This window comes from Vicia villosa, unplaced genomic scaffold (assembly GCF_029867415.1).
Source record: "Vicia villosa cultivar HV-30 ecotype Madison, WI unplaced genomic scaffold, Vvil1.0 ctg.003604F_1_1, whole genome shotgun sequence".
Lineage (NCBI taxonomy): Eukaryota > Viridiplantae > Streptophyta > Magnoliopsida > Fabales > Fabaceae > Vicia > Vicia villosa.
Window position 1 is genome coordinate 66,032 of NW_026706252.1, and position 72,089 is coordinate 138,120.

Sequence of the window (72,089 nt, forward strand, 5' to 3'; positions counted from 1 at the left end):
TTGAGTTGTCTGTAATCCACACACAACCTCATTGAACCTTCTTTCTTCTTTACTAGTAACACCGGTGCACCCCACGGTGAGACACTAGGACGAATAAATTTCTTCTCAAGTAAATCTTCCAATTGACTCTTCAACTCATTCAATTCCGATGCCGACATACGATAAGGTGCCATCGACACAGGATTAGTTCCAGGAATTAGTTCAATAGCAAATTCTACTTCCCTCTCTGGCGGCAATTCTCCTACATCTTCTGGAAAGACTTCTGGAAATTCACGTACTACCGGTAAGTCACTACTCACCGCTTTCTTTTCCACTTCCATGGATGCAATCAACATAAACACGGCAGCTCCGTCCTTCATTGCTTCATCCACTTGTCTAGCCGTCATCTTTAAGTCCTCAACAATGACGTCTTCAGGGAAAATAACCGTTTTCGTGAAACAGTTGATATGAACCCGATTAAATTGCAACCAATTCATACCCAATATAACATCAAGTTGTTCCAACGGAAGGCACACTAAGTCCATTCCGAATTCTCTACCAAAAATATCAATTGGACAGTTCAAACAAGCGAACGAAGTAGTCACTGAACCCGACGCAGGAGTGTCAATGACCATACTTCCATTAATCTCAGATATTTCCAAATTCAGTCGTTTAGCACAATCCAATGAAATAAACGAGTGAGTTGCCCCAGTATCTATTATTGCAATTAAAGGAGTGTCATGGATAAAACACGTACCTTTAATCAACCGATCATCTGGAGTAGTCTCTGAACCAGATAAGGCGAACACCTTACCACCAGCTTGATTCTTCCTCGGCTTAGGACACTTAGGACTAATATGACCTTCTTCCCCGCAGTTGAAACAAGTTACAGTGTTCCCTTTGCACTCAATAGCAATGTGTCCTTCCTTCCCACATCTATAGCACTTCTTTTCCTCACTCTTGCATTCGTGAATGCGATGTCCAGGTTCTCCACACTTGAAGCACTTAATAGGGGCACTAGAGTCTCCCCCACTAGGCTTCTTCCAACCTCCAGCCTTCTGGTTACCCTTACCATACGGCTTACCACGATCCATATGCTTTTTCCCTTTCCTGTCGACTAACTCGCGAGAGTGCGACGACTTCAGCTTAATATTGTCCTCTTCAAAGATTCGGCTGCAGTCAACCAAATCGACAAACCTGCGAATCCTCTGGTATCTGATACCCTGTTTAATCTCATCGCGGAGACCATTCTCAAACTTAACACACTTCGAGAATTCACTAGCCTCATCATTATTGTAGTGGACATAATACTTTGCTAGCTCAACAAACTTGGACGCATACTCCGGCACAGTCATGTTACCTTGTGTCAGCTCCAAAAATTCAATCTCTTTCCTGCCTCTAACATCCTCAGGAAAGTACCTCCGCAAGAATTCTCTCTTGAACACAGCCCAAGTGATTGCAACACCTGCAGCTTGCAGTTCGTCCCTACTAGCCATCCACCAATCATCAGCTTCTTCAGACAGCATGTGAGTCCCATATCTCACCTTCAGATTTTCGTCACAATCAATCACCCGGAAGATCCTTTCAATCTCTTTCAGCCACTTCTGGGCGCCTTCGGGATCGTGAGTGCCTTTGAACAACGGAGGGTTGTTCCTCTGAAAACTATTCAGCTGCCTGTCAGCACCAATTCCAGCTCCATTGGCATTCCCTCCCAGCACACCAGCAATCATGCCCAGAGCCTCAGCGATAGCGTCATCGTTTCTTCCTCCTCTTCCGGCCATTGTTCTGCTAAATATCAAACAATATCTATTAGAACAAGAAGTATCGACAGTGTCAACCTTACACTAATCGTATACGAGGGATTAACCGACACTAAGACTCTGACTCAAACGACCGACAATGCTCTGATACCACTATTGTAACACCCTTCTAATACCCCGCATAAATAATAAATAATAATCAGAGTAAACATGAAAAAGGGCATTACAACTTCCAAATAATTAAACAATAATACTCATGTCATGCCATAACAGAGAACGTCAATCAAATTTATTCAGATCATCATGTTTAACACAGCGGAATTACTTTAACATCTGAATAACAAACAGCCAAGTCACAGACTTAAGGCGTTAACATAAAATCCATCCAAAAACAAAAGTTTAACAAGTAACTCTAAACGACGCCCCCAGTGTTACAAGACCAGAGCATGACACGGACCCAACTGACTCTAACGAACTACTTGACGAGCTAATCCTCACCAAGTACGAGAGCTACTCCTTAATCTGAAAAATAACAACAGTAAGGGTGAGTCTCATTCACATTTAACTAATGTTATAAGATATAGATAATAAAATATCATTTCACATGCAATTCACCCAATTACAGTTATGATCAGATTCAAACATACAATCAGTAAGCAAACAACCAAATTAACACATATTATAACATTGGACAATCTTCCATTCATGTTATAACATCAAAACAGTCTAATGCAATGCAACTACATGCATGTGGTACCAAAATCTGGGATAACCCAACTCACCGACCCACCATCGTCAAGGATACGGCAACACCCACTCACTAATTCCACACAATGGGAATTAGCTACTACTGATCCACCATCGTCACGGACCAGCCACAAATGATTATGAATGCATGCATCAACCATAACATGCTCCTCACCCACATACATCGATCAATGTCATAATCATCAATAAAACACATATTTCATACCAACAATACATGTATAATAAACATCAGTTATAACCACAACATCATACAGGTAAAACATTCGTTAGTGTACCTATAAGCATATCCCACCACAACAAATAAGATCGATTGTTTTTAAAATAATTCAAACCACAGCTCAAAACACCATTTGATTGTATAAATTATTTGATTAGCTTCACTGTGCTCGAAACGGCACCAAGATCCGGCTTACGGTTTAAAAGTTACACATTTTTAAACATTTCCAAAATGACCTGTCGCAACAACTAACAGCACGCGGCGCCACACACGTTCGCGGCGCGGAACGAATCGAAACTACGCCTTCGCGGCGCAAACAAGGTTTCGCGGCGCGGAACGAGAAGAAACTACGCCTTCGCGGCGCGACCATACTCTCGCGGCGCGTACTGAGCATAACCAAACTTCCTGGCCTTCTGCCACGCAGTTCGCGGCGCCAACTCCTGGACGCGGCGCGAACTGGCGATTTCCTGCGCTCCGAATAGCAGAAATCAGCCTGCGATTTCGTCCCTCTTTCACCGAATCACTACCAAACAAATCTCATTCCAACCAGGTTTCGCATACAGTGAAATAGCACATATTATAACTCATTTATAATACATTCAAACGTCCAATTATCACCAATACATGATCAATATAATCATTATGCATCAATCCTCCCAAAACCTAACCATTCTACAACCTAAGCATAACCCAATTGATCCGAATAACATGATCAAATCCTATCCTACCACCTATAATCCCATAATAGAAGATAAACGGAAGAGTCCCCCCTTACCTGAAGGTTGATTCTTCGTTCTTCCTCGCGTCGCCTTCTTCACTCCTCTTCTCTTTTCACGTTCAGACTCTTTTCCCCAAAATGCTGTAACCCTCTCTATTCCACAACTCCTCCTATTTTATTAAAATTGAAATAAACTTATTTTAATTAGTAATAGGGCCTACCAATGCACCCCCTCTTTACTAACTACAACACAAGCCCAATTGCTTAATTCCTCATAGTCTTCCATGATTCCAAATAATTCCCCATAATTTATTTAAATTAATTAAATTAAATTATGAAAATAGATAGAGTGTTACAGTCTCCCTAGGTAGAGTCAGCCACAATTCTAGGCTTTATACAGAACACTAAAATAAACCCATCAATCAAACAAAATAAACACTCTCCAACTAGAGTCAGCCTCAATTCTGGGCTTCATACAGAACACAAATTTCCTCACTCAATTCCCAGTGGAGTCCTCTCCCAGAGTCAATAAAAACCTTTTAAGCCTCAAGCTTGGACCTCATACAAGACAGTCAAATTCAAATCTTTTATACAGTAGATAGACATGATTTATCTCTATAGAGAGATATTTCTCCTATTTCACCACATTCAAACAAACATTTCAATTTAAATTTCAAACATTCTCCCATATAGGACTCTGAAAGGCATGCTCTGGCACATCCCCAGACTTGTACAACTTTCCCTAATTTGGTTGAGAATCTTTCTTTCATTCAAGAGACACGTGACTGGCATACTTGTACACAACCAAGTAAGGCCCGTCTCTTTTGAAACAAACTCAGCTTTTCTGTCACTTAAAATGTTTATGGTGGAATAGTTGAAATACCTCTCTCTAAAGATGACTTCATGTCTCTTTACTGTAAACAAAGATTTAATTTCAAAGCTTCAACCTTGAGCTTCAAGCAAGGAACCAAAAAATCAATTCATTTCCCTAATTAGTTCCCCGAACTAAAAAAAGCTCTGACTTCCATTAGGGATATGTAGGCATGAGATTCACAAAGAATCTCAGCGAGCTAATCAAAAACCAAAAACAGTCAGTTCATCTGTCTTTCAATTCAATTCCTTTTCCTAACACAAAGGAGAAACTTTTCCAATCAAGCAGCAACACAAACACATAGACACAGAGAAGGTTCCCGTAGAGTACTACGGATATGTAGGGTGCTTAAAACCTTCCCTATGTATAACCGACCTCCCGGACTCCAGAATTTCTAGTCTAGGTGAATCCCCAAACTTAGCAAACTCTTAGGGTTTATTTAAGATCTTTTTTCCCCTTCCTCCTCGTAGGATAATTAAAAATTTCGTGTGCTATCGTAGGAAGAAATGAAATAAAATTCATCCCACAAGGGCTCTCCTCTCCTTCCAAATTTCACGTGAAGGGTTTAGCGTGCCGTCCTCCTAAGTGAAACGAGGAGGTAAAAAAACGACACCACAACCATGGTAAAAAATTATGAGCTTTGGAGAGGAAGGTGTTGCACCCCAATTTTTTACCACTGAGATTCCACCATAGCATAAGTATTAGGATCATCATTGTCATCATAATCATCATGCATTTATCATTTGCTAACCAAAAATAAAAACAAACTGTTGTTTGTTGCTTGTGTCCTAAGATAGGAGACTGATCAAGGAGAAGTTGAGCAAATTAGGGTTTTAAGGCCCACAAAGAAATTCAGCATTCCTCTATGATTCAAAGGGTTCTCCAATCAATATCAAGGCCCAAAGATGGTTCAATGCAAGATCAATCACCTCCAAGTTCATCAGAAGCTCCAATTAGGGTTTTTGACCTAATTTCACTAGAGGGTTGACTTTTAATCAGGAGATGGTTCCAAGACTCAAAATATGATTCAAGGGCATCCAAATCAACATTATAATCAATCCAAATCATTCATTTGAAGAGGAGAGCTTGATTCATTTGGAAATCACAAGACAGTCACTCATTTGGAAAAAGTCAACCGTGCAAGTCAACCTTTGACTTTTGAGGAAAATAGTCAACTATGGAATTTTAAGGATCTAAATAATCATCATATGGATATTGAAGACATTTGATCAAAGAAAATTCAAAGAATTCATCAAGAATCAAAAAGTCAACAAAAAGTTAAACTAGGGTTTTTAAGTGCATTTTAACCTAGTTCATGGATCTCAAAATTTCACCTACACAACTCAAAAAAACTTCCAACATGAAAGTTGTAGATCTCCTCAAATAAAAATCATTTTGTCAGCATCACCTTTTGGCAAAAAGTGATTATTTATAAGTGATTTTGAGCAAACAAGGTTTATGTTCAAAAAACTTAGAAAATTTTCTAAGTGTTTTACCTAGTTTTTCCTCCACTTTTATGGCCATTTTTCTCAATGATCCAAGAAGAGTTTGAGGAAACTTTCAACTACTCATTTGAAGTATGTAGCAAGGGCTTTCCAAAGAGCTAAGTAGCATGAAAATCCATGGCTCCATTCATGAGATATGATTTTGTCAATATGGCACCATGAACACTTGAAATGAAGAAGTTTTATGAAGAAAGTGAAGAACAAAGACCAAAACCCTTGCAAATCTTAAAGAATATCTCAAGTATAACCATTTTAACTTGTTCAAATGGCCAAACTAAGATGATTTCACTTGCTTTTGAGCTATGGACCAAGTGTTCTAAGCATTGTCCAAGTTTCATGCCATTTTTGGAACTAAAGTTCACACTTTCATTCTTGTAAAGAGGCTTTATGCACAAAGTCCACTCTCCTTGAGCCTCTCCCATGTCTCCTCTGCAGAAAAAGAAATACAAATCCAACAAGCAAGCCTCTAAGATCATATCAAGCATGCTTAAAGTATTGTGCTCACCATGGGAACCATAACTTTCTCATTTCTTCACAAAGAAGTAACATGGTACAAGATCACATGTGAGCTTCAAACTTATGAGTTTTTCCTTCCCACAAACCCTAAATATTGCCTATAAATAGAGGACCTTACCTCTTGGATCACTTAAACCAGAATTCTCCAAGTCCATAGTCACTTGAAATTCTCCATTTTCTCTTCTTTTCACTTTTATAGTGAATTCTTATTCTAAAAGTAATGGGTGTCAAACAAGAGTTTGAAGAACTTCTAAACATCAATTATAAGTTGTCCATACCTCTCTTAGCCTTTCAAACACTTCCAAACCAAAAATCACTTTTCAACCTCCATTAAAGACCTTTTTAAGCTCATAACTAACCTTTTTTCAAACCAAACACTTTCAAACCAAAACAACCATTCAAATAGCTTCTATTAATAATTTAGAAGCTATCCATAACTTCCAAACGCTTGCCAAATACCTACAACCAGAAATCACTCTTCAAAATTCCATTAAAGTGAACCTTTGAACCAAACTTGCCAAAACAAAATCTACTCGTGCATTTTCAGGCCTTTTATGTTTATTAGCTTCTAAACATCATATAGAAGCTAACCAAATATCTGTTTTGCATCTGGAACACCATTTTCATAGCACACTAACCATAACTTTTTCTCCTTCAAGTGGAAATCGAATTCTATTTTGCAGGTACAATCAAAGAGTTCTAGGCTTTGCAATAGCTTCCCTGTGGTTCATAGAAGCTGTTTGAGTCCTCGGGGCATTCCCAGGTCCACCACATTGCTCTCCAGACCCCCATTTTCAGAGGTATGTGACTTGATTTCGAGCTCCCTCAAAAGGAGCTCAATTTATGTGTTCTTGATACCAAAATGTTTGTTATAACATGCTGAATAATAGCCCTAAGGTTTTGAGAATTGATTGTTCAGAATAAGCATTTAATTTTAATTTGAAATTTCTAGGGTTCATACGAATTTCCATAAATTCTTGAGTTTTAATGTGTTTTAATTATTACTAAGCCCGCTGATAGAATCATGAGTCAATTATGATCATGTTAGGGTTTTGATTTGACAAAATTGGTTGAGTATTGATAAAGTTTGAATTTGTGCCATGGTTGTTCATACACAAGCTCAATGAGGAAGATGAAGTTGCTGGGAATTTTTGAATTCCATTTAGTGCGCTCTTTTAAAATATATTGTGTCGAAGTTGTTTGCTAAACGACTACATCCTTTCAGCACAACTGGTTACACACTCTCCCCTTAAGACTCTCATGCCTCAGGTCTGGGGTTCGAATCCCCCTCGCCCCAGACCTTTTTATTTCTTTTATTTTTCAAGGTTTTTTGGCTTGTTTTGATATTTTGACAATTGAATGGGCCTTATGATCACCAATTGGCGCTTGGCCCAGTGGTCTTGTTTTGGGCTGGTAAAGTGAAGGTCCTGAGTTCAATTCCTCCAAGGGCCAAACCTACTTTTTTATCACTTGTTTTATTCCTTTTTTTTATATAACTTCAAAAAATCATTAAAAATAGTAGATTAATTATTTTTAATCCCTTCTTTTTTTTTGTGTTATTTATTTATTGTATTTTAACACCATGTTAAAAAATCACAAAAATATATATTTTATCATCATTTAAAAATTAATCAAAAAACAAGTATTTTAATATTGAAAAATCAACAAAAATATGTTTCTTTTTGAATATTTCTCTAAAGTGACTTAGTATATTTTTGTCAATACTTGTTTAGGGTTAGGTTAGAATGTCATTGACTTTCTTATGTACCCTTAGACCATTTCTCTTAAAGAAATTGGTATTTAACAATTAAAATTAATTAGGTTTAGGTATGTGTTTAAAACCCTAGTTTAAAACCCTAATTTGAATCCCTTAGGTTTAAAACCCTAACCAAAAAATTTGCAACATGTTGATCTTTGTCTATCCATGTTTATATTTGTACATACTTGTTGATTTTAATCCATGTCTTGTGCTTAATTGTTAATCCTTATCTTTTGTACATACTTGTTGATTTTATATCCATGTGATTTGTACTTGTTATTATTGTTGTTTATCTAACCCAATGTTTAATTATCACATTAACCATTCATCATTCATATATGATTTGAATCCAAGGGTTTAGATACATCCATATCTTGTTTGTTAACACTTGTTTGTTCTTGTACATACATGAGGTATTTATTGTTAATTGTTTAAAGCTTGATGTTTTATCCAAAGGATGAGAATGACATTGACTAAATTGTCAAGGTACTTAAATTCTTTTCCAATATCTTTTATGTTTGTGCAAAGTACTTTAAAGCTTTTCACTTGTTTATGGTTTAGTATTGTTAAAGCTTAGCCAAAAAACCTTTTGTTTTGAAACCTTGGTATTAAGAATAGAATTATTCCTGGTGAAAATATTCTTAATCCATTGATCTTGTTTTTAAATCTTCGTGTTAAGACATGAATTATTCCCGGTGAAACTTCTCTTAACCCATTGACCTTGTATTTTAAAGCTTAGTCCTTCTTTGATTTGTTTTAAACTTGCTAAGTATTTTAAAGCTTAACCTTTTAACCTTATTAGGTATTTTAAAGCCTAATCCCCTTTCAAACTTGTTAAGTATTTTAAAGCTTAACCTTTTAACCTTATTAGGTATTTTAAAGCCTAATCCCCTTTTAAACTTGTTAAGTTTTTTAAAGCTTAACCTTTTAACCTTGTTAGGTATTTTAAAGCCTAATCTTCTTTTAAATTTGTTAAGTATTTTAAAGCTTAACCCTCTTCTTAATTTTTTTTTTTTGAGTATTTTAAAGCTCACACCCAAAAAGATTTTGGCCACTTTGGCCCCTTTTTCCTTTTTTAAAAAAAAAGAGGAACTACAGAAGCTCTGACTTCCCTATTGAACCTAAGGGGTATGTAGGCCTAAGATGCGATATCTTATCGAGCTCACTTTCAAAACATTCTCTTCCCATCCCCACCCTCTATTTTAATAAAGTTTTTTTTCACATAGGATTTTCACAAAAAAAGGTTATTTATAAACAAAAGAAAATAACACAAAAACAAAGAGGTTCCCATGGAGTACCATGGATATGAGGGGTGCTTAAAACCTTCCCCTTGTATAACAAACCCTCCATAGCCAGATCTCTGATAAGTTTATTAGTTTTGATTTTAAAAACTTCTGTGGGTTTTATTCGCTCTTTCACCCATTCCTTTTTGGAAACAATAAAGCGCGGTGGCGACTCTGATTAAAATGAGCTAAGTCTTCCCATGACTCTAGTCTCACCAAATTCACCGCTATAGAAGGAAGCCAAATGTTAAACTCTTTCACGTGTTTGACACTATTTTCTATATTCGTGCAGATAAAGAACAAAGATAGGAAATTGATCCTAAAAGAGACAAAGGCACCTTTTTGGATATTTCATTACTAGCAGGGCATATTGTATGTTTACAAACGTAGAAGATCTATGATGAGTCCATAAATATCATTGTTATTGATGTCCAAACCTAAGTGACCTCTCACGAAGATGAAGATTTTTCTCCTTTATGTTAATCCATTTTGAAACATAATCCATAACTACTAGTATGTATTCATTTCCCATACACGAGGGAAAGGGTTCCGTAAAATCAATCCTCCAGACATCCAACATCTCGACCTCTAAGATATTATTCAGAGGCATTTCATTCCTCTTTAAAATGTTCCTAGTGCGTTGGCACTGGTCACATTTCTTTATAAAGGCATGAACATCTTTGAATAGTCCGGGCCAATAAATCGGCCTGTAGAATTTTTGACATAATTTTGTTGGTACTATCATATCCACCATAGGCAGAAGCATGAAAATGAGTTATAACACTCTTAATTTCCTCTTCTAGGATACGCCTTCAGAAAATTTCTTCAGTGCCTCTTTTAAAGAGTAGATGATCGTCCCAATAATAATGCCTAAGGTCAGAGAAAAATTACTTTTTGCGTTGGTAGTCCATATTCGGAGGAAAGACTCCGGGGGCAAGGTAGTTTTCAAAGTCAGCTTACCAAGGTGTTTGTTTTTAAACTAAAGCAAACAACTTGTCATTTGGGAAATAGTCATCAAGCGGTAACTCTTTTTTTCCCCAGCTAACCTGGACAAATAGTTAGCGACCATATTTTCTGTCTTTTTTATCTCTTATTTTGATATCGAATTCTTGCAATAATAAAATCCATTTGATTAGCCTAGGCTTAACATCATTTTTACTTAGGAGATATCTGATGGTTGCATGGTCCATATAAACAATTATTTTATAGTCCACTATGTAGGGGCGGAGTTTGTCTATAGCGAAGATCACAACTAACAATTCTTTCTTTATGGTCACATAATTAATTTGCGCCACATCCAGAGTCCTACTTGAGATAGCCTATGTCCCATTAGTGAAATTATAATTAAAACCTATAAACCATTATTAAAATACTAAAAATTTTGAATTTTTTTTAAATAATAGTACTAGACTAATAATTACATACTGCTTTCCCACACACACACACATACATAGTCAAGGATGTCTACCCCATTTACCAAGATCCGATATCACAAGATCACATGCCACCAACGTGTGGTGTCGTTTTTTACCTCCCCGTTTCACTTGGGAGGACGGCACACTAGACCCTTCACGCGAAATTTGGAAGGAGGGAAGCGCCCGTTGTGGGATGAACTTTGTTTCAGTTCTTCCTACGATAACACACAAACTTTTTAATTATCCTACGAAGAGGAAGGGGAAAAGGATCTCAAATAAACCCTAGGAGTTTTCTAAGTGTGGGGATTCACCTAGACTAGAAATTCTGGAGTCCGGGAGATCGGTTATACATAGGGAAGGTTTTAAGCACCCTACATATCCGTAGTACTCTACGGGAACCTTCTATGTGTCTATGTGTTTGTGTTTGTTGCTAATTGATTGGGAAAGTTTCTCCTTTGTATTAGGAGGGAAAATTGAATTAAAGAAAAAGACTGACTGACTGACTATTTTTTGTTTTTGATTAGCTCGTTGAGATTCCTTGTGAACCTCATGCCTACATATCCCTAATGGAAGTCAGAGCTTTTTGTAGTTCGGGGAACTAATTAGGGAAATTAATTATTTTTGGTGCCTTCCTTGAAGCTCAAGGTTGAATCTTGAATTAAATCTCTATTTACAGTAAAGAGACATGAAATCATCTTTACAGAGAGGTATTTCTACTATTCCACCACAAACATTTAAAGTGACAGAAAAGCTGAATTCATTTCATTAAGAGAGGGACCTTACTTGTGTATGTGCAAATATACCAGTCAAATGTCTCTTGAATGAAAGAAGGATTCTCAACCAAATTAGGGAAAGTTACACGTACCTGGGTTAACTTGCCAGAGCATGTATTTAAAAATCCTAAATGGGAGAATGATTAAAATTGAAATATTTGTTTGTTTGAATATTGTGAGATAGGAGAAATATCTCTCTATAGAGATGAGCTATGTCTATCTACTATATGAAAGAGTTGATTTTAACTGGCTTGTATGAGGCCCAAGCTTGAGGCTTTTTGATTGATTTTATTGACTCTGGGAGATGACTCCACTGGAAATTAACTTAAACTAAGAAATTTTGTGTTCTGTTCAAAGCCCAGAATTGAGGCTGACTCTAGCTGGAGAGTGTTTATTTTGTTTTATGATTGAAAGGTTTATTTAGTGTTTTGTACAAAGCCCTGAATTGTGGCTGACTCTACCTAGGGAGACTCTATTTTGTGCCTTGTATAAAGCCCAAGGTTGTGGCTGACTCTTAGCTAGGGAAGTTATTATTTTATGCCTTGTATTAAGCCCAAGGTTGTGGCTGACTGTTGAGGAAACTGAGTATGGATGACTCTTTGAGAAAAAGATCCTGAAGGTTAGGAATCTTTTGACACAGGAAATGTGGTTTATCTGCCTTGTACAAAGCCCAAGGTTGTGGCTACTTGATGGTGAAGGACTCACTGGGGAGACTCTATTATCTGCCTGTAAAAAACCCAAGGTTGTGGCTAACTCTCTAGGGGAATACCTATGAGGAGGGTTTTGATTCTAAAGGGAGTATGTGCCTTGTACAAAGCCCAAGGTTGAGGCTGACTCTTAAATGGGGAAAGATCTACCAGTGTGGGATCTTTTGACTCAGAGGGGATTTTTGACTCTATTGAGGATTACTCTATTGTTTAGAGACTAAAGCCTAACCCTTCTGGGGATTGTGCTTTTGTTAAGCAGGAATTGATGAATTAAAGACCCAAGTTTGAAGATTGACTCTACTAGGGAATTTGTTTGAGTGATTGACCTAGACTCTATTGATGAGTTTTGAAGGTTTGAAAGATGACTTGGAAGCTAACCCTTTCTAGGGAATTTGGATTTGAAGGATTGATTTTGGAGGCTGACCCTTTCCAAGGGTTTACTCTGCTGGAGAGTTTTATATTTTGAAAGTTGAATTTTTGGAAGCTAACCCTTTCTAGGGAATCTATGACTTTAAAGGACTGATTTTGGAGGCTAACCCTTTCCAGGGGTTTTTATTAAAATGGAGGAGTTAATGGAGGCTGACCCTTTCCAGGGAATTTAGATTTAAAGGAGGAGTGATTAACTATTTGAGACTTCTTGTTTAAAGCTCAAGATTAAGACTGACTCTGACTGAGGATAGACAGATGTGGAACCTAGACTCTGCTAAGGAGGAAAATTATTGGAGATTAAAGATAAAGGTGACAGAGACTGTCCATGTCTCTCATTCCAAAAGGTGTACTCAATACTGAGATTGAGACATTCTTAGCTTGATTAAAGTCTGGTTTTAAGAATAGAAGAAACTCATCAAGGTAGGCTAAAAGGTGACTAAAGACCTGTTCCTATGTTTATAAGAAACCTGATGGGTCCTTCTATACAAGCTCAAGAGGAAGCTGGGAATATGCTTTTAAGAAGCCTGTGGGTCCTTGTACAAAGCCCAAGAGGAGGCTAATCAAGGGTCATCGAGGGTCCCTGTTATATCACAAGAGAAAGCTATGTGGTTTTTGAACTTAGTTTGGCTCTAAGCAAATGGGTAAGAGGTTTCACCGGGAATAATTCCTCTTGGATGGATGTATCCTATTTTGGTTCTAAGGCTTTTTTTAACATGTTTCGCTGGGAATAATTCATCTTGAGGCTTGAACTAAAGATCTCTAATTAGGAAAGAGCCTTCACCGGGAAGACATTCTCAATCCTAGGCCATAGTCCTATAATATATATATATATATATATATATATATATATATATATATATATATATATATATATATATATATATATATATATATATATATATATATATATATATATATATATATATATAGTTTACTTGTCCTAAGGTTTTTCTCAGACGTAGTTCTAAACAATATATATATATATATATATATATATATACAGTTTATATTTGACAGTAATTTAAATGAAAGCTTGTAAATTGAAAGCTATAAAGCCTAACCTGGATGGAGTGGAGGCCTTTTAAGATGTATGTACAAAGCCTTACCAGTAGTTTGGTTGTTTATTGGTAACAGTTGAATGTTGAATTGTAAACAGTTGAATATTTTATTTAAAACAGAAGAAGTGAAGATGGACACTAGGTCACATAGGTATCTGAAGAGTTTCACCAGGAATAATGCCCTTCAAATACCAGAGGAATGTTTTGAAAACAGAGAGAAGATTTTGTAAATACAGTTTTTTGAAGATTGACAAAAGTCAACTTAATTAGAGTAAAGACAAAGACTATACCTAATTAAGACCTAAATGATTAGGGTTTTATCACAAAATATTTACAAAGTAATTAAGTTTTGAAATTCAAATGAAAACTATATTTAAAGTGTTTTTAAAATACTTAAGAAATATGTCATTTTAAACCTAATAAAAATATATCAAATAAATAATATTTTTGTGATTTTTTTTATTATTCATAAAATAGACATGTTTAATGACAAGTGTGTGAAAAATCAAGTGAAAATGATTTAATTTGATAGGTTAATTAATTATATGAAGTTGTAAATAAAAATGAAAGGAAAAAGTGGTAAAAATATGGTTTTGTCTCCACCATGGTTTGAACCCACGCCCTTGCAATTACCAGCTCAAAATAACACCATTGGGCCAACGCGCGCTTGGTGTCATAGAGGTAAACCCAATGCCATATGTGTGTTGTCAAGTGTATAAGGCAAAAAAAAGAAAATAAAATCAAAAGGTCTGGGGCGAGGGGGATTCGAACCCCAGACCTTGGGCACACGCTTCACACAAACTCTCTTTACCACTGGGCTATAACGATGTATTCGTTATGTATACGCCTTGTAATAAAAATATATTAAACTTGTCCCTGAATATTTGAAAATGGCACCACCACCATCTTCGTCTTCAACCTCAAGCTCTTCAATTTTTGAATTTCAGAAGTTGCTCATCTCTCAACCAAATTGGATGATGTAAACATGAAATCCGTTCTAAATTTCCTCACGAATCCAGATATGTAACTAATATTGATTTATATTAACTAAAACTATCTAATTCTTCAGAAAACACGAAGAACACATAAACCCTAATTTTAAAATTAAATGATGATGAAGATGAATAAATGAATGATGATAGAGGGTTTTTAATCCTCTGATGATGCTGAACAAACTGGTATCAAGATATATTAAAAAGAGTACTTAAATAAGAGAGTTAGAGTTTGAAAAAATACCTTTGAAAGTGGAGGTCGATGGCTATGGTGGAGGGCTTCTGGCTATGGACAAATGATCACAAAAGCTTCCTAGGGACTCAATGATGCTAACTGAATACTTATTGCAACTTGAATGCTTCAGAATTGCTCTACCTGACCCCTCCTATTTGAGCTTCAAGTAAAAATGGAAGATTGTGATTCTGCACTTACAGGTAGGCTGCGACCATCTGGATAGCTTCACTACACCCTAAGGAACGTGTTTGAATGCTTGGACTTGTTTGACACCCTCTAAATTGTTCTACAGACCTCCAACTGCTTAAGCTCCAAAATGAAAGTGGCTATGGAGTTTCTCCACTTACAAAAGTGATCCAGGTGCTTGGATCACTTCTAATGAACCTCCTTGAGATGTTAGAAGGCTCACTTTCAAAAGAAGAGCTCTGGTTTGAAGAATTCGATTCTTCTTGCCAAAGAACTTTTGAAAACCATAAGCATGAGGGAGAGAAGGAGAAAGCAAGAATTGGAGTTGCTTTGGTGTGTCTAATACTGAGGTATGCACTTGTATTTATAGGCAAAGAGTTCAGTGTAATTGCAGAGGAGTGAGCTTGCTTAGTGAAGTCATTTTGGTTTCTTGGCCATGAAGAAATTCAAGGAATCTTGCAAATATAATCATTTCATTTTCGAGCTAGCTCCCCATCCATTGATCTCTTCTGATCTTAGGGGACAATTCTGATGCAGAGGAGAGCTTCAAATTGTTGGGAGAATATTCCTTTGGTGATTCATCCATTTGCCATAAATTCTCAAATGTAATCATTACATAATCACATGCCTTTGTTTTTGGGAATATTCTTCAATCCTTATGCAATAATGAAAATGAATGCATGGCATCTTTACTTATGAGTTATGGATCGTGTAGCATCAATTGGTAGAGGTATTTGCACGAATTTGCAAAGTTCCAAATTGTACATGACTTATAATTTCTCTTCATGAGGCCAACTTTGATCAAGCATAACTCCTAGCTCAAAATGAATTTGGAGAAGGTTGAGCACAATTTGGAAATACCTTAACATGTACTTCAACTCATTAGTTTGGAGTTTCTTCAAAATCACTTGGGAAGATTGTGTAAAATGGGTCTAAAGTTGGAAGAAAACTAGGTTAAAAACACTTAGAATTTTTTCTAAGTTTTTATGACCTATAACTTCCAAAGCTCATATATTTTAAATGATTGATCTCTTGAAAAAAGTTCCAATGTGAGAAGTTGTTTTATTTTGAAAGATCTACAACTTTCATGTTGGAAGTTTTTTTGAGTTGTGTAGGTGAAATTTTGAGATCCATGAACTAGGTCAAAATGGACTAGTTTGACTTTTTGTTGACTTTTTGATTCTTGATGAATTTTCTTGATTTTCTTTGGTAAAATGAATTCAATAATCATATGTTGATGATATTGATCCTTAAAAGTCATGGTTTGACCTAAAATCCTAAAAGTCAAAGGTGATCTTGTACAATTGACTTTTTCCAAATGAAGTGAAATCTTGGACTTCTGTGATGAATCAAGCTCTCCTCCTCAAATGAATGGTATGAATGGATTATATTGAGGTAATAGAAGTTCTTGAGCCATGTTTTGAGTTGTGGACCCATGCCCTGATTAAAAGTCAACTGTCCAAGTGAATTAGGTCTGAAACCCTAATTGTAGATCAGATGAAATTGATGACTGTGGGTCTTGAATTGAAGTACAATGCCCAATGGATATTGTCATATGGTTCATTTGAAGTTGCTTGAAACCTTTGAGTGATGCCCTTGAGCTTTGTAGGGTTTCCCAAATGTGGTCCCTGATTTTAGTCCTTGATGGGCTCAAAACCCTAGTTGAGCAAACCTGAGTCTATGTGACTGGTGTCTAATCAATAACAGGTGAATGAATGAATCATTTGAGTCTTGCAATTGTATTAGAGGTTAATCTCATATTGATTGGTCCTTTGCTTGAACTATCTTGTCCTTGAGCACCCTCGATTGAGTACCGGATGAATAAGTGACTGTTCTGAGTACCTGTCTTAAAATGTCTGGAGATGTGACATCTCAGGGGGGTCAAAATTAGGGTATGACACAATGTACTCCCAATCACCAAGAGTTACGCCACCTGACTTCATGTGAAGTCCAAGTATTTTAAGTCGATCGCCCCTAAGAAAATCGGCGAAAGATCTTATCATCTTGCCAAGCACGTAGTAATAATCCTCGTCAGGATTTAGGCAGGTGATCAACCTCGTGTGCCCATACACGCGACAATGGACTTACACATTCCTCAATGCAAACTATATGCACTCTCAATCTGATTATGGCAACTCTAACCCCAAGTAATAATTTAATCTTCAAGAATCCATCATTTCAAATCTTACATATGTTAAGCACTTAGGTTGAGTGCCAATTACCATTAGAAACCTCAAAATGTCACTATTATTAATTCATCTCACAATCTTACATCTACCTATTAAGTTCAGCTCTTACAATGAATAGTATATGGTTGAATTCCTAAGAAAGAGAGGCAAACTTTAAAGGATATAGTCGACCAAGTCTTTCCCTAGCCAGAATTCAACCAAATACAACTACTCAATGTATCCAACTTCTCTTCTGTTATTGCGAATCTAACACATAATATCTAACAAGGTTGTGTTTCTCTCCTTCAAGGAGTAATAAATCATTTTCTTAGTCTAACAATCATAATCATTCAAGTATAAATGTATAAATATTTAGACAATTAATCAAATAACGCAAGTACAATACAACCGCAAATTGTCGTAGATTATTCCTATGATAAATAATTAAGGCCGGCGTAACCTTGTTTAATGATTCGTGAAAATTATTATCTGAGAATAGACTCTCCTTACTTATTTATCTCTAGTATGGCTTGGGACACCACTACACATATACATTAAACTATTTTAAGCTAACCGTTCCAACGTGTACGAAATCTTTCCCCACCTTTTGTTATTGAAGGCGTTACAAAAATTTCCTCAGGCATCACTTTTAAATCATAAAAAGAGCCTAATTTCCTCTGAGCGTTGGGTTGTTAAGAAATAACAATATATAATTAACTAATTATCACTTATAAAATCTTATTTTAAAACCTTAAATATTTATTCAATTTAAATGTTAATTAGACTATACCCTTGTTTATATTTGATAGGTTTTAAAATTTGTCGAGAGTATGACCTTAATAATATTTTTAATAAATAAAAATATTTCATCATTATAACGATAATAAAATAGTAGTTAAAATAAATTAATACTAAAATTTACGCGATGTAACGGCTTACCGGTAATGAAGAAAAATTCTACCGAAATCTCACTAACTTTAGAATTTTACCAAAGAGAGTTTAAACCACACAAAACTAATATGTTTTAATAGATGAACTAGACGTCTACCCGTGCGATGCACGGGGAAGTTATATTTAATTAGTAATAAATGTAAAATCTGGGTAAAAGTAATTTATAAATTAAATAGATATATTATCTAAAATTTAATAATAATAATAAAAGAGAGCAAAACAAATATAAAAATAGAATAAAAATAATAATTGACAGATGTTTGAGTTTAGGGTAAATGATATTATAAATTTAATATTAATAGTGAAAGTTTGATGAAATAGATCAGTAACAATTATTTTAAATTTTGAAATACTTCTTTGTAAACGACATTTAATGTGTTGTTTGTATCTTGACCCTCATCCGTAGCTATCAATAATTTCAAACCGATCCTTGAAGTAACTCTTGAAATGGCAACATATAATTGTCCATGTGAGAAAACAGACTGTGGAAGATAAACTCCAACATGCTTCAAAGATTGTCCTTGACTTTTATTAATAGTCATTGCAAATGAAATGACCAAAGGGAATTGTCTCCGTTGAAATTTAAAAGGAATTCTTGGATCAGAAGGTATCAATGAGAACCTAGGTATATACACTTTATTACCAATATTTCTTCCCGATAGAATCCTTCTTTCAAGCACATATTTTCCCATTTTTTTGATGATTAGTCGAGTTCCATTGCATAATCCAGAAGATTGATTTATATTTCTCAATAACATTACAGGTACTCCAACCTTGAGTTTCAACTCGTGATTTGAAAGGCCAAATGCACTAATATTGTTTAACAATTCAGGTGTGTGTACATCATTAGGCACATCTATATTTGGAGTCGCCGGGTATGGAGTGTCAAAACTTAGATATGTTTGTAATTCAGTGGGAATCAATGATAACATGTAGTCATTAATGTTATCAACAATATCATTTTTTGGGGAAAGTATAGCTTTGTCTTGAAAAAAAGTTGGATCATTCATGTTATCCAAAAATGACGGATAAATGCTCTGAACAATAGATTAAATAGAATCAGTTGAACTTTTAATGAGTAAATCATCTGGAATTTCAAGTGTGATATAGTCATCACCTTGTTCTCAAATTGTTCCATCACCAATCCCTAACACCCAATCTGAAAACAATTTCCTTTGTCTAACATCAACATCAGGGCTCCCAATACGTAGCCTCATATTTGTATGCAATGTCAGGACTTCACAATAATTCCAAAGATATGAGGAGTTAATGATAGCATGAACCATATCTTGTCTTGTTGCTTTAGGAATAACTGGTAGAATTTTTCTGAAGTCTCCTCCAAAAACAACAACCTTTCCCCCAAAAGGTATATTTAAATTTCCATTATTACAAAATCGAAGAACAACTCTGAATGTTCTATCAACAACTTCAAAACAATATTTATGGAGCACTGGTGCTTCATCCCATATAATGAGTTTTGTTTTTGCTATCAATTACGGTAAAGGGGTATTTTGATCAATACAACAAGTGGAATACTCATCAATGTCTAGCGGTATAGAGAATCTTGAATGGGTTGTTCTTCCTCCAGGAATAAGCAAAGCAACAATTCCACTCGATGCCACTGTTAACACAATATCTCCTTTAGATCTTAATGCTGCTGACATAGCCCTCCAAATGTAAGTTTTACCAGTACACCATACCCATATAGGAAAAAAATTCCTGGTTTATTTTCTTCAAGTTGTGCCATAATTTTGTCATATACTGTTCTCTGTTCAACAGTCATAGTTGACATCAATTAAGTATGTTCTATAGCCAAAAGTTGTGTATCATAATTCAACTCATCATAAATGAGTCTATTTTGGCTTTCAGATGTAAGAGATGCATCTATTTGAGGCATTGTGGGAAAATCACTTAAACTCCTATTATTGCTCTGTAAAAAAGATTCGAGATCTTGTAATACTAAACTTTTTATGTCATCATCTGATAATTCCAAATCTACCATAATAATTAAATAAGTTTAGCAACATAGAAAATATATAAATTTAGCTGATTAGATAAAAAAGTGTATATAAACCAATTTAGTCTTACATGTAAAAAATTAGAGTATATATTCTATTTAGTCTTACATGTAAAAAATTAGAGTATATATTCTATATACAATTACCTGGAAATTGAAGAATGAGTCTTTGCCTATGCAAGATGTCATCACCTAAATACTGCCATGTTTTGTGCCAAACATCTTCTGGTCTGGATAGTTGTTTTGAAATTAAAAGGGTTACAAATAATTTTCGCAAAAAAGTACCTGTACCCCAATTACTGGACTCTATAATGGCATCTATGTATTCTTTATCATCATGTAGTAAACCCATAGCAAAACATGTGTCTTTAAATGTATCATATAACACGTTGTTTACTCTCTTGATTTCCTGGTAACTTCAAGGACCTTTGACATAATTAAGCAAAGTTCTCAAATAATATCTCTCACCCGATCCAGGTGGTGAAAAATGAACTCTACCAATTGTGAAACCTTTTTTACGGGGAGACCATTGTTTTTCAGAATCTCTCCAAACAAATTTCAAAGGAAATTGATTGTATGTAAGATTTCATCCTTCCTCGTATTTTTTATTTGCTTCCATCTATGCCAAAAAATTTGTATTTTCTATATTTGGCTTATTGATAACCTGGTTAATTGGAGCAACATCGTCGTAAACAATATATTGTTGATTTTCTAAATGAAAAGGTAGTCTCTGAACAGAAGGTTCTCTATAGTTAATATCAAAACTAAATATTCTCCAAGCTGCTTCACACGATGACAAATATCTACAGTCATAATACATTTTAATTTCATCAGAAATTTTTGAATCGTTGGTTCCATTGGCACTATTATAGAAGCTAGCGGTAACACGATCATGCCCTTTGTTGACATACCTAAAAAGATACTTAATACATTGATACTGATTGCACCATTCAACATTTATATGAGCATTGTATTTTAGTAGTAGATGTCTATTATATGGTACGACAAACCTGTTATCTGCAAAAGAGTCACCCTTTTTAATGAAATTACTATTATCTCTCCTTTTATATATCAGATATCCACTTGCATCAATAGTGGTGTTATCGAGAAACCTCTTTGGAAAATACTTTGTGCACTTTCCATTTTGCATGCAAGGAAATTTTTTATTTTGAGCACCGCATGGACCATGAATCATAAGTGAAGAGACTATTTTAAATAGTCCTATATCAGCTTCTTTATCAGGATTCTCAGCTGATAATATTTTATCGATATCATTGGGATTTACTCATTGAAATTCATGATGTAGAAATACCAAAATATGAGCATGTGGTAATCCACGTTTTTTAAGTTCAATTGTATATAGTACTGGACATGAAGATAAAATAAAATAGATAATTAATAAATTTAACAATTAATTGCATATAATTCAACGTTAAAATATAATTAGATAAATACATGCTTTGACTTTTCCGAATAATTGTCCTTTCTTTATATCCTTTGTCAAATGATCAAGTTTAATCTTGAATATTCTGCAAACTAAATCAGGTCTGTCTTTTGATTTTAGATTGTATTTAGACAAAAATGTAACTAATTCTGGCCATTTTTGATTGCATGTAAAAGTAATAAATAAATCAGGATATCCAGTCCATGCACAAATAGCCATAGCATCTTGGTAGTTTTGAAGCATGTACCGAGTGCCTCCCACAAAACTTGACGATAACACAATTCATCTTCCTGTGGTTGAAGGATGAGTCTCTCTTCTAAGAATTTCCTCTGCGAGACCTTTATACATGTCGGCCCTCAATTCTTTTTGATGGTTTTGAACCCATTTTAATCTGAAAGACTCTATCATGTTATAACCATCAACCAAAAACTGTTGAAATTAACGTTTAGCAAACAATAACGGTGCCATGGCATGATTAATAAAATCATCATCTAAATTAGTCGATGAACCTCCATAACATTAGTAATTATTATATTATTTTAAAAATCAAACCATGAACAACAATAACTAATAGGACATTAAATATTTAATTAAATTACCTATTTGATTGAGTTTGAAATGACTTTGTTGAGAGGCGCTAATTGTCTGTGGCATTATAGACTGATCATTAAGTTGATCTCACTACTAGAAATACAGGGATTACCTGCGGAAATTATTCCGCAGGTATACCTGCGGATTCTCCTGCCACTTTGTTAAATAAAATAAATTCTGCTGCGAATAAGAATTTTGCAGAAAATTCCGCAGGAATACCTGCGGATTTTGCTGCGAAATATATATTTCGAGTAAAAACTCAAACTACTTTACCAAATCCGCAGGTAATTCCGCAGGAAACATTTCTGCGGATTTTGCTGCGGAAATTGCTTTTACAAAAAACCAAACTACATTATATAGTCTGCAGGAAATTCCGCAGGAAACATTTCTGCGGATTTTGCTGCAGATTTTATTTTGTATTATGTTATATTTTTTTTTTGTATGAATAAAATAATGTAAAATATTTTTCTCTTAATATAAATTGCTTTTTGGCCAAAAAAATTTAATAAATTTAAATATTTTCTAAAAATAATAATAATGTTCTAAATTTAATAAAATGTAGTTTTTAAATTTGTATTTTAATAAATGATATGAAAATTTTGAAAAATAAATTAAAGAAGGTTTAGAAAAACTGAAGACAAAAATTTGATAAAATTTCTAATAGGAATCGAACATACTATCTACCTTATATTGGATCAAATAATCTACCACTATGACAATACCTTAAATTGTGATAAGTTTGTAATAAGAAATTATCATATATTTTAACGAGTGTCCGTTAGATTTTTCTATAAATTTTTCAGTGAATTTTCCATCAATTATTTAAACTTTTAAATATTTTTGTAGAACTGCTTGCTGACAGGTTAATTATGTTTTTCATCAATAGAATTTTGCTTAAAAAGCTTCTCATTTGAAAATTCATTTGCAATTTTTTTAAATAAATTAAAATATTTTCAATATACAAAGCTTCTCATTTGAAAATTCATCTACAATTTTTTTAAATAAATTTAAAATTATTTCTAAAATTTAAATTTAATCTCATTTATCAAGTATACATTTTGTGTTATAGAAAATTTTGAAACATAAAATTAAAAATAACTATAAAAAATAGAAAAATAAAATCTGTTGATAATTAAACAAATTTGAAAAATAATAATAAAAAAGCTATAAATAAATTGAAAAATTAAATATGTTAAAAATGAAATAGTGGAATCAAACCCATAATCTACCTGTATTGAACCAAAGATTCTACCACTAAGACAATATTTTTAAAATGTAGTCTCTTAATTTAAATTAAAATTAAAACAAAAAATAAAATAAAATTAAGGAAAGGAAGGAAAGTCAGCGACAGTGGAAGAGAAACAAACAAAAGCGCTTTTTCCAAAAGCTCCAACGGAGCGCTTATTTTCTAAAAGCTATTTTTTTTCCTCTCATCTTCCTCACACGTGATAACAACAATACGCTCAAAGTCTTCATCTATCTTTTCAGATAAAGAGCTTCACAGTTATGTTTGGTGTTCGCGAAGTTTTTCTGTTCAGAATCGGAGTTGCTACTCAATTCTGTTTTGGTTCGAGTTTGGAGGTTTCAACGCAGTGCAGAGTTTGGAGGTTTCGACGCAGTGCAGAGTTTGGCTTCGAGCAGAGCTTTCGCTACAGGTTTGTTTCGATTTCAAATCGAGTTTTGTTTCAGTTTAGAATTTGATTTACGTATTATGTTCAAAATTGGTTGCGTTTTGAAATTTTTGCATTTTTACTGTTTCGACTCAATTAAGGGTTCTGCTACAGTTTGAGTTTGATTCACAAGATGTTCGATGAAATGTCTCAACCAGATTCTCTCTTCTTTTTGCTTCAGTTTTGATTTTCTTATGTTATGATGTTGTGTTGTTGATGATTTATGTTCAAATTGTAGCTTGTGAATTGGTTATGATGTTGTCGTTATTGCCGTCTTGCAACTTGCATTTTCAAATAATCGCACTTATTTATAGTTCTCATTTTTTGATGTATTGAATTGAATACATTTATTCACTTGATTCAGTTATTTCTACATTTCAGCATGATACCAAATACTACTACAGAATTGGAAGTGAGGATTCTTCTCGAGAATTTTGGTACGTTGTCTGTCTTCCCACCAATATTTTAATATGATAGTAATACTAATAATATATTTACTTGCTTGTTTATGAACCAGGGCAATGAAACAATCAGCTTCAGCTTTATGGATTGTACAAAGTTGCCACCGAAGGAGTGTGTTATGGACTTACCAAATTCCTGAGAGAAAGTTTCTTATTATTTCCCAAATCCACATTCACAAAGCCTGCAAATGACGACTTGTACAATTCTCGGTTCAACGAGGAACTGTATAGAAGTATTCACTAGTTCTTGAAATCTGTTACTCTCAGCATAATCGTCAAATGCAGATGGAGCAATAGATTAAGTAGAATTATGCAGGTTAGAACTATACCTTTCAATCCGTGTTAATTGTAGTTTGTTTTAATTCTGCTACGCAACCGTGCTATGGAACTGCTATAGTTGCAATTTCATAATATTTTGTTCAAAATAGTGTATAGCAGAAACAATGGCATTTTGTTTAAATTCTGCTAAGCAATAACTCCGTAGCACCGCAATTTAACAATATTGCATAGTCATTAAGTGAAAACTGCAGACGGAACAATTGATTAGGTGGAATTCTGCGGGTGAGAACTGAACTCTTCAATAGTACCTATATTGGTTAGATTTAATTCAATGGTTAATAATTTCTCTCTTCGGCACGATCCTTTTATCAGGCACTTTCAGCTACCATAAATTGATGCAAATATTAACCCTGACTTTCATATGTGATGGGTTATTCTATTACTTTCAAGTGTAATCACTCCCGTTTCTGAGAATGTAGTTTTGGACCAAGATAATTTCTGGCCAACATTTATGATCCATTCCTCTGTTATCTTTTAGCTACTGCCAGGAAAAACCTTTCATCAAAAAATTATTTGCTTTCGCTTTCGCTTTCAATTATATCATTCACTTAATGACTAAAATCCTTGCTTAATACTTGGTTCTGTTTTTCTTTTGTTTTGAATTCACTGCCTGGTTGGCAGAAGTAAAGCTGATAATTGTTTTGATATTGTAGACATGGAAATAGTTGTAGGTTCTATCATAATGGACAAGCTGTTTCTGAGCTGTACGGAAACAGCATTGCTGCTAACAATGACAGACAAGTGATTTCGCTTGGATCACTGGCGAAACTAGAGTCGGAAATCGTTGAACTTTTGAAACAAAGAGGAGGTGTTATTTAAATTGCTTCACTTCCAATGGCATACTATGATAAGTACAAAAAGGCCTTACAGGAAGAAGGTTACCTAGCTGAGAGCCAGCGACATGGTAAGTCAGGCTGCAATTTGACGAGGCTGCTGATTCTGTTGAGAAACAGCATTCGGCTAATTGACCGGTATAGAATTTGAAATAGAATTTTCAATGGTGTGTTCTTTAAGTAATAAATTGGTTGAGTTTTTCTTACTTTATAGGCCTCGTGGGCAGCATGCGGTGGTTTTGGCCGAAGATGCGGCAAAATTCATGGGAAAGGCGGACTGTCAAAATATTAGTGCATCACAGCAAATTTACTTGACATTTCCAGCTGATAGCACTTTCTCTGAAGATAATGTATCAAACTACTTTAGGTACATTGTTATATAACTCTTATCGTGTCTATTATCGATTTTGTGTTAGAAAATTCTATCTATTTTAACGTTTTTGTTTAACTATGTATATAACTACTTTAGGTACGTTTTTGTTCAAGAATCCGAAAAAAGGAAGACGGCAATTCTGAAAAGCGAAGCAAACCGAAAGCTCGTTCCGCCGCTACGCAACCGACGCGGACAACAACAACCACATCGTTGTCAACGCCCACCACCGACCGAGAGCCACCACTCAACCGCAACAGCACCGGCCAGCCTCACAACGCTATTACCAATCCAAGCTACCGTGACGCAGTTGCCGATGCCCCCACTTCCGTTCGGTATGCATCCTTTTTCTAATGGTTGTTTGATATTAAAAAGTATGAATCTTGTTTATAAGGCTGTAGTTTCAATGAAAATCAATAAAAAGTATGGTGAGTTTCTTTTTCTTAGTTTAGATCTTTTGTTTTAATTCATCTCTGTTGGATAAGTAGATGTAGATTCCCTTAAGCCTGTTTGGATAAACATCTCAATTAAACGCTTAGAATAATCCTTTATCATATACTGGTAAATGTTTGTGCATAAGCTAGTTTTATAATAGAATATAAAATAAAGCCAAATTGTTTTCATTTAAGTTGTAAGCTGTTTTTCGGAAGTTATCCTTAATAGTTTTTGAAAGTAAGCTAAAAACAGTTTATGCACATATGCATAAGCTGTCCCGATAAACCTTAAAACTGTCTTTAATCAACTTAAGTTTGAGATGCATTTTATGTGTAATAGTGAGACTACTGAATTTGTATGTTTTATTTCTTTGGAAGTTTAGTCCAATTGGATATTTAAAACTGTTACTTCCAGGCTGAAATACAAACAGAGAGACAGAGAATACTTCTGTTAGATACGTCGAAAGCGCCAGTTGAGACTATACGCTTATCTGTTACTATTAGTTTATGAAATTTATAGAAAATGTTATTCACCGGTTGGACACCTAATCTGTGACTACTCCTGCCTCAGACGATTCCACCTATTTTTATTTTCTTTGTGAACATTCAAAATTCATATTTTTCTAGAGTTATCTTATTTTCTTCTGGCTGCAGGTTCCAAATTCATTAATTTCCCTTGTGACAGTGATATTGAGAAAAGGTAAGGATGATATAACTCAGTTGTATGCATTGAGAACAGTTGAGAATATTTGCAGCCAAGGAGGGGTCTGGGTGGGACGTTTCACCAGTCAAGATGTTATTAATAATCTCTGCTATATCTATAGAGCGGCAGGGAAACAAGAAAGCATGAGGCTTACTGCAGGATCATGTTTAGTACGCTTAGTTCGCTTTAATCTTTCCAGCATTCAATCTGTTATAGAGAAACTCTCATTCAAGGATCTAGCTTCTGCTCTTGTCAAAGGCAGTCCACGAGAGCAGCAAATTAGCTTAAATCTTCTTAACTTAGCAATGCTTGGAAGTCATATGCTCACAAATGTTGGAAGATACCTTATACAACTTTCAGAGGATAAGAATCTGATCCCAAGTCTTCTGTCCCTTGTTGAGCAGGGTAGTGTAGTGCTATGTTTAAAATTAAGGAATGCGAAGCAGAATCAAAGGATTCTGATTTTTAGATAAAATTAGAATAAGAAATTTTGATAGATGATTCCTAACTTCTGCTAGTTAGTCAAGCGATCAGTTAGTTACATTTACTAACACCCTGTAGGCAAAGACAAATTTGTTGATTATAGGGTGAGGTAATTGGATCTGTGACAAATATTGAGCGGAAAAGGATGATAAGGATTTAGTGAATGCCAACGGGAATCGTAGGATGATTCATAACTTCTGCTAGTTAGTAAAGCGGTTAGTTAGTTACATTTACTAACACCCTGTTACAACATTGCTATGTGTAGTTAAGTTTGTATCCATGTTCCTTTGCTGCCTTTTATATAGGATATAAAATAGACTTTTGTAAAAGAAATCATTCTGCTAATTAGTTCTTTTACAAATCTCAATATGAAAACCAGGAGCCAAGTTTGTGTCAATGTATTTGTGCTCATAGGTTTAAATGGAAACCAGGAGCAACTCATCTGAATATATTGGTAATAGGTTATGAACCACTGCTTTTTTGGTTAGATATTCTGGAATGGGAGAAACTGATGCAATTGAAAAGGGGGAAAAGAAAAGAACGTGAATTGCTTAATTTCTTAAGGAGTGGCAATAACCTTGCATGATTAAATAATTTTGGTGACTCTTGATAATGGAAATTACACAATCTTCTTATTCCAGCACTTCAATGAAACTAAATTGTGTTTATTGGAATACAGGGACACCTTTTCTTCCCCTCCATGTACTTTAGTGCAACCATCAATGCAAGTTGTTTCCGGAGATGCTTTTGATGTGCCAGAATTTGGTATTAAGTTATTAACGCACTTAAGCAACTATTATGTATTTTTTACCAGATGTATTATTTGTTAATTATTTTTTTCTATCCTTTCTTTTGACAGCTAAAAGCTTTTGCCCTCCGATATATCCTCTTGGAGAACAACAATGATAATTGACCGGAGGTAGCCCTCTAATATGCTTCCACGCTCTCCAGATCATACCTTTCCCACTTCCACCATCCTTTGCTTCTCAAACTGTTATTCACTGTCAGCCACTTATGGTATGTGCAGGTTTTTACAATAAATGATCTGTTACGGACTTACAGTGCACCATTTTTATATATTTTTGACAGTAATATTATTTGAAGTTTTTTCTTCTTCTTCCAGATTCATCTCCAAGAAGAATCATGCCTGAGGATATCCTCTTTTCTAGCTGGTGGTATTGTTGTCAGTTCTGGTGACATTTTACCAGACTTCTCAGTGAAATCTTTTATTTTTACTCTCAAAGGACTGGATCTTACAGTTCCTTTTGACAAGACCAAATTGGATATTTCTCGAACTGACATGGACGATACAGTCCATAACTCCTTTACAGGAGCAAGGCATCATATTGAAAGCCTTGTATTTTTAGATTCAGCTTCATTGAAACTAAGAATGCTGAACCTTGAGAAGGATCCTGCTTGCTTCTGTCTTTGGGAAGGTCAACCAATTGATGCTACCCAGAAGAAGTGGACTGTCTCAGCATCCCAGCTTACTTTGTCTCTAGAAGCATGCATAGGTACAACTGGACATCAGACCTCAGGATTATGGAGATGTGTTGATCTGACAGAAGCTTGCATTGAGGTAGCCATGGCAACAGTTGATGGAAGCCCGTTGTCTCTAATAGAAGTTTGTCTTTGCCTACATGTTAATTTCTGGCACATGATTTGTCTTTTGGAGAAAACCACTATTGCATAACTTTGGTGATTATACATATTGTTTAGTATTTAGTAGAAGCAATACATATCTAGAGACTGTATAAATTATTTTTTTTTTAATTTTTTAAATAATTTACCTGCGGATTTACCTGTGGAAACTTCCTGCGGATTTACCTGCAGAAATTTCCTGCGGATTTACCTGCGGAATTAACTGCGGAACTTCCTGCGGAACTTCCTGCGAAAATATTACCCACGAAGGTTTTAGCTGGGGACAAAAACCGCAGGAAAATCCGCAGGTAAAGTGTTTCCTGCGGAATTATAGCTAAAATCCGCAGGAAATTCTAGTATTTCTAGTAGTGTCTGCATACAAAAATTATTTAGGTCCCATATAATAATTTAGTTATTAAAAAAATTATTTATCAATTAAATTACAGGCAATTAATTAATTAAGTGCATTAATTGTAACATTTACCTTGTATCGATACAATGGGTGAATCATGTAAAAAAATACTATGGTGATTAACATATGCTTTTGAGAGTTTATTTTTCCTTATGATATATTTCCTGGCACCTAATTTTGATGTAGCTGCTCTTGAGTTATTGGTGGAAGCGGACATTTGAATGTAAATTATGTTACCTACAAAAGGTTTAAATTAGTTAAAATAAAAATATAACAATAATTAAATCATAAAGAATATAAAATGAATAAATTACCTGGTTTTCTGTTTAAACAGCAAGTTGAATTCGTAAGATGTGTATGTAGCCGATATGGAAATGATACTTTGAAAGTATTTTCCGTGTCTATATATAATAGTGAGTTTTTAAAGTTTTTTTTTAAGCAAGAATTTCATTAATTAAAAAGAGAACTAAGGGTTCTCCAACCTTGATACACAAGCAACGGTCCTTGACCGACAACACGATATTACAATCCAAGTATGTCTACGTCATAAAAGACAACGAGTCTTTTGAAAAAACATAAAAACTAACATTTGGAAGAGCAATATTGCCAAAAAAGCTCCATCTCCACACCAAAATCTTAATGTTCCAAACTATGTTATTTATATTCCACACCTCATTTCTAAAACAAAATCCATTTCTAGTCAACCAAATAATCCAAGAGGTTGCCAACCATAACACCCCCAATTTGCCTTTTTTAATCCTTTTAACAAGGCTCCAAGTGTACCATTCCATAAAAGACGGAATACACCCATCCACGTTTCCTCCCGGACAAACCGGAAAATCCACCCACAAAGCAATTTCTTTCCAAACAATCTTAATCACATTACACCCAACAAACAAGTGATCTCTCTCCTCCTTATGCAAATCGCAAATAACACAATTAGAATTAGGAGAAGAAGAAGATAAAATAATACCTCTACATAATAATTGATCTTTAGTAGGTAACCTATTAACAAAAAGTCTCCACCCGAAGACTTTGATCTTAAACGGAATCGACATTTTTCAAATCCATTCCAACACTTCGTCAAACTTATTCGGAGGACCATACGGTAAACGCAATAAGGTATACGACCCATAGCACGAAGAAACCGAAAAACCTTTTTCCACATCAATATCCCATTCCACGGTATCTTTTACACTATTGAAGCCGTTAAAAGTCTCCAAAAGGGACTTTAAAACCGTAAGGGAAGGTAACAAACCCTCCGGCACCGAAACCACCTCCGGAATGCCTAAATCTCCCCACCGCCAAACCCCGTCATAAACACCTCCCATGGCCGCTACCGATACTTTTTTCAACAAAGAAACGGCATAAAGATCCGGAAAATAATCCTTCAAAATATAACTATCTAACCATCTACCATCCCAAAAAGGAGTATTATAACCGTTTCCTACCACAAATTTACAATTAGAAACCAACGGGTCTTTAAAAGAAAAGGTAGAAGAACTAACCTTTACAATATCGCTCCACCAAAAAGAGAAAGAATTCTTTTTAGTTGTATCACCTCCACATGTAACCAACAAACAAAGGTCGCCGTAACGGGCTTTTAGAACTTCCAACCATAAAGCGGCATCCCCTTGAAGAATTCTCCATCTCCATTTGTTTAAAAGAGCAAGATTGAAATTGGAAATGTTTTTGATCGCTAACCCCCCTTTCAAGTACGGTAAAGTCACTACTTTCCAACCAACCCAATCAATGCATCTCTTATCCTCCGTACCTCCCCATAAGAAATTACTTTGAATCTTGTTAACTTCTTTCACAACTTTCGACGGCATCTTGTAAAAAGACATAGTAAAAATTGTAAGAGAACGCAAAATAGATTTCAAGAGAGTGATTCTACCTCCTAGATTGAGATACCGATTCTTCCACCCCGCCAACCGCTTTCTCATTTTATCCAAGAGAGGAGACCAAGTGGATATCTTCCTTGGATTACAACCGATAGGAATGCCCAAAAAAGAGAAACAACTATCTTCAATCTTGCAAGAAAGATAAAAAGCCGCGGCATCTAAAAAATGAGGTGACACATTAATACCAATTAATTTACTTTTATGGAAATTAATGTCGAGACCCGACACTAGCTCAAAAGCTTTCAACACAATCTTTACCGCCTTAACATGCTTCCACGACCCTTCGCCAATCAACAAAGTGTCATCCGCGAATTGAAGAATATCCACACTACACCTTCGTTTTATGACAAAGTTCTCAAACTCACCTATGTCGATGGATTTTCTAACCAACCTTGTTAAAGCCTCCGTAACTAGCACAAATAGAAAAGGCGATAAAGGGTCTCCTTGACGTAACCCCCTCTTCACCTCAAATTCCTTAGTTGGACTACCATTTACCAACACCGACATGTTACTATTAAAAACCAATAAATCCATCCACTTCCTCCATCTCTCCCCAAAACCAAGAGTAACAAGCAAATGACTAAGAAAATCCCATGATACTTTATCATAAGCTTTTTCAAAATCAACTTTAAAAAGAATACAAGGGGTACCTTCCTTTTTAGCATAATCTACAACTTCATTTGCAACGAGAACTCCATCAAGCAAACATCTTCCCGGGACGAAGGCACTTTGACTATGAGAAACTATAGAATTCAAAACTTTCTTCAATCTTCCCGCCAAGATTTTAGCCATCAACTTATACATACAACCCACCAAACAAATCGGTCTATAATCATCCAAGGAAAGAGGGTTAGAAGTCTTCAGAACTAACGCCAAAAAAGAAGATGTAACCGCCTTGGACAATTCTCTCCCCACATAGAAATGATCCTAGAATCTCATAAAATCTTCCTTCAAAAAAGACCAACATCTCTTTATAAAAAGAAATGAAAAACCATCTGGTCCCGGGCTTTTGGAAACGCCGCAACCATCTATAGCCTCCTTTACCTCATCCTCTTGAAAAGATCTCTCTAACCACCCTTTTTCATCTACGCTAATCTTATCAAACAAGATCCCATCAAGACTAGGAGAAACACCGTCCACAACTTTGAATTTGCTAGAAAAATGATGAACCACTTCCTCTTTAATGTCCATAACCGAAGATAAATATCCCGTAGGAGAATTGATCGGCCCAATGTGGTTGCGTCTTCTCTTCTCTCTCACAACTTTATGAAAAAAACCACTATTGGAGTCGCCTTCTTTAAGCCATTTAATTCTCGATTTTTGAGCTAACATATTCTCTTTAATTCTCAAATTAGTCCAAAACCGACTAGTAGCTTCCTTCCTTTCCTTTAATATATCAATATTAAGATCCTCCGCTTCCAACTCTAATCTATCATCGCCTATGTTAATATCCCTGACACCTTCCTCCACATCCAAGTCCATTCTACCAAAAACCTCTTTGTTCCACCATCTTAGTCTATCTTTAAGAAGGCGAAGCTTTTCTTTCAAAACAAAGTCCCCTCTATCTTCCACCCTAAACCCTTTCGATTCCCTCTCCACAAAAGGAAAGAAAGTATCAAAAGAAAACCAATCATTGTTGAAAAAGAATGGTTTTGGACCCCAATTGTTATTATCAATTTCTAACCATATAGGACAATGGTCGGATACATCTCTATTGCCAACAAATTGACCCACCACGCCCCAATCTCTCACAACCTTGTCCACCACAAGAAACCTATCAATCCGACTCATCGATTTCCCATCTCCGCTATACCAAGTGAATTTCTTTCCTTTGCAAGGAATGTCAACCAATCTACTATCTTCAATGAAAGCCGAGAATTCAAGAGAATTGTTATAATTACTCGCCATACTTCTACCTTTCCTCTCTCCTCTTTCCTTTACCGCATTGAAATCACCGCCCATGATCCAATCTCCATCATTGAACTTCTCTTTCAACTCCAACAAAGAGCTCCATAACAATCTTTTCTTCACCAAATCACAAGATGAATAAATGTTAACAAGATAATAAAGATTGTTGTTCTTCATGAATTTAACTCCTAGGAATCCTTCCCCTCTAAAGCTAGATATAACCTCCAAACTCTCCTCCTTCCAAAGAATTAATAAGCCCCCCGATCTTCTTACTGAATTAGAGAATGAAAATCCGATGCCTTTGTTACACCAAAAACTCAAAGCTACAAACTCTTGTAAATTTGAGATCTTGGTTTCTTGAATTAAGAAAATGTCCGTCTTGTTCTTCATGATCAAATAACTAATCCTTTTTATTTTAAGGACGTTCCCCCCCTCTAATGTTTAAGGAGCCTATAAACATAAAGGACCTTTTAATTTCTCCTTCTTACTACAATTTCTCAAACAGCTTGTTTCTCCAAACCTTCTAATTTCTCAATCATAATCTTCTTACCTCCCTCAAAAACCACCCCCAAAGCTTCCATATTCGACCACATCTTGGAGCCCGCTTCACTATCCAAATTCCCCCATAACCTTTTGTTATTTATGTTAATTTCCAACGAATTAGATTGACTATGCAAAGAAAAAGAATCGCTGCCTCCTTCCTTGTTGCACGGCTCAGACAAAGCAATTATACCATCACTGTATGTTTTGAAAGCCACCGCATTCCCAACAGAATTGGGTCCCTTTTTCTTCCCAATCTTTACCCCTTCAAAATTCAAATTCTGCCCTCTAGAAATTGAGATGGAACTTATAGCCTTTTTGTGAAGAGATCCCCCGAAGTCAGCCAAATTACGGTATAAAATCCTGTTCGCACGCCGTTTTTTCTTAAATTTCACCGAGATGATTGCCTTGTCAAAGGAGATACTTCTCTGCTGCAGTTTACAAGCTGTACCATACCTGTTCCCATCTAAACTAAACCCCTTCGAAACGTTTTCCAACACCTTCTCAGACTCCCGGACCTCCGAAAACAACGGATTTTCCTTAACCAAAGAGAGAGCCGAATCTGTAGAGCCAACATCAACAACAACTGACTTCCCCTGCCCCTCCAACACAAACCGCTCCTTCAATACAACATTACAACCGGAAAAAAATTCACTAGATTCCACACCAGCTTCCTGAACCTTGGCCTGCGGAATAACGCTCCCCCCACTTGGTTGTTCTCTATCTTCGAGATCCAAAATTCCTACTTTAGAGCCTGCCGACTCGACAGAAGCAGAGAATTCCTCTATGGTGTCTTCATCGTCTATCATAACTCTTAGCGAGGCAGATTCGGTGTGGTCGAAATCAGAGCTAGAGAGAATAGATTCAGAGTTACCTGAGTCCTGTAGGGGTCTGTCGCTCTCTTCCCGAATCAAAAGTTGATGCATAGAACCGTCAACCTCAACCGAAAATAAATCCTGTACCGATTGTAGCAGAGGGATTTCCACCATCATCCTTGCAACGTCAAAAAAGAGCCATTCACTTGTTCTTTTATCAATACAAATGAACCTCCCCAAATGATTGGCCAGACTAGTAAAGAATTCAGGGCACCAAGCTGTTGCTGGAACACCAAAAATCTTTAACCAAACTATTCTATTGCTGTCACAAGTACCTGCCTCCCATCTTCTCACATCTTCAAAATAGTTCGTCCACCATGTTTCTCTATCGCGAATAAGCTGATCAATAATTCCTTCTTCAGATTCTTCCAACAAGCATAGAGAACTACCCAATGGAGAAATCGTAATGTTGTAATAGCCTTCCATCTCCATCTTAGTTTGAAGGCTATAAACTGAGCCCAAAATCGACACTTTCCCCACATAAGCCTTATGGAAACGCTTTGTAACCTCCTCCGAAGAGTTGAAAACCAACCCACTCTTCTTCTCTGTACTAACCTCCTCTTTGCTCTTGTTGTTGACTACTTCCACAAACGAGCGGTTCCATCTAGCTGAATTATTGTCTCGTCCCACCTGTAACCTCATATCTCTCGCTGCTGTTGCAGAATGAGGCACCGCATTGACCAAGCCAGAATTCCTACCTTGAAACTTCCCTTGATTCCGTTCAAACCTCGGCAAGTTAGCGTGAATTTTCCTACCCAAAATTTGAACATTATCCACCTCTATCGCCAAACGCCTCGCGTCTACAACTTCCTTGAATCTAGCGAAACCGAATCTTTTTCCAGCATTATTTCTTCTGGGAGCAACAGCGACCTCGACAACTTGACCAATGCAACCAAACAAATCAAACAGATCTCTTGCTTTGATGGTATCGGGAAAGTCAGAGACATAAATCGAAGTGAGGCTTCTAAAATCAACCTCTTTTAGATAAAACCTAAATGGGAAGGAGTCCCATACAGGTGCCCAATTCCTGAAATTTCTCCTCCGTACCTCCTCCCAACCCGAACCGTTTTGAATATTGACTCTGTTCATGATTGAAATCCTAACCACCAGCACTAAAGACCACAAAACCAGAGCACCACAACCCTAGATACCAAGAAAAGAAACAAGCCAGATGTAAACCCCAACTCCAGAAGCTGCTCGAAGAGAACCTACAACAAAAGCCCCTAAAAATCCCCTCAACAAAAGCCCCTAAGAACAGGAATTTAAACCGAAGATGAAGCGATTTGGGAACCCTTGCTAACAGTCTCCATCAGAAACAGTTAACGGATGAAGAAGGGGAAGCGAAGAGCGGCGTCGGCGTTCATTGCTAATAGATGTGAGTTTTTAAAGTTAGTTCCTATAAATGTAAAACAATTACCATTAATTTAGTAAGTAATTAGTAAATACCATTAATTTAAATAATTGTAGTAACAAACCATCTAAAATGGCTGCTAAACCTTAGGTTCAAATATTTCCATAAAGTCACATCAAATCTCCACTAATTAATTATTGACACTTATGTGTGTGTATATATATATATATATATATATATATATATATATATATATATATATATATATATATATATATATATATATATATATATATATATATATATATATATATATATATATATATAGGGAAAAAAGGAAATGCACCGACAGTGTAAAGTATTTTTACACTGTCAACCAATGAGAGACATGCATCATAATAAAGCCCATTTTTAATTTTAAAAAATTGTAATTACATGGCAAATTAAAACATTTTGATTGGTTGTATGTGTAAAACTGATTTACACTGACAGTGCACTATTTTTAAACTCTTAAATATATTATTAATTATATAAATAAATAATTTTTATAAGGTCTTTTGTGAAAATATTTTGTAAAAAATATTTGGAACGTGGAGATACCATTATTTAAACGTGGAGAGAGATTCAAGAGATATAAGTATTTAATTTTATTATTTATAAATGATTAGAATAACAAATTATTATAAATGAATAATAACATCTGTTAGTCACTAAATAAAAATGTTCACCGTAAAAGTGGGGAATGGAGTTATGTAGGAGACATGGAGAAAGCTTTATTACATATTATAACTTTTAGGTCAAAATTTAACATTAATTAGGGTTTAAGATTAGGAATGTATGGTTATTTGAATGAGTAAGTAAAAGAAGTAGTTGTTTAGAGTTTATTTTATTTAATATATTTAATAATAATTAGTGTGTTTTATCGGATTCCATCAACTAAAAAATAGGAGACAATGAGGTTAGTTCTTTTAGGATTTATTTTATTTAATAATTAATAATGTATTTAGCCAGTTTCCAATCAACTAAAAAATAAGAAATAATAAATTTAATTTATAACAAAACGTGGTTTTGTTTGTTTAATAAAAACAGCAATTTTAAAACAAATAAAAATTAAATAAATAGAGTGTGGAGAATTAATAGAGTGGGGTGGTTTTGTTTGAATTGATATTGATTTTTTATTTAATTAATGAAGAATTTTTGGGTGGCGGTGGTTAATTGATCAATAAAAACGTGAAAATTTTAGGATGATGATAATTTTTAGGTCAAAATTTAATATTAAACAGATTAGTAACTGATCGTACCTGATCAGAAGAATCGTCGTAGGCTGCTCGGACTGGATCTTCTAGGAAGTAGGAGGGGGGGTGTACCTGCAAGGTACTCCGATGCCAAAGTGAGAAGACGAGCAAAGGAGTGCAAGTACTAGCTAAAGGTTAGAAAGAAGTGAATACCTGACCCTCTAGTCAAAGAGGATATTTATAGCCCCCAGCGCTGGGCCATGATCTCGCTATTGGGTTGGATTCCCAAGCCCAACTAGGAGACTGCCAGGTTTCCTGAGCGGAAATATCGGAGGTGCGTGTATGCCCTCTGTCCTGGTTAACCGCTCCGAAGTTCAAGGGAGACGCGGTCTTTTAGGAGCCACGTGGGATCCGTGCTGTTCGGAGGGTTGGATATGAAGGAGCCCTGCGCGGAGCAGGGTCCTCGGCAACGAAGGTGTTCGTGGGAATGTTAGTGCCGAGCATTGGCTCGCGGGGAGCACACGATCATGCCGGGTGCCACATGCTCCGGGGATACGGGGCAGCCGAGCATGTCTAAGGTGGGCATCCTAGGTGCAGAAGAGGGTCATGGAGGAGTGTGGGCCTCTGAGGTTTACTGGGCCGAAACTATATTGGGCCTAACCTTGGCCCAGTCCAGAACAGGAGCCCCCCAAGTCGGAGCTTTCTGGTCAAGAAGCTGTGACTTTGCTTATGCTCGGACCCATGACCTTGGAAATGCCTGGCGAGATGGCTCCTCGTCAACCAGATGTGCCCGGAGGAACAGCCTGTGGAGGGGGCGAAACGTCGCGCGTGGGTGACACGCGCTGACGTGGCATAGGTAATGATGGCCTAGGGTCTAGAAGGCGGCGCTTGTCAGGAGAGGTGACGCTTCTCCTTCCGAGCCCTTTCCCTATAAAAGGGGGCGAATTCTCTCATTTGGTAGTTTTCCTCTCACTGTTTACTTGCTCGGCTTCAGACAGGCGTTCCTCGGAAGATACTCTTCCAGCTTGTTCATCATACTGTTCGTTACGACAGTCTTCGTCTACCGAAGAGTTCATCCAGTCATCGTCATCATGTCTTCACGTAAGTTCGTTTCCCTCTTCGTTGCTTTATTCTTTTCCTTAGGGTTTGTGTGCTCTATTTTCGCGGTCTTCGTCATCAACGTAGGCTGGGTCCGACGAGCGGTCGTTGCTTCCTCCTCGGGTTATCTAGGTGATGCCCGGGGCTAGCGTGGGTCGGTGGACCAGACGATGTCGGCGTTAGACCGTTGTGTCACGTCATTTTGTGAGTCCTCGGCTGACGGGCGTCTTTCCTTGATGGGGCTTTAGTCGGGGGCTCCGCCGCTCCTGCTCTACCCTTTCGCTTGCATTGCGGTGGAAGGGTGGATTTGATGAACTGTCGAATTCACTTTCTCCCTTCTGCGTGCAGGTGGATCTGATTCGAGCGTCAGCTCGGAGTCCAGCTCGGAATCTGATTCGTGGAGTAGCGAGTCGGACGACTCGACGACCACTAGTTCCGATGTTGAGATCATCGAGGATCGAAACGCGCCCTCTCTGGTCGACAATGACCATGTTGATTCTCCGGGTTCGGACGCCGAGGGAGGGGTTTCCCCAATGCCCTTGTTCAGTTACGAATGTACGGTTGCGCTCGACTGGATAGCTGACGAAGCCTTAACGGTCACTTCCCGATACACCGAGTCTTTAGACGGGGCCTTCAAAGAAGTTGAGGTTTTGGGAGAGGGTGAAGCGCCGAATTACCAAGTGATTTGCCCATCTCAGGACGAGCGCATATGCTCTCGGTTCAACGGGGATGGCTTTGCCATGTACGAATATGTGTTCAAGGAGCTCGGCTTCCGATTGCCCTTCTCCGATTTTCAGAAATCGATGATGGCGTTTCTAGGTTTGACGCCGTCCCAATTGCATCCGAATGCTTTTGCTTTTATGCGAGCATTCGAGATTGTCTGTAACTATTTGGGTATTGGCGCCACGACCGCATTGTTTGGCCGGTGTTTTCGTGTCCAAAGGCAGGCGGCAGACGGGCGATATAGCTGGGTCTCGTTCAGAAATGTCGAGCGGAAACTCTTCGGGATGTACACTGATTCTGTGAAAGGCTTCAAGGACCGGTACTTTTTCGTCCGTCCGCTCAGCCCAACGGCTTATTCTGAGGTGTCGGATCTCGTGGTCGTTCGTGATGCCGACGGGGAGATAGTGAGGGGCGAGGACGGAGAGGTAGCAAGGGAATTCTGTACGAGATTCCCGTTTTTCTGGTGGAAAGGTCACTTCTCATCTCCCCCGAAACATTACGTTTGGGAAGATGGGGATCTGGACGAACAGGACACAGAGTCATACTCGATCCTCTGTAAATACGTAGACAGCTTTACTATGTCTCAGTGGGTGACGAAGAATGGGAATCCCGTGTTGGACGAGAATGGTGTGCCGGTTGTGGAGCAGCGGCCTATTAACACTAAGGCTTTGTTATCTTGCCGGACTCCCGAGGAGACTCGGGCGTTGTTAGGTCGTGTCCATTCGCCCTGCTTTTCCTTTTCTGTCTAGTGTTTTTGCTAACTCATTTGTTTTCTTTTTTCTTTGCAGATGCCATGCCGGAGAAGGAGGACACGGTCCTGAAGATGGCTCTGGACGCGAAGAGGGTTCAGAAGAAGAAGAGTCGGGGAACCGGTGCTGCAGAGAATTCGGCCTCGGCAGGCTCTCCTCGGGTGAACTTAGACGAGAGGTCTCCCAAGAGGTCTCGTCCTACCGAGGGGGGACGCCATGAGCCGTCGAACCTAGGTCCCGAGCGTGCCTTTGTATTGCCTCCTTGCTACAAGGATGGAGGTTATTTTGAGAAGTTCCCCCTGGTTACCTCTCCGGATGAAGCTCGTCGGATCGGTGAGATGGACCCCCCGTCCCTTCAGAAACAGCTGGCGTGCGACAGCGCCGCCGTGATGAGGGTCTTGGGGATGGCCCAAATGTTAGCCAATGGTGGCTCGGGCTCGACCGAGGCCCTGAAGAAGGCGGAGGCGGCTAAGAAGGCTGCCGAGGACAAGATGAAGACCATGGAGGACGATCGCAAGGAGTTGAAGAAGAAGATCGATGCGGTTCTGAAGCAGAAGGACGGGGAGATTGCGGAGAAGAAAAAGCTTGCCGACCTTCAGCTTGAGTGGGCTCCCTCGGCTGACGAGTCGCCGGACGTGGCTGCTCTGCAGTCTAGGGATGAGTTCATGGAGAAGATAGATAGCCTGAAAATAAGCCTCGCCGACATGGCCGAAGCCGGGTTCGACCGTGCAGTTCGTCAGCTGAAATTTCTGAACCCTGGCCTGAAGGAGGATAATATTGGGCTTTCTTCGAAGATTGTGGACGGCGTGTTAGTGCCCGAGTCTCCTGGGAGTGAAGAGTAGATAGTGTGGTCCTGGGCCTGCGTGCCTATCTTCTTCGGCCTGCGTGCCATTTTATGTTTTGTTGGGTTATGCCCGGATTACTTTTGGGGGCCTGCGTGCCCGGCATTTTGATTGTAACCTTTGGACATCGCCGACCAATTTGGTCGGCCGTTTTAATGTTTTATAATCTTGCTTTCTTATATCTGTTTATTTACACCTTCAAAGTGTTATCGTTGTATGCTCGCATCTTGATAACTTATCTGTTGTGCTCGTAAGTCGAGGTATTTCCTTCATACTTAGGATATTTTTCGTTTTTAACCGGTTACGCTCGGGTATGCCGGGGACGTACTCCGTTTTTTGGTAACTGCTGACTTATGCTCGGATACGCCGAAGAGTTACCTCTATACTTGTGATATTATTGGTTTTTATGGACTATGCTCGGCCTAGATTGATTGCCCGGGCGTGTTGAGTACGGTCCGGGTGCGCAGAGCAGGTGTGCGCCGATAGCGAGCACGAGGCCGTGATTGGGGCCAAGTTCTCGCGGCGTGAACGATCCCATCGCGAGCTGGGGTTCTGCCGTGCAGGTACTTCCACGGAGGGTCTAGGTGTAGAGTCTTCCGTGTGGTCGGTCCTCCCGTTTTGTGGGGAAATTCGACCGTTGGTGTCGTGGAGTCCTCGCGTTCGTACCGATGACGCGGGTCCCTGCCCGGCTAGCACCAGTGTTGGATACAGGTGCCCGGGGGCGTTAGGTTGGGTCTAACTGTAATAACGTCTGAGTTTTTCAGCGTTCCAAGGCCGAGCAAGTTTTACTCCGAGGAGATCCTCGAGGTAATAGGCGCCGTTCTCGGTTTTATCGTAAACTCGGTACGGGCCTTCCCAGTTCGGGGCTAGTTTACCCTCGCGCGAATCCTTCATATTTCTGCGGAGCACTAGGGCGCCGACTTCGAATTCGCGCTTGATAACTTTAGTGTTGTAGCGGAGAGCTATCTGTTGTTTTAATTTTGCTTCTCGGAGGGAAGATCCTGTGCGGATCTCCTCGACCATGTCGAGCTCTTCCCTCATAGCCTCGTCGTTGAGCTCCTCTTCGAGGGGTGACTCGGTGCGCCGAGACGGTTCTCGGATTTCCACGGTGATCACGGCTTCGGTGCCGTAGGTTAGCCTAAACGGAGTTTCGCCCGTGCTCGAGTGGGGGGTTGTCCTATATGCCCAAAGTACACTATGTAGTTCTTCGACCCAAGCTTTTTTGGCTTCGCCGAGTCTCCTCTTTAGTCCTCGGAGGATGACTCGGTTGGCTGCCTCGGCTTGTCCGTTCGTCTGGGGATGCTCGACTGAGGTGAAGTGTTGCTTCGTGCCGAGCTTGGCCACAAACTCTTGGAACTTTCTGTCAGTGAACTGGGTGCCATTGTCGGTGACTATGGCCTGAGGCACCCCGAACCGGGCGAGTATGTTTCGCTTGTAGAAACGGAGCACGTTTTGAGACGTGATCTTGGCGAGCGCCTCGGCTTCTATCCATTTCGTGAAGTAATCGACGGCGACCACAAGATATTTATTTTGGTACGAGCCGACCGGGAATGGTCCGAGGAGGTCCATTCCCCAGGTGGAGAAAGGCCAAGGTGATGATAGAGATTTAAGTTCGTTAGGGGGAGCCAAGTGCATGTCGGCATGACGCTTGCATTTGTCGCATTTACGGACATGTTCTTTGGCGTCTTGTTGCATGGTCGGCCAATAGTAGCCGGCTCTGAGGGCTTTCCTCGCTAGTGATCGGCCGCCGAGATGCTGGCCATTGATCCCCTCGTGGAGCTCTTGGAGTATCTCAGATGCTTGCGATGTGTCGACACACATAAGGAGAGGGATGGAGAAGCCTCGTCGGTATAGTTTGTTCTCGATGACCGTGTACGAGCAGGCTCGTCTCTTGATAGTTGAAGCTTCCTTCGCGTTGGCAGGTAGTTCGTCCTTGGTGAGGAAGTTATATACCGGGGTCATCCAGCAATGGTCGTCCCCGATAGCAAACACTTGCAGAGCTTGCGCATTTTTGCTTATGCTCGGTCTGGGTAAGATTTCTTGGATTACCGACTTGTTTCCGCCTTTCTTTCTCGTACTCGCAAGTTTGGATAATATGTCAGCACGCGAGTTATGCTCCCGGGGAATGTGCTCGACGTATGCCTTTGAGAATTTTTTCATTTTCTCTCTGACGAGAGTGAGATACTCGGCCAGTGTGTCGTTTTTTGCTTGGTAATCGCCGCTGACTTGGGAAGCAACGAGCTGGGAGTTGGTGTAAATCATGACCTCTCGAGCTCCTACATCCTCGGCAAGACGTAGGCCCGCTAGGAGAGCTTCGTACTCAGCCTGGTTGTTCGACGTGGTAAAAGATAAGACCAAGGATACTTCGATGATAAGCCCCTCGTCATTCTCTAGGATAATGCCGGCTCCACTTCCCGAGTTGCTCGAAGCGCCGTCTGTTGCACCCCAAAATTTGCCCATATATTTATTCCTAACTGGTTTTTACTCCACATTCATATGCATCTTTCATTTAGGCCATCTAACATTCATACATTCATTTTTTTGCATTGGATCTTTTTGCATTGGATCAAGGATCTTGGAAGCTAGGGTTTTTGTATGGTCGTTCATGGTGGACTCCTTTCTCCTGAAGCTGCAAAATTTTCCTCTATAAAGATTCACCAAGGGCAAGAGATAATGAAGAGTTTCTTATATATGGTTTTTGCAAATGCTAATTCAACCAAGATTCATTGGATTTCATGTCACAGTGTTCTTATGTGCTTCAGTTACTATCTCCTGCAAGAATTCCTTAAAGTTTCATTGTTATGCCTGATTGAAGTTCAAATGTGAGTCACGACCTGAAGGAGTAAAGTGGCAATTGAGGCTATTTGCTTTTTGTTCCTTAAAGAAAATAATTTGGTTCATCGATTGAGTTAGGATTTCGTTGAATTAAAGTTCATTCAAGTGAGGTTGTGGTTTCGGTACAATGCGAGTATTGGATAGAGTTCTTTAAGATATGTTGGGACGGAAGATTAATTCACTTTTGTTTTGTTGAGAATACAATCTACAAGAGGAATTCTGAATAAAGTCCAAGAGTAGTGCGGAATACAAGCTTCATTACAAGTTTTTGAAAGTTGTATTACAAAGCTTACCCAAAGCCTATTCAAATTCATTACAAAAGCTATAAAACCATTGTTCTTTATCAAAAGGCCCATTCATTACCAAATTCATATTACAAATCCAGTCCAAGAATTACAAAAAAGAAACAAACAATTAAACTTGTTCTAAGCCTTGTGTTCATCTTCAACTTTCTACATGCTTCCAACAACTTTCTCTCAAACGCCAAGCTTCATAATTGAACTAAATCCGGCCACGGAGAAAACAATGTCTTGCCAAAATTCTGCATCAACACAGTTTGCAATATGCTCCTGCAGCCACTGTATTCATTTAGTAAAAAATCTGTTAAAGAAAAAGAAACAGAAATGGAAGATTTATCCATCTGCATTTTCCAGCAATAACCATATAACAAAACTCAGCCCTGCATCAAACTCAGAAAAAGAAAGCTCAACCTGCACAATACATACAAAACCAGTTCACATAGAAGATCCAGCAGTATTGAGTGTAACAAAAGTCAGCAGAAAACTCCAAATAGAATTCCAACAAAAAACAGAATGATAACCTCTTCTAACCACTTTCTAAAAAGTCCTTAACAGTTTTTTCCAATTAACTTCAACCAAACTAACTTAACAGAGTTCATAACCACATCTCAATCACAACTAACAGCTTACATAACTGACCAAAACTACCCCATCCAATCAGTTCATAAACCTAACAGAATCCTAACAACCCCTAACTAACTGTAACCGCCCATAACTAATTTCCAAAAAACAGTTACAAGGCTAACCAATCAGAACAAGAATTTCAGAAACAGAATTAGAAGAAAAACTCACCAATTTATATGCAGCTTCAACCATTCTCTTGAGCTCTCTCTCTCTCTCTCTCTCTCTCTCTCTCTCTCTGTCTTCTGATCCCTTGAGGCTCCACCATTTTCTTCCACTCTTCTGGACCCTTCTTTTCACCAATCCCACGATTCTTCATTCTGATCACTTCTTCACAACTTCAATCTTCACCTCCATTCAATCTCTCCCTTCGATCTCCCATTCTCTTCTTCTTCACCAACACACACCATTTTCACACTCCATTCATCATAACCTTCACTTCACACCACTTTCACCTTGAACCTGTGTCAAGAACGCCACCACTCATCAATGATTTTCAGAGAGAAACGAATCGGAGCAAGGAAAACTTCAGAGAAAAAAGAATGATAACAGAAGAAAGGAGAGTGGTAACAAAACCTGAAGAAGAACGTAACAAACTTCTCGATTCAATGCTCTTCCTTCCCCTCGGAACTGAACTTCATACTACTCCACGACCAATCTTCACACTCTGAATCTCTAGGGATAAACTCAAAGAATCATCTTCAATTCAATTCTCTTCGACTCCACGTGTCAGTATCGTTCATCATCATCCTCATCAATCCAAGAACATACAGGAAATCTCGCGTCGTCAAGTCTTCAACATCATCAATTATCTTCACTGCATCGTCTACAATCTGCAAACAACAACACTACAACGCATTCAACAGAGATGAGAGACGTGAACGAGCTCGACTCGGTCGAGATGAGATCGAAATGGCGAACACCGCCGCAAGCGAGAGAGATTATGAGCGAAGACGGGAGGGAGTGTGAGCGAGAGGTCTCGATTGCGCACGACGGCGGAGAGAGGAGCAGTCCGATAGCTTCGTCGGAGAAGAAGGTTGCGAGGCTCGCCGGAGAAGAAGCATCTTCTGGCGCCGTTGGTTCGTGAAAAGGGGAAAGAGGACGTTCAAAAAGGTGAATAGTCACAGGTTTAACCTAATTCCTTTTTTAATTGCTTCTTTGCATTAGTGTGATTAATCGGGTTTGATGAGTGTTAATTAAGATTAAATGTGCATAGTTAGATCTTTGATTGTAATAAGCCTGGATTAATTACTGCTATTTGAAATTAGTTGTTTTTTTAGATTAATACAAAATATTGCTACAGAAATTGAATCAAAAATGGAAAACCTAGATATAATTGGATCATCTAGTTCCTTGGGCCGAATTGCTAGGTTCACCCCCTTTAGCCCATTGCTCCTGTTTGAAAATCTGAATACCATGAAAATCCCTTGGGCCGAATTTCTGATTGCACCTCCCTCTGAGGCCCAGGCGCCATTTTTGGCATTTCCCAAAAAAACTACAAAAAAACTCTGTTTGGGCTTGTCACCCTGGGCCCTGCGCCTGGATATACTTACACCCCTGATCTCACATATTAACACCCCCTGAGCCCATTAATTCATGCTAGAACTTAGTCTTTTTTTTCACATAGATCTTCCCTATTTTTTTTAGGTAATTGTTGACACATAAAACCATAAAATTTGCTAGTTCTAATTAGGTTTTAGGGAAATTTTAGTCTTTAGAATTTTCCCATAAAAAGAAAACAATAAAAATATTAGTTTTAGGATTAATAGATTTTTAGTATGTTTTAGGCTTGAATTAGAATTCCCTTAACCCAAAAACTCACAAAAATAGTAGTTATTTTAGTTTAATTTTGACATAATTGATAGAACTTCCTTCATAAAAATCATATAAAAAATAGTAGTATTTTTTTTAGGTTAACTTTGTACTAATGCTTGAATTGTTTTTGTACCATTTTCATGCTATTGTTTGTATAATTGTTGTGTGATTTTGTTACTTGTTTTGGCCATATTTTTGGCCTACTTTGTTAATACCATTAGTATGCTCCTTTTAGAATCTATCTCATTACCATGTTAACTTTAGAATTAGACTTAGAATGACACTTAGGTTAGAGAAATAGGTTAGTCTCCCTTTTTCATGCTTCTTTTTCTTTTCAACTTTAAAACATTAATAAATAAAGAGGCGAATCACATTAAGAAAGTGATAGAGAAATGAGTGGGATTCATTCCCTAATCTGTTTCTCAATCACTTAGTGGCATAGAAATGAGTGGGATTCATTCCCTAATCTGTTTCTCGGTCACTACTTAATGGGAGAGAAATGAGTGGGATTCATTCCCTAATCTGTTTCTCAAACATTAGTTAATGGGATAGAAATGAGTGGGATTCATTCCCTAATCTGTTTCTTGAACATTATATAATGGGATAGAAGTGAGTGGGATTCATTCCCTAATCTGCTTCTCGATCATTATACATTTTATGTGATTCTAATCGCAAAGTAAATTCCCTTAAAAAATACCCAACCAAAAACATTTAAAACACTTAATAAAGGCTCGAATTAAAACAAAGTGACGAAGTGGTGCGAAACCTTGTATTGGGTTTTGTTCATCATGTAGTTACATAAAAAACACAAACCCAAGTTCATTCTTTTGCCTTGTTAGGCGCTTAAGAACAAGTTAAGTCCCTTCCAAAAATAGGCGTATAAGTCTCCAAAGGTCGAGCATCGTGGATTGTGACCTTAACCGCTGTTCAACTAAAAAACACAAAACAAATGGAAACTCTTGAGCCGAACTACGGTCGCTCTGATTCCTTTAAAGGGATACGTAGGCATTGGGTCGCGGGGCCTAAGCGAGCACACTTGTAAATAATTCCTTCTTTTCCCCGTATTTCTTTTGCATGCATTCGCATTTAGGTTTTAGACATTAGACACCCTTTAGATAGAAACAAACATAGGTGGATACCATCGAGTACGATGGGCGTGAGGGGTGCTAACACCTTCCCCTCGCGTAACCGACTCCCGTGCCCTGTTCTCTGGTCAAAAGACCTTGTTCTTGTTCTGAGTTAGGTTTCCTGGTATTCCTTTCCCTCGATGGGATAAATATATTAGTGGCGACTCTGATTCCATTTTTCGCAGTAGCGACAGCTGGCGACTCTGCTGGGGATGTTGATAGACCTGTTGCTGGTCCATCCTTAGCGAGTCGATCCTAGCCTGCGTTTGTTTGTTTATTTACTGGGTGTTTATTTGTTTTTATGTCTATACCTTGTATATATGTTTACATGTTTACTTTTCTGCTTGCATATCATGTTTATTTCTGTTTGCACATCATGCATATGGATTATATTCTGTGTTCCTTGGGGTCTTCTGTTCTGTTTTGCAGGTTGGGTGGGTTGTTCTATGAGGTAAAAGGCCCAATACCCAGGCCAGAGTTAACACATAGGATACCTAGGATAGAGTGGATAGTCATGACGCCAACAGAATGTCAGGTTCTGTTGATTGCGATCATGAGACCCACGACCAGCTGAGACTCGAATGGGATACCGTTGTTGGCATGTATTTGCAACAATGATGGTGTTTCAGGAGAGTTGCTAACGCTGGAGACCTTTTGACCTACCTTGACCTAGATTCACCTGTGAGTGGGGTGGGATATACATGACAGGTACCGTTGGTGACTAGTCTGTTCTGATGGTGACTATTGGTTCTCCTGGTATTCAAAAGGGTGTCGGACCTTTGATCTCATGGCATCCGACCTATATCAGTTATTCAGAGGATTGTATAGTGGTTACTCGGATTATATGGACCTTGATCCCATGCTTTTGCATTGCATAACATCATTACTTTATACACTTCATTTATGGGGGATTCTAAAGTCTATTTCCAAAAAAAAAGGGAAATGAAAAAAAAAAGTAGAAAAACAGAAAAGATGGAAAAGAGAAAAAGAGAAGATATTATATGCAAAAAAAAAAAAAAGAAAAGAATAAAAGAGAAACAAAAGTTGATGAAAAGACTTTAGGATCCCTTAGAAATGGAACATGCATTCACATTATCATGCATTTCATAGTTCTCTCAGAAGCTTATGAGGGCCCTTTCCATTCAAATTCTGACTTCAACAACAAAATTGACTTCTCACCGCTATGTGCTTGAAAGTTAATAATGGAATAACTCCGTGAGGTTTTTGACTGAAATGAGAACAAAAATGGGGATTAAGATGAATCGGTGTATAGAGATCATTCAAGCGTTTTCTCTTAAACAAGAAGAATTGAGATAAGCTCCTCAGAGGCCAAATGCAAATGTTAATCTCGCCCCAAGAGAAGGTCTTATGAATCAGAATGTCTGAAATAATGTTGAGATTCCTATTCATGTCAGGGAGAATTCACACATTGGGTCTCCAAGTCACCGATCATTGAAATAACAAAGGATTCCACCTCTTGGTGAAAAGGTTGAAAGCCATAAAAGATCGTGACTCCGTTGATTTAGACATTGTCGATTTGTGCTTGATGTTAAGAGCTGCAAAGGTTATTTATTCTCTCTCTGTATAGTTTGGACATGCAAGCCAAAGTGGTAATCACCCCTTGTACATATGTGGAAGTTGCTTGGGGCTCCCGACTGAGGGATAAGCAAGACGTATTCTGGTCTTGAGTACTGCACCATTCGCATTGCTCGAATCCCTAAAGCATTACAAGTTATTGTGCAACTTCGTCAGAATCTTTTGCCATGTGGTAATCAAGAGTGTTCTGCAGAGGCATTTCTCATTCTCAAGCTGTTGCTTCATATCATGTGCCATCTCTTCCTGAAATTTTCTTCTCAATGGCCTTTGCTCGTCAATGGAGAGAGAAAGAATATGAGAAATGAACCGATGTAATTTCAGTTCCCTGTGCTCAGTTATATCTCTGATTGTTGGTATTTCAGTTGGTGTTTTGGGGTCTTCCTTACCACATGTAACTCTCCTGAGTGTGATGATCATACTAGCTTCTTCCATTTATGATGGTGATTACTGTTCTAGCATCTATATTTGGGGCTCCCGACCGAGGGATAAGCAAGACATTGTCTATCTTGAGTATTGCATCATTTGCATTGCTCGAATCCCTAAAAGTAAGGCAAAAATGCACCACTCTTGTACGCCTTTGTTGGAATGTTCTTCTGAGAATTAACCTAAAGTGTGTAGAAGGAACATATGATAATACTAAGTGGCTACCATGCGGGGGCACCTAGCTATTCAACTGAAGGTGGTAGGACATTCAAAGGCAAAATTCAAGTCCTCGTTGATTTCAGAACAACCACATCCACTCCAAGAGGTCTTATGCACAAGTTGAAGTCTCAATGGGGTATCAAAACTGAAAAAAAGTATTCAAGAGCAATAAGTCCAGACGGAGTCAAGTCTCCTCAACAAGGGCATTCATGTAGTTCTTTATTGCATTCTCATTTGTAACGTTTCATTGTTTGTTTAAGCATTTCTAGCATGTAAAAATTTGTTAATTTCTGAATGAAAATCATAATGCATTGTTTATGTTTGTCTTGAAGTAATTCATTCGTTTTCACTCATAAAAATGTTTTTGGCATTACGATACCAACCTTTACTAATCTCTTGCTTAGGCAATGAGCGGAGGGAGAATGATGATGAAAAAAATGCAAAATACCTAATTGTGTGTTTTTGAATAAAACCCTGCTGATGATGTACAGGCATTGTTTCAAATCCCCAAACACCGGAGATATAAGGGAGATAGACCCTCGTCAACCCCTTCGAGCCTTGAAGTAGGAGTTTCTTTTCTGATCAGAAAAAACCCTTAATTTTAACCCTGGGGCAGGGTAGTGTTCATTTAACTTGATCAAGTGTCCAAAACTCATAAAGGATATGTATCCAAGGATACAACGATGGGTATCCTTCAAAAGGTTGAGGAAAGTCAAAACCGTAATGGTTATCCTTCACCTACCAAGAGGTCAAAAGATGACGATACCACAATGGTAACCCTTCATCAATCATGGAATGAGGCAGTCGCAATCACTTCCAACGAATCAAAGACAATGCGAGGTCACACGACTTGCTAAAAATAAAAGAAGAGAAAAATGAAAAAAAAATGAAAAAAAGAAAGAAAAAAGGAAGAAAGAAAAATAGCAATAAAAAAGAAAAAATAATGGTGAAAATAAAGCAAGAGCAAGGTCGTGTGACAATGAATCAAAAGATAAAAGGTGAGTGACTGCCATGTCCGAAAAACCTCATTGATTCCTCAACCATTTCAAAAATTCCTTGTGAGGGATGAGCACTCATGTTGAGTTAATTGAACTTAGGAGTGGAGAACATCACGAAGGGGGTGGGCACCAAATAATTTTGAGCCTAAAAATCCTTTGTTTCTGAAAACCGTGAACCCGACCAAGTTACAACCCTTAAAAGTCCTAATTGAAGTAGGGTTTATTTCGAAAAATACACTCCCATGAAATAGCATTTAACTGACTCTCAATGAAGCGTAACACATATATGTTGGTATTGTATGCCCGCTTTGCATTTCATTCACAAGAGGTGGCCACCTCATTGCATAAAAAGTTTTAAACTTCAAGACTAGCATAGGTTTTGTATTAGAATTGTCATTCTTAGAATTAACACTCTTTTGCATACAAAACATTTGCTTAAACATCAAGGAAGTTTCCATGATGAGAATCCATGAAGAGCTTGACCATGTCAAAATAAAAGAGACTCGAGAACTCCGTAAAATAAAAAAGCAATCATTTCAGAGACTGGTTTCAAAGCAAGTTGTATGAAGGCTCCATTGAGCAAGTGCATTTTGTGGACCTCGTTGACTAATATATCAAGGGGCATGTTGCCTAAAAGACTCCAATGAGCATAATCAGTCGATATCTTCTTTGATTGATTACCCTGAGGGGAGAAGTCTGAATACTCTGTTGAGTAGATGCGGTTTTTTAAGTATCCTTGAGGGTAAGAGTTTGAAGACTCCATTGAATATGATAAAGTTGCTTCCATAGTTTGGTTGACTTCAAGGGAAGCAAACTTGAGGATTCTGATAAGATGTACATAATCAGGGGCAGTCACGACGAGGAATCTCTCTCGTGAGTTCAGCCTATATGGGGCAAACAAATCAAGGTTTGACATCTCAAACTCAATCAATCTGGGTTAATCAAGTCGGTGAATCTCTCTCTTGATTTCAATCAATCTGAAGTAGTGACGTCGAGGAATCTCTCAAACTCACTCAATCTGGGGCAGTTACGTCGAGATTCGGAAAAAAATCTCTTCAAGGATCTGTGGATCAAGAGAAAGAATATTTCAGACGCTTGAATATGCTGGGGCACAATCTTTTGGGAACCATCATTCACTTATAAAATGCAGTTGACCATCATGAAGTTGATAGGTATCATAATGCTTTTCCCCAACAAGTCACTCCCTGAGCATAGGAGTTTATTTCTCCTGAGAGTTGATTCCATTCCTCAAGCATAGGAGTTTATTTCTCCTGGAAAAGTCACTCCCCGAGCATAGGAGTTTATTTCTCCTGAGAATTCATTCTCTCCCCAAGTATAGGAGTTTATTTCTCCTGAGAATTCATTCTCTCCCCAAGTATAGGAGTTTATTTCTCCTCGGAGTTGTTCCACTCATCCCATAAAGAGTTCCTTATCAAGATTTCTTATCCACAACAAGGTGAGTTGAGGGAATCTCCTCAAGCTGAAAATTCTCCCAGCAATGGCACATGGTGAGAAGTCAGAAATTATTCTTCAAGTCAATGAAGAAGCATATCTTGCAAGTTAAAGTCCAATGTCTATTGGCACCCCACAGAGTTCTTAACACTAAGGGGATCCTCCCTGGTGTTTACCTCTCCCGAGGTCAGAGACGAAGCTCGATCGACAAGTCAATGGAATATTCTCTAAAGGGCCCTCATTATCTCTACATATAGTAATCATTGCATTCACATTGCATCTACAAAAATGCGTAGCATTTCCATGTATATGGAGCATTACGCCATGGAAAAATTCAAACATGCATCAATGCATAAGCCAAGTTTGTATGTGCTCTAAAGGCACAAGATAATATATTCCCAGAAGAAGTCTTGTCCTCCTCCTCCAAGGTGGATTGGATACAAAGTTAGTCCTCATTAAGATCATGTTTCATTGGTCAGTTTTCCACTTGCCGTGTTCAATAAAGTCTAACTAAGGTTAGCACCCCCTTTTTTCTAAAGTCTAACTAAGGTTAGCACCTCCTTTTTCTAAAGTCTAAACTAAGGTTAGCACCTCCTTTTTTCTAAAGTCTAACTAAGGTTAGCACCTCCTTTTTCTAAAGTCTAACTAAGGTTAGCACCTCCTTTTTCTAAAGTCTAACTAAGGTTAGCACCTCCTTTTTCTAAAGTCTAACTAAGGTTAGCACCTCCTTTTTTCAAAGTCTAACTAAGGTTAGTACCTCCTTTTTTCAAAGTCTAACTAAGGTTAGTACCTTCTTTTTCTAAAGTCTAGCTACGGTTAGCACCCTCTTTTCAAAGTCTAACTAAGGTTAGCAATTTGGTTGAGTCGTCTAAGGATGGTTCTTCCTTGTGGAGTCACGCTACGGTTGTGTCTTCTTTTCAAAGTCTAGCTAAGGTTAGCAATTTGGTTGAGTCGTCTAAGGATGGTTCTTCCTTGTGGAGTCACGCTACGGTTGTGTCTTCTTTTCAAAGTCTAACTAAGGTTAGCAATTTGGTTGAGTCGTCTAAGGATGGTTCTTCCTTGTGGAGTCACGCTACGGTTGTGTCTTCTTTTCAAAGTCTAACTAAGGTTAGCAATTTGGTTGAGTCGTCTAAGGATGGTTCTTCCTTGTGGAGCCACGCTACGGTTGTGTCTTCTTTTCAAAGTCTAACTAAGGTTAGCAATTTGGTTGAGTCGTCTAAGGATGGTTCTTCCTTGTGGAGTCACGCTACGGTTGTGTCTTCTTTTCAAAGTCTAACTAAGGTTAGCAATTTGGTTGAGTCGTCTAAGGATGGTTCTTCCTGGTGGAGTCACGCTACGGTTGTGTCTTCTTTTCAAAGTCTAACTAAGGTTAGCAATTTGGTTGAGTCGTCTACGGATGGTTTCTTCCTTGGGGAGTCACGCTACGGTTGTGTCTTCATTTTCAAAGTCTAACTAAGGTTAGCAATTTGGTAGAGTCGTCTAAGGATGGTTCTTCCTTGTGGAGTCACGCTACGGTTGTGTCTTCTCTTTTCCAAGTCTAACTAAGGTTAGCATTCTTTTCAAGTCTAACTAAGTTTAGCAATTTGGTAGAGTCGTCTAAGGATGGTTCTTCCTTGCGGAGTCACGCTACGGTGGTGTCTCCCCTTTTTCAAGTCTAACTAAGGTTAGCAATCTTTTCAAAGTCTAACTAAGGTTAGCAGTTTGGTAAAGTCGTCTACGGACGGTTTCTTTCTCTAAAAGTCACTCTGCAGTTATGTTTCTTTCAAGTCTAACTAAGGTTAGCAATTTGTCTGGTTCGCCTTTGATACTATTCAACACCTTTGCTTTACCACAGAATGCAAATTTTGATGGTACTTTTGGGTATTCAATCCACTTTCACCTCTCATGTCCAGAACTTATGTCGTTCGTACATTCAGGTTCAAGAAGATTGAATAGGGGCAGCTGTTGCACCCCAAAATTTGCCCATATATTTATTCCTAACTGGTTTTTACTCCACATTCATATGCATCTTTCATTTAGGCCATCTAACATTCATACATTCATTTTTTTGCATTGGATCTTTTTGCATTGGATCAAGGATCTTGGAAGCTAGGGTTTTTGTATGGTCGTTCATGGTGGACTCCTTTCTCCTGAAGCTGCAAAATTTTCCTCTATAAAGATTCACCAAGGGCAAGAGATAATGAAGAGTTTCTTATATATGGTTTTTGCAAATGCTAATTCAACCAAGATTCATTGGATTTCATGTCACAGTGTTCTTATGTGCTTCAGTTACTATCTCCTGCAAGAATTCCTTAAAGTTTCATTGTTATGCCTGATTGAAGTTCAAATGTGAGTCACGACCTGAAGGAGTAAAGTGGCAATTGAGGCTATTTGCTTTTTGTTCCTTAAAGCAAATAATTTGGTTCATCGATTGAGTTAGGATTTCGTTGAATTAAAGTTCATTCAAGTGAGGTTGTGGTTTCGGTACAATGCGAGTATTGGATAGAGTTCTTTAAGATATGTTGGGACGGAAGATTAATTCACTTTTGTTTTGTTGAGAATACAATCTACAAGAGGAATTCTGAATAAAGTCCAAGAGTAGTGCGGAATACAAGCTTCATTACAAGTTTTTGAAAGTTGTATTACAAAGCTTACCCAAAGCCTATTCAAATTCATTACAAAAGCTATAAAACCATTGTTCTTTATCAAAAGGCCCATTCATTACCAAATTCATATTACAAATCCAGTCCAAGAATTACAAAAAAGAAACAAACAATTAAACTTGTTCTAAGCCTTGTGTTCATCTTCAACTTTCTACATGCTTCCAACAACTTTCTCTCAAACGCCAAGCTTCATAATTGAACTAAATCCGGCCACGGAGAAAACAATGTCTTGCCAAAATTCTGCATCAACACAGTTTGCAATATGCTCCTGCAGCCACTGTATTCATTTAGTAAAAAATCTGTTAAAGAAAAAGAAACAGAAATGGAAGATTTATCCATCTGCATTTTCCAGCAATAACCATATAACAAAACTCAGCCCTGCATCAAACTCAGAAAAAGAAAGCTCAACCTGCACAATACATACAAAACCAGTTCACATAGAAGATCCAGCAGTATTGAGTGTAACAAAAGTCAGCAGAAAACTCCAAATAGAATTCCAACAAAAAACAGAATGATAACCTCTTCTAACCACTTTCTAAAAAGTCCTTAACAGTTTTTTCCAATTAACTTCAACCAAACTAACTTAACAGAGTTCATAACCACATCTCAATCACAACTAACAGCTTACATAACTGACCAAAACTACCCCATCCAATCAGTTCATAAACCTAACAGAATCCTAACAACCCCTAACTAACTGTAACCGCCCATAACTAATTTCCAAAAAACAGTTACAAGGCTAACCAATCAGAACAAGAATTTCAGAAACAGAATTAGAAGAAAAACTCACCAATTTATATGCAGCTTCAACCATTCTCTTGAGCTCTCTCTCTCTCTCTCTCTCTCTCTGTCTTCTGATCCCTTGAGGCTCCACCATTTTCTTCCACTCTTCTGGACCCTTCTTTTCACCAATCCCACGATTCTTCATTCTGATCACTTCTTCACAACTTCAATCTTCACCTCCATTCAATCTCTCCCTTCGATCTCCCATTCTCTTCTTCTTCACCAACACACACCATTTTCACACTCCATTCATCATAACCTTCACTTCACACCACTTTCACCTTGAACCTGTGTCAAGAACGCCACCACTCATCAATGATTTTTAGAGAGAAACGAATCGGAGCAAGGAAAACTTCAGAGAAAAAAGAATGATAACAGAAGAAAGGAGAGTGGTAACAAAACCTGAAGAAGAACGTAACAAACTTCTCGATTCAATGCTCTTCCTTCCCCTCGGAACTGAACTTCATACTACTCCACGACCAATCTTCACACTCTGAATCTCTAGGGATAAACTCAAAGAATCATCTTCAATTCAATTCTCTTCGACTCCACGTGTCAGTATCGTTCATCATCATCCTCATCAATCCAAGAACATACAGGAAATCTCGCGTCGTCAAGTCTTCAACATCATCAATTATCTTCACTGCATCGTCTACAATCTGCAAACAACAACACTACAACGCATTCAACAGAGATGAGAGACGTGAACGAGCTCGACTCGGTCGAGATGAGATCGAAATGGCGAACACCGCCGCAAGCGAGAGAGATTATGAGCGAAGACGGGAGGGAGTGTGAGCGAGAGGTCTCGATTGCGCACGACGGCGGAGAGAGGAGCAGTCCGATAGCTTCGTCGGAGAAGAAGGTTGCGAGGCTCGCCGGAGAAGAAGCATCTTCTGGCGCCGTTGGTTCGTGAAAAGGGGAAAGAGGACGTTCAAAAAGGTGAATAGTCACAGGTTTAACCTAATTCCTTTTTTAATTGCTTCTTTGCATTAGTGTGATTAATCGGGTTTGATGAGTGTTAATTAAGATTAAATGTGCATAGTTAGATCTTTGATTGTAATAAGCCTGGATTAATTACTGCTATTTGAAATTAGTTGTTTTTTTAGATTAATACAAAATATTGCTACAGAAATTGAATCAAAAATGGAAAACCTAGATATAATTGGATCATCTAGTTCCTTGGGCCGAATTGCTAGGTTCACCCCCTTTAGCCCATTGCTCCTGTTTGAAAATCTGAATACCATGAAAATCCCTTGGGCCGAATTTCTGATTGCACCTCCCTCTGAGGCCCAGGCGCCATTTTTGGCATTTCCCAAAAAAACTACAAAAAAACTCTGTTTGGGCTTGTCACCCTGGGCCCTGCGCCTGGATATACTTACACCCCTGATCTCACATATTAACACCCCCTGAGCCCATTAATTCATGCTAGAACTTAGTCTTTTTTTTCACATAGATCTTCCCTATTTTTTTTAGGTAATTGTTGACACATAAAACCATAAAATTTGCTAGTTCTAATTAGGTTTTAGGGAAATTTTAGTCTTTAGAATTTTCCCATAAAAAGAAAACAATAAAAATATTAGTTTTAGGATTAATAGATTTTTAGTATGTTTTAGGCTTGAATTAGAATTCCCTTAACCCAAAAACTCACAAAAATAGTAGTTATTTTAGTTTAATTTTGACATAATTGATAGAACTTCCTTCATAAAAATCATATAAAAAATAGTAGTATTTTTTTTAGGTTAACTTTGTACTAATGCTTGAATTGTTTTTGTACCATTTTCATGCTATTGTTTGTATAATTGTTGTGTGATTTTGTTACTTGTTTTGGCCATATTTTTGGCCTACTTTGTTAATACCATTAGTATGCTCCTTTTAGAATCTATCTCATTACCATGTTAACTTTAGAATTAGACTTAGAATGACACTTAGGTTAGAGAAATAGGTTAGTCTCCCTTTTTCATGCTTCTTTTTCTTTTCAACTTTAAAACATTAATAAATAAAGAGGCGAATCACATTAAGAAAGTGATAGAGAAATGAGTGGGATTCATTCCCTAATCTGTTTCTCAATCACTTAGTGGCATAGAAATGAGTGGGATTCATTCCCTAATCTGTTTCTCGGTCACTACTTAATGGGAGAGAATTGAGTGGGATTCATTCCCTAATCTGTTTCTCAAACATTAGTTAATGGGATAGAAATGAGTGGGATTCATTCCCTAATCTGTTTCTTGAACATTATATAATGGGATAGAAGTGAGTGGGATTCATTCCCTAATCTGCTTCTCGATCATTATACATTTTATGTGATTCTAATCGCAAAGTAAATTCCCTTAAAAAATACCCAACCAAAAACATTTAAAACACTTAATAAAGGCTCGAATTAAAACAAAGTGACGAAGTGGTGCGAAACCTTGTATTGGGTTTTGTTCATCATGTAGTTACATAAAAAACACAAACCCAAGTTCATTCTTTTGCCTTGTTAGGCGCTTAAGAACAAGTTAAGTCCCTTCCAAAAATAGGCGTATAAGTCTCCAAAGGTCGAGCATCGTGGATTGTGACCTTAACCGCTGTTCAACTAAAAAACACAAAACAAATGGAAACTCTTGAGCCGAACTACGGTCGCTCTGATTCCTTTAAAGGGATACGTAGGCATTGGGTCGCGGGGCCTAAGCGAGCACACTTGTAAATAATTCCTTCTTTTCCCCGTATTTCTTTTGCATGCATTCGCATTTAGGTTTTAGACATTAGACACCCTTTAGATAGAAACAAACATAGGTGGATACCATCGAGTACGATGGGCGTGAGGGGTGCTAACACCTTCCCCTCGCGTAACCGACTCCCGTGCCCTGTTCTCTGGTCAAAAGACCTTGTTCTTGTTCTGAGTTAGGTTTCCTGGTATTCCTTTCCCTCGATGGGATAAATATATTAGTGGCGACTCTGATTCCATTTTTCGCAGTAGCGACACCGTCCACGTAGATGGTCCATTTGTTTTCGGTGGGAGTCGGGCAGTTGAAAATAGAGGTCATCTCGGCCACGAAATCAGCGAGCGCTTGAGCTTTTAGTGCCTTCCTGCCCTCGTATTGTATGTCGAATTCGGACAGCTCGAGGGACCATCTTAGCATTCTCTCGGCCATGTCTGGTCGGCTGAGAAGTTGTTTGATGGGTTGGTCTGTCCGGACGACGATGGTGTGGGCGAGGAAGTAATATCTCAGCCTCCTGGCAGCTGTTATTAGGGCCAGTGCGACCTTCTCTATTTGTTGATACCGCACCTCGGGCCCTTGTAGGGCTTTGCTTCTGAAGTATACTGGCTTCTGCCCGTCTTCAGCTTCTCGGATCAAGGCCGCGCTGGCTGCCTCGTTTGAAACGGCCAGGTAGAGATATAGGATCTCGTTGCTATCTGGTCGGGAGAGGACGGGCGGCCTGGAGAGAACTTGTTTGAGGTGGGACAGCGCTTGCTCGCATTCCTCGGACCATTCAAAGGTTGCTTCTTTCCAAAGTAACTTAAAGAATGGGAGGGCATGCTGCGCGGATTTCGCGACGAAGCGGGATAGTGCCGTGAGCATTCCGTTTAGTACTTGGATAGATTTTTTATTGACGGGGGTAGGGAGTTCCGAGAATGCTCGGCATTTATCGGGATTGGCTTTTATTCCTCGCTCGGTCAGATAGAAACCGAGGAACTTGCCCGCCCGTACTCCGAAGGTGCATTTCTCAGGGTTGAAACGCATCTTGCAGGATCGGGCCTGCTTGAACACCCGTTCAAGGTGCGTTGTGTGGTCGGCGTCTTCTCGAGATTTGACGATCATGTCGTCCATATATACCTCGAGGGTGTCGCCGATCTCTCCCCGGAAAACCTTGTTCATCATCCGCTGGTATGTAGCTCCGGCATTCTTGAGTCCGAACGACATTACGTTATAGTAATAGTTGCCCGACTCGGTCATGAATGCCGTGCATTTCTTGTCGCATCTCCCCATGGGAATTTGGTTGTAACTTGAATAAGCATCCATAAACGATAACAATTTATAGCCGGCCGAGTTGTCGACCAGTCTATCAATATTAGGTAAAGGATAAGCATCTTTGGGACATGCCCGGTTAACATCGGTATAATCAACGCACATTCTCCATTTTCCATTAGATTTTTTGACAAGTACAACATTTGAGAGCCAAGTTGAATACTTGGCCTCGGAAATAAAATTTGCCTCTAGAAGGTCTTTTACAGCTTTCTCGGCAGACTCCGCTTTCTCGGGAGACTGCCGACGCCTATGTTGAACTACTGCCTTCACGGCTGGGTCGATGGAGAGGTGGTGGCAGGCGACCTCAGGGTCGAGTCCGGGCATTTCCGCTGCACTCCAGGCAAACAAGTCGGCGTTGGCTTGAAGACATGCTACGAGCTGCTTCCTCGGAAGATCTGGGATGTCCTTGCCGATCTTTACCGCTTTGTCGGGGTTGTCGCCCAGCGGGATGAGGTCGAAGTCTCCGTCTGGGATGGGCCGGACGGGGTGAGTTGCATTCGGCCTCCTTTCTTCGGCATTCTTCAGCTCTTCTTCAGTGAACCGAGCGTCCAAGTCGATGGAGATGACGTTCGGTGGATGTTGATATTCCTGAGGATGACTGTCTTCGACCCTCGGCTTTTTGTTTGGCTCTGATGGAGGGGCGATCAGCTGCAACCCCTTCACGGAGGCGTCGAAAATCCTTCTGGCCGCTTCGATGTCTGTGTTGATGGTGACCACTCGTCCTCGCTTCGTGTAGAACTTCATCTTGAGGTGCACGGTGGAGGGGACGGCGGTTAGCTCGGCCAGAGTAGGACGTCCGATGATGCAGTTGTAGAGAGTTTTGCAGTCGATTACCAAGAATCTTGTCTTGACCTGCCTGGATGCTTCCTCTTCCCCGAAAGTGACGATCAGTTCGACGTATCCCCATGGCTTGGTGGTAGCACCGTTGAAGCCTTGGAGATCGGAACCCACATAGGGAGTGAGGTGCGAATCGTCCAGCTGGAGTGTCCGGAACAGGTGAGAATACATGATGTCGACCGAGCTGCCTTCGTTGACCAGGACTCGTCAGACGTCGAAATTCGCCATTCTGGCTCGGACTAGCAAAGGAATTGTGGCGTTCGGGGCTCCGCCCGACAACTCTTCCAAGTAAAAAGTGATCGGGTCCGAATTTCCCTCTAAACTTCCACAGAGTAGGGGCGAGATCCGAGTTGGCGCTGATCAGCTCATCGAATTTTCTCTTTACCGAGCTGATAGTGAGGGAGCCGGGGTCACCGCCGTTGGAGATGACCATTGCTGTTGGGAAATGCTCCCAGGTGCTGAAGGCAGTTGTCACGCAGACTGAAGGGATGAAGTCCTCCGGTCGGGTTACGGACAGCACGACTTGAAGCGGTCTGCTGTCTGGTGAGTTCCCCTCGTCAGAGTTCCGAGGGACATCTCTTCGAGAAGGTTCTTCCTTCTTCGTGTACTTTGATAGGCGGCCCTCTTTGATCAGGGTCTCTATGGCATCTTTGAGATGTATGCATTCGTCGGTCAGATGCCCGTGACTCTTGTGGTACTTGCAGTATTTGGACTTGTCTGTCCCCGGTCTTGTAGGATTTGGCTTCGGGGGCCTGATGCTGGAGTTCTTGAACTCGATGTTCTGGCAGTCGGCCAGGATTTTCTCCCGCGAGGAGTTCAAAGGAGTGTAGTCGTTGATCCGTCCTGCCGGTCCTCGGCGCTCTTTGGCATCTCGGGACCTGTCGTCCCTCCTTTTGTCCGGTGCTCGGCGTGATCCTGGATCCTCGAGGTTTGAGCTGCGAGCAGCGTCACTGCCCCTCGAGGCTTTGATCGCGGCTGCTTCGCCTTCTTCAAAGTCGATGAATGCCTTTGCTTTACGGAGGAGGGCATTCATCGTGTGCACCTTCTCAATCTTAATGGCCTTCTTGAAGTCACTACCGGGGAGAAGTCCTCGCTCCAAGAGGTATCTCTTCATGTAGTCGGCCGTCTGTACTTGGACGGCCTCCTTGTTGAACCTTTCGAGGTAATGCCGAAGAGGTTCGTTAGGTCCTTCTATCACGGCCTCGAGATTGGCTTCCGATTTCGGTTGTCGTCGGGAGGCTGTGAAGTGGCTCAAGAAGAGTTCTTTGAGCTCGGTCCAAGAATGGATGGAGTTCGGACGGAGGTTCCTGTACCAATTCATCGCTCCCTTCCTGAGGGTGGTCGGGAAGATGCGGCACTTGATCGAGCCTCTGACGACGTGATAGTCCATGACCGCTTCGATGCTCCGAATATGGTCGTTGGGGTCAGTGGTTCCGTCGTATTGGTCCAATACTGGCGGTTTTTCCATCCCCCGAGGGAGGTGGGCTCTCCGGATACTCCCGGACAAAGGGCTGCGGAAGTCCTCTTCGTCACTTGGTCCTGGTGAAGTGTAGTGCCTGTCTCGCCGGGGTCTTCCTTGGTTGTCGTCGGGTTTCGGCGCAGCTTTGGAAGAGCCCCGACGGTCCTGTTCGGGGGAGGGGCTTCTTTGTTCAGTGGCTTCAGGCCTCTGGTTCTTCCTGCTCTTTCTTGGTGGAGAGCGGGAACGTGTCCTCTGGCGGCGATATCTCCTTGGTGGGGATCGTGAAGAGGATGGGGAACGCCGGCGGTATCTCCTCGGCGGTGAGCGCGAGGAGGAATAGGAGCGTGACCGGTAGTGCTTCCTCAGAGAGGAACGGCATCGTCTCTGCCTTTCCAGCTCGTGAATTCGGTCGTCTTGAATTCGGAGGAGGCTGTTTGTCATTTGTATTTCTTTGAGCAGGCGGACGGTGATGGGGTCAGCGTCCTCGGGAATGTCGAGCGGCTCCTCTTCTTCTCCATGACGGGCTCTCCGCCTTTCGGAGGTGTGGGTGAATGAAGAAACAGCCTGCCCGTCTCTGGGGTCGGCCTCATTCAAATTCTGGGCATGTTCTGGCCCATTGTGAGTTCGGTGCTGACCGTCCTCCCCGTTCTGAACGTGTCCCTCGGGAGGGACTTGGTCAACGTTCTGAACCTGTTGGAGGCCCTGCAGCTGCTGGATGGTATGGACCTGCTGCCTCCTGGGTGGTGAGGTTTCATGCCCGGGCCTTCTTTGCCCGGCGGGGATATGCCGATTTCCTCCCTGCCGACGACGATTCGCCCCGTCACGGGTGGACTCGTCGATCAGGTGTTGCAGGAGGAAGGGATCAGCACTTGGGATGTTGTTGTTGTCAGCCATGACGATCGGAAAAGGATTAGCTTTTATCTTTGTTAGTTAAAGACGGGGAAGCAAGTTTCCCACAGACGGCGCCACTGATCATACTTGATCAGAAGAATCGTCGTAGGCTGCTCGAACTGGATCTTCTAGGAAGTAGGAGGGGGGTGTACCTGCAAGGTACTCCGATGCCAAAGTGAGAAGACGAGCAAAGGAGTGCAAGTACTAGCTAAAGGTTAGAAAGAAGTGAATACCTGACCCTCTAGTCAAAGAGGATATTTATAGCCCCCAGCGCTGGGCCATGATCTCGCTATTGGGTTGGATTCCCAAGCCCAACTAGGAGACTGCCAGGTTTCCTGAGCGGAAATATCGGAGGTGCGTGTATGCCCTCTGTCCTGGTTAACCGCTCCGAAGTTCAAGGGAGACGCGGTCTTTTAGGAGCCACGTGGGATCCGTGCTGTTCGGAGGGTTGGATATGAAGGAGCCCTGCGCGGAGCAGGGTCCTCGGCAACGAAGGTGTTCGTGGGAATGTTAGTGCCGAGCGTTGGCTCGCGGGGAGCACACGATCATGCCGGGTGCCACATGCTCCGGGGATACGGGGCAGCCGAGCATGTCTAAGGTGGGCATCCTAGGTGCAGAAGAGGGTCATGGAGGAACGTGGGCCTCTGAGGTTTACTGGGCCGAAACTATATTGGGCCTAACCTTGGCCCAGTCCAGAACAGTAACATTTGGCCTATGTGATTTATGTTATACAACAAATCGGTATTTGAAATCTCAGATAATTAATTGGTAAAGCTACACGAATAAAATATTATATTAATCAAGAATAAATTGAAATAAATATCATTAAAGACAATGAAAATTGACATATTTCTTAACAGTAAAATAATAAAAGAATATTAATCGTTAATTGGTTCAGTGGTGATTGGTGTTGAACTTGGAAGAACTACGGTTTGATCCCCCGCAACTACGATCGAAATTTTTTGAATCTTGGTGCTTGTATCTAGTGAAAGAGTTTCAACATCATATGAAGAAGTTTTCTGAGAACTTATTAGCGTAACCTCATCCTTGCTATTAGAATCATTACACTCAGTTGAAGTTTACATATAAGTCTAGAATTACATGTAAAAAAAATCAAATGACTACAATATTTTAGTATAAATACAACGTATTAAAAAATAAATAAATATAAATATAAATATATAATTAAACCATAAAACTAAATATATATATATATATATATATATATATATATATATATATATATATATAAATAAGTTAATTGTAAATACCTTAGCATTTGCATCAATCAATTCCTCAGCCGACTTTCCTAAAAATTGGGAGACAATGCGATCAAATAGAACAAAAGTAGTAAATCCTGTTTCATCGATGACGTGAACATGAAGCTTGAACCTGTATACTCAAAAATTAGTACAAAAATTTAAAATTTTTTTTATTAAAATTCAGATTATTTAAATATTAATTTTTAATAGGTATACCTTGGTATAACTTTTTCTTTACCTTTACAATTATCACAGTAATAATTGTTCCATCAACATGCACTTTTCGAAAACAATTTTTGCATGAAATATAGCACCAACCATTGTCCAAGTCAATTTCGATGATCTTCACGGGAATTTAAAGAAAACACTTCTGAAACATTGAATTATAATTTAAAATGTTAACACATAAAAAATTAATTAAAAAATCTAACCTAAAAATACCGATTTAGCCTCTCATATATCAGATATTGTCATTCATTGAATTTGCATCAATTCTTCACTTAATGTCATATTAGTATAACCATTCATTTGAGTTACTGACGGAGTGAGAAAAACTTTTGTGTCATCCAATCTATAACAAAAAAATTCAATCAATTAGTTTAAGAATATATTAAAATAACAATTATTAAAATAACAATATGTTAATTGTAACACCTCTAATTGTCTAAGCATAATTATGTATTTATGTGGAACTATTAAGAGAAGTTAGTGAATTAGTTAGAATCCAACTAAGTGACATCTTGGTAATTACCACCTAGTTGGAGGGCACAATGGATCTTGATTGTTAATTGCATGTTAACCTAAGGCCATGTTAATTACAAATCACATTTTATGAGTGGATTGGAGAGAGAGAGAGAGAGAGAGAGAGAGAGAGAGAGAGAGAGAGAGAGAGAGAGAGAGAGAGAGAGAGAGAGAGAGAGAGAGAGAGAGAGAGAGAGAGAGAGAGAGAGAGAGAGAGAAACTTATATTCAACACCATCTTCTCCATTTTCCCAACTCATGGACAACCTCCATTAAATCAGCCATAACTTTCTGCTCACAACTCCGATTCAGGTAATTCTTGAAGATTCGGATTCTACACGAAATTTCCCTTGATTTGATATATTAATTTATACTCCTAGATTGTTTATTGGTGGAGATAAACGAGTTTGAAGTTGAGCAATTGGTGCTGAAAGTTGGCAAAGAGAGGCCTACGGATTTGGTGAGCTTGAGGGTGAAGCTTTGGCTATGGTGGGAGTTCAATGGCAGAATTAGCAACCTTTAAACCTCTATTAATCGAAGGTGAGTCCTTAGTTAGAGACTTTGGGGGAATTATGGGAAATTTCATGTTTGGGGTTTAGGGATTGTGAGAGAAATCCATGAAATCCATGGTGCTAAAACATGTCTAAGTGAAATTTGCTAGTTGTTTGTGATACCTATTATGTGTATATACTGTTATAAGTTTCATGCAGGTGGATTAAGGGGTTGGAAATACCCCATGACAGAACTGATACATTCTGAGTTTTTCTGAGAAATCGCTACTTCGCTAAGCGGACTAAAGGTCGCTTAGCGAATGCTGTTTACATTTTCAGAAAATCGTGAGCCCGCTAAGTGGACTCAGGTCACTTAGCGGATGGTGTATGCTACAGAATTCTGTTTCCTTTCCCTTGAGTGCAGTTTGGTCCCGTGGTCAGAACCAGACTCCTCCCCGACTAATAACGCATATCTATAATTATGTGTGATGTCCGATAACATGAAATTTCAAGTTCTTATCCGATTATTCATATATGTATGTTATACATAGAATTGAGTATCAATCCAATTGTCCTTGATTACTATTTTATGCTTGAAAATGAAATACATTTATGTGATGAAATATGAATAATTGCTGATGCCTGTTGTTTCGGTTAAACATTCGGGATTGATTGTATTGTGTGATTCGACGTTTGTCGTGCTTGTGTATGCTTGAATCAAAGTGGACCAGCTACTAGGTTGTTTTATGACTCGGGCTTCGTGATCAATGAGTCGTCTCGGGCTTCGTGATCAATGGGACAACCCTGATCGTGTGATCAAAGGACTCACACCTTAGCTACCATTACAGTGTGCTTGTGAGGGTCTGGAGGCCTTTACTCACTTGGCTGCTAACACACTTGTGTGCTCGGTATGATGGGGTTATGAGGCCACGTAGGCAAAACCATGACGATAACTCACCTATAGTGATGCCATGTAGGCTACATCACTAGGTTCCTCTCGGATAGGCTCATGTAGTCAAGACGGCGTGTTGCATTTGGCATTAACACACGTGCGTGAAGATGATTAATGGGACAATGACGCCTTTTAGGCAAAGGTTATCTCGTGGCTATATAGGCTTGTGTGAACCCATCTAATCATTCATGTAGTGTGCTTGTGCAAGTTTCTTGACGATATACATGGGTGAACCCATCGAGGGTGTGTTTTGTAACCTAATAGTGGTATTAACGTACTTCTGGATTCCCCATGCATGGGTATGGGTTACTTGTTTGTTGTACAAATTGTATATTTGTATATCATGAGTCCTGTGGTGGGCAATTCGTTGTGTTTGCTTCGTATTTGTACCGGATGTGAGGGTAAACCCCGAATCAATGGTGGATTCTTTTTGTTATGCATGTACCCTTTAGATCCGAGTGGACCTATAAGATAGGTGGACTCGCTGAGATTTAGTAATCTCATCCCATTCCAATTCCATCTTTTTCAGGTGGTTTGAGGCAGGATCATGGTAAGGGCAAGATGGATTAGTCCTTTGACGATTTCTTATTTGGATGTCTACCTTTTATTCTATCTTTCGTGCCTTGTGTAACGCCCCGAATTTAATTAATTGGTTAATTAAATTATTAAAGGATTTAAATATTGGATTTAGTCGAATTTGAATGGTCGGTATTATTTTAAGAGGCGTATTTGGATTTATTAAGTTAAATTCAGATTTTAGTCGGATAGTCGGAAGAATATTATTAATAATAATATTATTTATTTATTGAGATATTTATTGAAATTTTCGCGTTTTGGGACGATTTAGTCGGTATTAGTTTGGATAGCGGATCGATATTTAATCGAAACTTTTAATTTTTTAGTATTAAAAATATTAATGAGTTAATATTTAGCGTTTTGGGAATTTTCCGAGTAATTAAGATTAGACCGGAAATATGAGGCATTGAGTAATAAGTCGGTATATTAAAATAATCGGATTTTAGTTTAATGGTATATAAGTGGAAGTATTATTTTTATATTAAGTGTAGAAATTAAATCGGGCTTATATTATGGTACCTTTAAGTATTAAGGATGTATTTTTATTAGGCCCATTATGAATAGTGACTAAGTGGTGGTGGTCTCTTTTTGTAACTTTGGAAAAATAGAAACATAGTAGAAGCAAGGAGTAAACCGAGGAAGACAAAGAAAAGAGAATAGAAAGGGGGATAAGGTTGTGAAGAGGAGAAGAAGGAGACCCAAAGTGTTGCTTTCAAGTGCCTTTTTTCCCAAATCTTTCATTCATTCTCCTTAGAGTTGCACTCAATCCAAGGTAAGGGGAGATTCTTTCTTCCTAAATGGGAGTATGATAGATTGTATGTGGGTTTAGGGTATAAATTGTAATTGTGTTGTGTTAATTTTTTTCTGTTAATGTTTGGAATTGCTATTGATTTCCATAAGTAAATGTTGTTGTTCATTAATAATAGTTTCTGGAAATAAATAGACGCACAGTGTTGTCATGTGCCTTATGGGAGACGACCGGCATCAGCATGCTATTTTCGTTTTAGACTATCCACTAGGTGGTCCTTTGTTTTCATTATGTGATATCCCTTGTTATATTCTATGTGCCATGATAGTATGCTCTGTTAAATTGCTTTGCTGTTTCCACATTCCATATAGTTAACTAATATGTCATAATGGTATAACATAGATGAAAATGGACCATAGTCATAAAATAGAAATATATAATAGAAGCACACCATTATGAAATGGAAATATATTAATATAATAAAAGTGAAAATAAAACTATAGTTATGAAAATGAAACATTAAATGAAATTAAATTGGTATGCTAAGTGGAAAATAAAACAGTTTCGTTTGATCGAAATAGCCGAATTAAGTGGTATAATTAGTTGTCGGAAATTTGATGAAAATTTACGTGGTAGCTAAGTTTAATTAGTATATTAACGTGGTGGTGTTATTTTGTTGAAATTGTGATATTTTACGAATCGATCGAAATTGTGTTTGATTTGAATATCCTTTATAATTAAATGTTGGTCTTGAGATGGAAAATAGTAGAAATATTAGGATACTATTTACTTAGAAATGAATTGAAAATAGAATATTGAATTGAATTAATATAATATGATTATTAATTGGTTGATTTAGTCAATAGTAGAATTAATTTCAATGAGTCTATTTAATTGGAAAATACTTCGACTTAGATAAATTATTCGGTTTGTCGGTAAATAACGGTATCTTGAGAAGTTGACCGAAATCATGTTTTGGGATTTAGTAAATAACATAGGGATTATGGTCTGACAGTAAGTAGTGAATTTAACCGAATGAATCGGATAATCGGTGAAGTAATTGAATTGTGTCCGATTAACCGGTTCAGTTGTGATTATATCTTATGGATTGGTTGTGAATATCTTTGTGATTATTTGCTAATGGTATCGACCGTTGATTAGGTGAATTGTCGATATTGTTCTGATATTTATATGAAGTTGTTGTAATACGTGTGAAGTGTTATTACCTTTAATAATCGGTAATAATTGTGATATAGGCGTATGCCTTGTGACAAATATTTTGTGAAGTAAATGATGATGACGATGATGTTGTGTGATGTCCGGTTCATTGAGTCACATACATTTGCATATATATATATATATATATATATATATATATATATATATATATATATTGTGACGGCCTGGATTGATAAATTAGTGATGAAGGCTTATGCCTTGTGCCTCTGAATTGGGAAATTGGTGACGGGGGTTGAAGCTCCGATTGGTACCACATGCATATACACAGTTGAGTCGCTTTTGAGTCGTTGTCCGTTGTTGTTGGTTAGAGTTGTTGATTGTGCATTGCGATGCTTATATGACAATATATATGCTTATACGTTGACTTGTTGAAAATGCTTATATATTGATAATGACGCTTAAATGTTGACTTGTTGAAAATACTTATATGTTGACTTGTTGAAGACGCCTATATAATGATATTGATGATTATTGTTGACTTATTAAAGATGCTTATATGTTGAATGGTCTAAAGATGTGTATATGATGACTGCTTGAATATGTTTATATGTTGATATTATGACTATTCATTGATGATGTTATTGGTGTTGATTACGTTAATGTTGTGCGAAGCGGTGATTCATTTATATTCTTTACCTGATATATGATTTATCATGATCCTATTTATATAGTTTGATATCTCACCCTTGCTGCTGATGTTTCCCCTACCATGGGAAATGGGCAGGTACTCAAGTATAGTTGTGGAAGTTTGTTGCTTCATCGAATCCTGTTGGTGTGTCGCTCTGATACGTAGCACTCGGGGGGTCGTTTATATCGTTATTTAGATGTTGTTGATGTTTTTAGTTGTTGTTATTATAACCGTTGAATCCAAGTTGAATAATATGAAGTACTTGTTATACTTCAAAGTTGTTTGAGTTGAATAAAGCTGATAGTTGACTGTTACTCGAATGCTATGTATCATTGTTGAATGAAATACAAGTTGAAGTTTTAAGTTGATATGCGATACTCCAATTTTTTGTTTGAAATTTTAAATACTCTGATATTTCTCGCATTATATTTTCGGGTAGAATTGGGGTGTACTAGTTATGATGTATTAATTTGGCCATGATACATTAAGCTTTTGTATTTTGTACTATGATGTACTTCTATTCCACTACGATATTATGTATTGTTATCTCTATGTATCATTATTGAAACTTGATGCATATTATTCTAGATATATATATGTGTGGAGTGTTACAATAATAAATATGATATACTATACTTTAACTTATATTCTTTGACTTCCTTGATGTCAACATTAAAGAACATATTAGTACCAAAAACAACATTTGAAATTCCCATTATTCCTGTTAAGAAACATTAAACACAATTGGATGAAATAAATAGTAAATCTACTTGATCTAAATGGAAGGTTGTCATGATGACAACTTTTGCAACAATCTTAAACCTAACAATGATGTGTCATTCTAATATAACACTAATGTTGACGTGTCAATTTCTTAAAATTTCTAATATTAATTAATTGTTTGTATTATAATATTTTAAAATAAATAGTTAAATTATTTTTTACTTTTATAGTATTATAACTCAATAATTAAATAAAATTATAAAGTTATTCGTAATTAAGTTTAAATATTGAAAAAGATATTTTAAACATATTTTAGTAAAAAATATTCTAAATAATATAAATTTATAATAGTCTTTGTTATACTAAATAAAATTATAATAATATTTTATATACTATATTTTTTGGTTTTATATTCTGTCACATTTTTATTAAGCACAAAATTATAATAATATTTTATATACTATATCTTTTGGTCTTATTTTCCGTCACATTTTTATTAAACAAAGATATTAAAAATTAGATATTTTTATATAAATGTAAATATCATTATTATAAAGACAATCTAATATAATTTTATGAGTAATAATCTATTTTGGTTTGAATTATTATAAACATATATTATGTAAGTTTTTTCTATTCCATAACTTCCTATTATTATTAAATTTTTTTTTAGTTTTTTATATTCATTAAAGATACCATTAAGTACTATTTTAATAGGCCCTTTGTGCAACATTTATTATTTATAAGTTACAATTTTTATAATGACTAATCAATTTTTAAAACATATAAATGCATTAACGTTTGACCGTTTTTTATTTCATTATTATATTTTCAATTTAATTGTTACACGGTTTTGTATTCTCACATTATTACACCCGTTATAAACTAAACATAATTCATATATAATTATGGGTCTGCATCCACCAACTTTTTGTGATCTTTTCCCAAATTTTATTCTGCACGTAGTTTTTAGATTTTACATTTTATTTCCTGACTCATTATTCTTCAATCAAACCATTAGCTTTTCTATATATTATGCTTCAACCATCATCCAAATAATTTCTAATTGACTATGTTATGGTCACCTAGATGTTCTATTGTTGGCTACAAATTTCTCACAGTTGACACCTAGACTTCCTTATATATTGGAAGTCATTATTTTTCAGCAATTTTCTCTTCAAATTGCTACAACTCCTCCATCAGTCTAAATCTAAAGGATACTACTATGTACTATAAGCAAATACCAAACAAAAATAGTTTTACTCTCCTTTTCAATTTTTCTTCTACATGTAATGGGAGATAGACATTCCACCGTCAGGTGTGACCACTTTTTGCGATGATTGGTGTTAATAGCTTTTACTAAGATCTCTGGTGTGTGATTATTTTTCCACACACACAATCATAGCTTTTTATAAATATATAATTTTGTATTCTCACTTATTATAAATCCAAATATTTACATATGCCTTAAAATTTAGAACCACAGTCAATTTCATTGAGCTGTTAAAGATTTAGAACATCTTCTATGATACATGAATGTTTAAACAAAATAACAAAACAAATATCTAAAAATTATTTAAAAATAATTTGGCCAAACAATATGCACTGATGAGTAGTATAATTTTAAAATGGAGTTTATATATCATTTAGTATATCATTTTATTCTTTTTTCTTTTTGCTCTGTAGATATTGATTTGCTATATTAATGTATATTAAACAACTTTTTTTACTGAAATAAATTTGATATGCAGTTAACACATGATATATAATTATCTATATTGATTTTTCATATTCTCCATCAAAATTAAAAAAA

At 38.1% G+C, this 72,089-nt stretch overlaps 2 protein-coding genes and 1 pseudogene across 2 annotated transcripts; 1 reads left to right on the top strand and 2 right to left on the bottom strand.

Annotated features, from left to right (window-relative positions):
* Nucleotides 1-18,622: 18,622 nt before the first annotated feature.
* LOC131641266 (uncharacterized) lies at nucleotides 18,623-22,219 on the bottom strand (annotated as a pseudogene).
* A 1,498-nt stretch (nucleotides 22,220-23,717) lies between these two features.
* Nucleotides 23,718-29,714, top strand: LOC131641265 (zinc finger CCCH domain-containing protein 53-like). Its single transcript, XM_058911568.1, has 9 exons — nucleotides 23,718-23,997; nucleotides 24,394-24,449; nucleotides 24,530-25,783; nucleotides 25,860-26,012; nucleotides 26,115-26,350; nucleotides 27,104-27,149; nucleotides 28,315-28,400; nucleotides 28,495-28,652; nucleotides 28,759-29,714. The coding sequence occupies exons 3-8, from the start codon at nucleotides 25,647-25,649 to the stop codon at nucleotides 28,539-28,541; spliced, it is 705 nt and encodes a 234-aa protein (XP_058767551.1). The 5' UTR covers nucleotides 23,718-23,997; nucleotides 24,394-24,449; nucleotides 24,530-25,646; the 3' UTR covers nucleotides 28,542-28,652; nucleotides 28,759-29,714.
* Nucleotides 29,715-32,519: 2,805 nt separating this feature from the next.
* Nucleotides 32,520-33,890, bottom strand: LOC131641267 (uncharacterized). The gene has a single exon (XM_058911570.1). The coding sequence runs from the start codon at nucleotides 33,888-33,890 to the stop codon at nucleotides 32,520-32,522; it is 1,371 nt and encodes a 456-aa protein (XP_058767553.1).
* Nucleotides 33,891-72,089: the final 38,199 nt, after the last annotated feature.

Bases quoted from the DNA above. Each gene is read 5' to 3' on its own strand.
- LOC131641265 (XM_058911568.1), top strand. From the start codon at position 25,647: ATGGCATACTATGATAAGTACAAAAAGGCCTTACAGGAAGAAGGTTAC. The intron at 26,013-26,114 runs GTACATTGTTAT...TAACTACTTTAG, and splicing joins AATGTATCAAACTACTTTAG to GTACGTTTTTGTTCAAGAAT. The intron at 27,150-28,314 runs GTAAGGATGATA...ATTGGAATACAG, and splicing joins GACAGTGATATTGAGAAAAG to GGACACCTTTTCTTCCCCTC.
- LOC131641267 (XM_058911570.1), bottom strand. From the start codon at position 33,890: ATGAAGAACAAGACGGACATTTTCTTAATTCAAGAAACCAAGATCTCA.